The 72,089-nt window shown below is 43.2% G+C and overlaps 1 protein-coding gene across 4 annotated transcripts; it reads right to left on the bottom strand.

Annotated features, from left to right (window-relative positions):
* Window positions 1–16,686: 16,686 nt before the first annotated feature.
* On the bottom strand, window positions 16,687–71,723 carry LOC147444628 (Polynucleotidyl transferase, ribonuclease H-like superfamily protein). 4 transcript variants are annotated; one of them, XM_086527179.1, is made up of 15 exons: window positions 71,511–71,723; window positions 71,072–71,128; window positions 70,934–70,999; window positions 70,727–70,860; window positions 70,581–70,644; window positions 43,708–43,888; window positions 43,513–43,617; window positions 43,332–43,399; window positions 24,682–24,741; window positions 24,509–24,564; window positions 19,039–19,099; window positions 18,772–18,967; window positions 18,030–18,211; window positions 17,649–17,941; window positions 16,687–17,550 (listed from the first exon to the last, which is right to left on the bottom strand). In XM_086527179.1, the coding sequence occupies exons 1-15, from the start codon at window positions 71,649–71,651 to the stop codon at window positions 17,421–17,423; spliced, it is 1,794 nt and encodes a 597-aa protein (XP_086383305.1). In that variant the 5' UTR covers window positions 71,652–71,723; the 3' UTR covers window positions 16,687–17,420. The 4 variants fall into 4 exon arrangements, with proteins under 4 accessions (XP_086383305.1, XP_086383304.1, XP_086383303.1 ...); XM_086527178.1 differs by having other exon boundaries at window positions 18,700–18,967; window positions 71,541–71,723; XM_086527177.1 differs by having other exon boundaries at window positions 18,700–18,967; window positions 71,511–71,722.
* Window positions 71,724–72,089: the final 366 nt, after the last annotated feature.

The raw sequence follows: 72,089 nt of genomic DNA, 5'->3' as shown, positions 1-72,089 counted from the left end.
AACAGTTCCAATCTAACACAAGTAAATATCCATTGAAATCTATCTCTCATTCAGAAGTAACCTCAATCAAAAATAGCTAGGGATTGGTATCAAGGCATCAAAGTAGTGCAGCACATAACATTTATGGTTGTCTTAGTCCAGAACGGAGATGCAAATACATCCACGTAGTGGAAACCTTCATGAAACCAAATATAACCAGATATAATCAAATAAGGAGCAAGTCAAGAATATGTGTCATGAGTGCACAAACACAACCAACCAACTTCAATTTCATGCCTAAGTAATGCTAGAGCACGAAACCAGCATAAACTAGAAGTCTAAGAGCTAATGCCACCAAAGAATCATCAGAAGGCACTTAGCCATAAGTGTTTAAGAGCAGTTTATAGTGAACTAAAGCATATCAAAGGCTATCATAAAGGACAAAATTAAATCTCCCAGGTCCTTTGTAGCAGATCAATCCAAATTTATCAAGAGCTATAATTAAAGTAGACCAGTAATAAATAAGGAATAAAAGTCAAGTTAGGCTCAAGCTAGACTCATATCAATTAATGCAAAGATAAGTGAAGAAAAATCATTTTCCATGCCCTTAATATGAGTGAAACAAAAAAAGTATTTAGTAATCAAAAATCAAGCATTCCAAGAGCCAATTTGCAAACCTTCTAACTACAGTATGAGTGCAAGAGTTCCAAAAGTACAAACGGAGCCATTCCAAGATCCAGCTTCATACCAAAAGTATTCATAATCAAGGTAAATAAAGCATTACAGTAGCTAGAGGAGCCAATATAGCATAACCATAGCCTAGCCAATGGTTGTTGTGGAGATTATGGCCTAAGGTCAAAATCCAACAATTATATGATTTGCACTTCATCTTCTAAATAACCATTAAATCAAACAAGATAAAGAATGTAGATCCTTCAGTATTATAAAATTCAAAGCGCCTAGACCACAACCAGCATTAACATCAAATTCTACTACAATTTACCAGATATAAATGCAAAAGGTACCAGTTACCATCCTTATGCAAAAGTAGAAAGTGAAGAGGCAGGCTAAATTGTTTTTAAGGTGACTATTACAAAGGTCTGTCAAGCATTATCATGGCTAAAGAACAAGAACCCCTCAAGTGTCAAAACCCTCTCCTTCTCTTATTTGTTTGTAAGACAAAGAAAAAGAAAAACCAATAGCTAAGTAAGGGATTAAAGCCCTCACCTTAAGTATTTGCCAAATTTATAGTATGTTGGCATTTGTATAGTCAGCATGCACTTCCTTAGCATGGTCCTCACATCCAAGCTACAAGTAAGTGTATGAGCCTCTTCCATCAACATAAGCTTAGGTTCAAAACAACCACAAACCCAACCATTTGTCATTTGGATGCAACCTAGCAAGGCAAGCAAGATGTTGTAGGGCATGAAGTAACATGCATAAGTCAAAGGGACAAGAAACTCCTAACCAAATAAGGTAGCAACATAGAAGGCCATGCTTTGCTTTGGGATTAATATCAAAAGTAGAATCCAGCATGAAATAGGAGGTATCCATGCTCTCAAGGACATAGGAGCATGAATGCAAGATGAAAAATATAATCTACTAAATGATACCTGCAAGATTGACCATAGAAGGTCGAGCTCATTATCAAATCACAGGGCGAGGACTACATCCCCAAATTCCAATAGAATACAAGTCTGGTACTAGTCTAAACTTTTCTCAAGGGACACATCCATATTGGTGTAGTGATGACCAAAAGCTAAATGTACCCTCAATTAGGGAAGCTAACCACAATGTCTAACATGAAAAGGAGTGTCAGGAGGATAATCCTACTGCAGATTGAAAGTTTAAGTAAAGTAATCAGGTCCAGCAATCGCCCCAAGGTTATGAACTTTGCCATTGTGAAGGCAATTACATGTAGTGTATTTGTAATATTAAGGTGTTCTAGCCAAGATCATCATCTAGAAGGTGGATTAGAAATTGATTATATTGATGTATGTATGTATGTATATATATATATATATATTGTGTGTGTGTGTGTGTGTGTGTGTGTGTGTGTGTGGGTGGTGTGGGTGTGGGTGTGGGTGTGGGTTTGTTAATTGTGTGTACAACTAAAAGTAGCACACTATGAGACAACTTCCCGCTCTCAATGCATAGATTGTGGTACTTCTCATAGTATCACTCTTTACATCGCAATTTTCACTTATAAAGCAAGTTATGTGTTACCTATGTTTCCACCGTTTGCAAGAAGTGTGTGTGTGTGTGTGTGTGTGTGTGTGTGTGTGTGTGTGTGTGTGTGTGTGTGTGTGTGTGTGTGTGTGTGTGTGTGTGTGTGTGTAGTTGTTTAATCTTAGATAATAAGACATAATTGAACTTTTACATTCAAAAGACAGCTGGCAATGGAACAAAGAATAGATAAGTACATAAACAAATCAATATTAGAATTATTCAGGTACAATGTTTGTAAGGAAGAGGTCCTCTTCCAGTATACAGATAGTAAAAGAACTTCCCAAGTAATAAGTGAGTATTCCATCCAGTGTAGGTCAGCTTTGTCAAAGTCAAAAAAACCTTCCAAGATAAGATAGAGTCCTTACCTGCATCCATCCAAACAAGACAACAATTCAGTTAGCCTTGGATGTGTTTTACAGGTATCAATGGACCATACCATTTGTTATCAATGTCCATCTTACAAAAAAAAATTCGCTTTAACAAGCTTAGTGATATATGTGTACAAAATGTTCTTCTTTTTCTCTTTTTTTATGTACCCAAGTTTCTAGCAAAAAATATATTATTCTGATTAGAAGGCCACCATGCCATAGTCCCCCATCAAAATATCCTTCAAGATTAATGAAACTCTACCATATCAATTAATATAAGAAGCTATAAAAATTCCTTTTATAGTTCAAAAAAGTATCAAGCTTAGTTTATGTTTGTTTAGGTCAAATAAGGTTTATGCTCATCATAGTCTATGGAATCAAAAACTTCCTTTAGTTTATATATCTTTTACCAGATAAATCTCTCGGCACATTAAGTTGCAAGGAGCCCTTGAAAAAACATGAAGCACTAGAAAAAACGTGCCATTATGGTTTTTTGTTTCTAACCTTAACCTGTCTTTGTGATACAAAGTATTGTAACATTTTAACAAGACAACTAGTAACAAAAATAGGCCCAGTGTAAGCAATCAGAAAAAACCAAATACCTAAAGAATAGTTCAATTCCCATATGCAGCCGGAATGCCAAGCCTCCCAAAATTTTACCATAAGCTAGAACAGAGCTAGTATTAATTTTTAACCAAGAAGATACTCGGCACCATATCATCCCTATTAATCCAAAAGGGCTCATACCATACACCACATAATATGGTGAAGAAGATAAAGCAGTCAAAAAACGGTCCCCTAGTGTATACTTACCTTACTTGGTAAAGGTTCCTTGAAAAAGAGGTTGTTATTAAGCAACAGGTGCAACAGATATTCTCATCATTTTTTTGAATTTATACCCGCCAAGAGAATGCGACAGAAGTAGAAAACTATCTAGTTAGTGAGTCGGTATGGCAATCCTATGCAGTCGGGCCAGCATTCCCACACAATGCGCAATAAGTCAGATCGGCATTCCTTATGTTCACATAGCCGCCCACCCGATGGGTTTTACTAGGTTGTTTTTTAAGCAAATGTCAGTGATCATTAAGACATGCTTATCAATCCAATCACAAACTATACCTGGTCATGCAATTACCTCATTAAAGCCTAGTTAAGTAATGAACCAGTACAGCATTGGTTAGCACCAGGGGAAACCACCCTGTTAATATTCATGCATAGTAGATTATAGCAAGTGAATTCTAGGCTTAAGCCAGCCAGTCAAAAACAACCCCAATTTATCATTTTCCATTACCAATGGATGTAAGTAACAATTTCAACCGACCATCCTTAATCACCTTTACCATGCTGAGTAAAAAAATAAACACACAATGAGCATTCATATGCATCTAGGCCAACCATCCCCACAGTTGGTTAAGCAAGTGTAACCTAGGCCAAGCCAATCAAGCAACAACAAACCCAAGGTACAATTACCACTACTGACCATCCATTTCCTAGCCATATTTACCATGCTAAGTAGAAAAACCTATTGGAATTAGGGTTGCAGAGCAACACACACAGCTTGGAGAAGACGAAGGAAGCTCAAGGCACACAATAGAGAGTGTGTTACTTAGTGTGCAATGGAAAGATAGATAGCCCTAGAGTGATGGGTGTATATACAATGCTCGGGGGGAAAAACCTCCTAAAGAGGGAAAAATGCCCCGGCGGTCCTAGTGTGTTCACACACATCACTACCACATGTATATGGTAACAAATCCCCCCTGGAGTGATGCGATGAACAAGAGCTGACACATGAGTAAAGGGAAGTGCCATGCCATGAGGACATGATCAGTCCACAAAGGGGAGTAAGCTTCAAGCTTTGCGGAAAGCTTCAAGCTTCTCACGAGACAGAGCCTTTGTGAAAAGATCTGCAAGGTTGTCCTGTGTTGGCACATAAGCCAAGCTGATCTCTCCTGTTGAGAGCCTCTCCCTGACATAGTGGTAATGCACCTCAATGTGCTTTGTGTGAGCATGAAAATTGGGTTCCTCGCAACTACCAATGCGCTCTGACTGTCAGTGTAGATAGTGTTGCCTCAGTGTGTTGTCCAACACCCAAATCAGCCATTAAACTCAACCATAGCTGTGAAGACTACCATGTACTCAGCCTCACAACTCGAAGTGGCCACAGTAGGTTGCTTCTTGCTCAACCATGATATACATGAACTGCCAAGCATGAAACAAAAACCACTTGTGGACACTCGCGTGTCAAAACAACCAACCCAATCTGAGTCCGAAAAAGCATGTAAGTCTGGTGGCAATACCACAATGAGAAGTACATCACCCTCACGCTTTACATACAATGTGCTTTCTGTTGGACTGTTACGAAAGCCTCGTTTAACGAAATGAGTGTCAGCTTTCTCATAGCAAGCACGAGGAGATTGCTTCAACCTATACAAAGCCTTCTTACATCTGCACACTTTGTCCTCTTGTCCTTGTATGACAAAACCGCGAGGTTGCGTTACATAAACTTCCTCAAATATGTCACCATTCAAGAAAGCAGTAACCATGTCTGATTGATGCACTTCCCAACCAAAAAGAGCTCCCAATGCATATAGAAAACGCACAGTAGTCATACGACAAGTGGGAGCAAAAGTCTCTTCATAATCTATGCCTTTTTGTTGTGCATAACCCTTTGCAAAAATTCCAGCCTTATGGCGATCGATCTCACCATCCGGCTTGTATTTCAACTTGTAAACCCACTTCATATCAATGGGCTTTTTGCCATGAGGCAAATCACATAAAGTCCATGTGTCATTTTCTATAAGTGCATTATATTCTGATTGCATGGCAGCCATCCAATTTTTTGAATTATATGCTTCATCAAAAGATAGAGGCTCCTCAACATCGTGTAAGCTAGACACAGCCAAAGCATAACAATCTCATGCGTAAGATGCATGGCGAGAGCCTGGACGAGTACGACTAGACAAAGGTGCATCCAATTTACTGTCACGCAAAGTGTGCACCAGCCATTTTGGCATACCTCTAGCCTACTCATTTTCAGCCCTTTCCTCATCAAGTACATCATGTAAACCGGCATCAGTAATAGGCTGATCTATAACATTTTTAGAAACCCCCATAGGCTGTACATTTGCCTCATTGGAACTTACATTCATATTTCCACCACTGAAAAGAGGCAACAAAGTGTCATAAATGTCCTATGAGCTTACATTATTGTCTCTAGTACATGACAGCAAGGGCTGAACAGAATCTTCCACAAACACTACATCCCGTGAAACCAGAATATGCATTGTTTGCGGATGATACAACATGTAACCTTTGCTTTCAGCACTATAACAACAAAAATACATTTGACAGCCTTATCATCCAATTTTCTGCGATGTGTTTGTGGCACCAAAACATATGCCAAACAGCCAAAAACACGCATGTGCTCAATAGAAGGCTTTCTATCATGCCATGCTTCATATGGAGTAATAGACTGCAAAGCTTTCGTAGGACACCTGCTTAGTACATAAGTGGCACACATGATGGCCTCAAGCCAAAAAGAATGCGGCAAAGCTTGACTTTTGACCATACATCATGCCATTTTCGTCAGTGACCTGTTTTTCCTCTCAGCAACACCATTTTGCTGATGTGTATAAGGCACTGTACATTGGTGTTTTATCCCACGACTAGCCAAAAATGCATTAAATTCATGAGACATATACTCCCCCCTTCGATCGGAACGGAGGGTGCCCATAGTACATTTCGAGACATTTTCAGCCATAGCCAGAAATTGTTTGAAGCACATAAAAACTTCGGACTTCGGTTTAAGTGGAAATACCCATGCATGCCTGGAGTAATCATCAATGAAAGTCACGAAGTACAGGTAATTGTCCAAGGACGGAGTTTGCATGGGCCCACAAACATCACTATGCACAAGCTGCAGCCTGCATGTGGCCTGAACTGAACCATCCTTTGGAAATTTAGAACGCTGCATCTTACCCAAAATACAGCCTTCACAAACATGTTTGACAGGTGCTTCAAGAGGCGGCAAAGAAGCAACCATATCAGATTTCTGCAAACGTAGCAAACTAGCAAAATTCAGATGACCAAAACGTGCATGCCAAAGTTTTGCATCTGAAATAGCCCTTGAATCTGCAACAGCATTTGCAAAATTTTGTCCACACTTGTCATACAAAGTGAGCTTATACAGCCCACGGCACAAAAGGCTAGATGCAACAATTTCATCACCAGAACTGAGATCATGAACTGTACATCTGTCATCCACAAATTTGACTACAAGTCCAAGTCTAGCAAGTGCGGATACAGACAAGAGATTCTTCTTGATCCCAGGTAGATAAAGTGCATCAACAAGTGTGAAAGAACTGCCATTTGCAGCAGTAAGCACAATCTTTCCAACTCCTTGAACCGGATAAGAGGCATTGTTTGCACAAGTGACTGAATTCCCATGAGGGAGAGACTCAAGAGAGGTGAACAATTCACGAGTGAGGTAATGTGCTTTGTAGCACCACTGTCAAAATACCACACATGTGAATCTGCAGCAATACTGACAAGCATGCATCATGGACAGCAGGCTTGTAAGTGCACTCTGCGCTAAAAGCCCATTCTGCATCAACATCAGCATCATAGTCTCCTTTCACAGAAGACTCAACAATGGCTGCATTTGTAGTGGAACCAGCGTTTGCAGTGGAACCACCCTCTTTCTTCTTAGCCTCTTTGGCCTTCAACTTAGGACACTGCTTGATCGAATGATCATTTGCTTTACAATAATGGCAACGCATCTTCTTTTTGCCCTTATCACCAGAGTTTCCAGAAGAATTGCTGCCAGTAGAAGCATCAGGAACAGAATTTTTGCCACTCGCAGCAGAACCATAAGAAGTGGTTGCATTGCTGTTACCACCCTTTCTTTGAGAAGCAATAAAAGCCTATTCAACTGCACGTTGTCTAGTCCTGTTTTTTCTGGAAAGTGAGTCTTGTTTTCTCTAGAAAGTGACTCTTGCAACAGAAATGTGCAAGAATGCATCAAACTTGACATTTCCTTGGGTCATAAGTCTCCAAGTACTAGCAAAAGTCTGGTAAGAATCTAGTAAGGCATCAAGAACAGTCTGCACAAGGGAACTATCTGAAATGACTTCACCTGCAGAAATAAGTTGCTCATTGATATCCTTGACACTAGCAAGGAAAGTGTCCATATCATCTTCCTCATGCAAATCTTCGACTCCAGCTCTTTACGCAGCAAAGCAATTTTAGCCTCATCGCGACTTGCATAAAGACCAGCCAAAATATCCCAAGCCTATTTTGCAGATTTTTTTGAACGGATGTAAGGAACAATGGTGCGCTTCACAGACAAATCAATCAATGCATGAGCCTACGCATCCTTTACATCCCAACGAGCTTGTTCTGTCGTAGGCAAAACAACTCTAATAGCAGCAATCCTTGCAGCAAGACCTGCAACATCGTCAACATCGTCTACATCCGCAGAACCAGGACGTACATCAATGCCCTGCACAATATTCCAGACGCCCTTTGATACAAGAACATGTTGCATCATATAAGCCCACATAGGGTAATTGTCCCCATCCAACCTGTCCTCAGCATCAAACATCTTGAACACATCTGTGTTGTTGTTGTTAGCCATGGTAAATGTTGCACCTGATGTGAAAACTGCCCGAAAATAGGAGAAACAGAGCGGGAACAACACGTGCTATATAGCACAATCCATAGAAGACTATAAGACACCTATTATGCAAAAAATGGCACTGATAGAAATTTTGCACAAAATGACGAAATTGCCTTTGCAGACCTGCCGGTAGTGGGACCTCACCCGAAATATTTGTCGACTTGCGAACGCTCGCCAAAGCTCACTGAAATTGGAGAAAGTGAGCAAGCGTGTACTAGAGCTGCTGGCGACTGAGCCTGGGAGGACGCAGCCTGCTCTAATACCAATTGCTGGAATTAGCGTTGCAGAGAAACACACACAGCTTGGAGAAGATGAAGGAAGCTCAAGACACACAATAGAGAGTGTGTTACTTAGTGTGCAATGGAAAGATAGATAGCCCTAGAGTGATGGGCGTATATACAATGCTAGGGGGAAAAAACCTCCTAAAGAGGGAAAAAATGCCCCGGCGGTCCTAGTGTGTTCACACACATCACTACCACATGTACATGGTAACAAAACCACACATAGTGAGCCAATGTATAAGGCAGATGATGTCATATCGTTCAATAAAACAATCAGTATGCAATAAAACAGTTATTTTCTACCGTTAAGCAGAGTAACCAACCATCCCCCCTTTTTTTTTAAGAACTTGCAATGAAAAATAAAAGAGGCCAAGAGAGCAGACCTGCGTATTAGAAGCGGTGAGTTCCATGCTTCAATATCAAGACACAACAGAGTTTACACTAGGCACAGTAACAACTAAGCAAGGCTAAGTGAGGGCTTGAGAAGTGCCCTTACCTTTTTTTATGGAGTCAGCCCGCCAGATCCTGGACCATGAGTACAATCGCCATGAGTGAACACACAGCAATACACGATGGTGAGGCTGCCTACGATTCACAGTGAGCCACTGCACCATCACAGCAAGTAGATGGTAGTAGGGTAAAAAACCCTTTGGGTAAAAAACCATGTGTAGATAGTAGATACGGGCTTAGTCCCATGGTGAGGTGAAAAAAAACCAAAAAAAAGTTATAATCTTAAGTCCCACAGTGTGTGTGTGTGTGTGTGTGTGTGTGTGTGTGTGTGTGTGTGTGTGTGTGTGTGTGTGTGTGTGTGTGTGTGTGGTTGTTGTTGTTGTTGTTGTTGTTGTTTCTCTAAACTAATACTTATACACAAAAGAACTTAACATTTCAAAAGACATTTGCTTTAGATTAATGACAATAATTAGCACAAAAATGACTCGGTCTTTGATTCATTTTTGTACATCAAAGTAAGAATGAAATATCCTTTCAGCGTTTTTGTATAAGAGAGTCAAAAATATTTTTTTGTTTTAAAGTATAGGAGGCCAAGTTCTTTAGTGACGGATAGCAGCAAAGCCAAAAAGCTCCTAAGTAAAGATAGAATCCTCACGTGCATCCATATAAACAATACAACATATTCATCTTGAATACGTATTATAGATGTCAATGAACCTATCAATTGTTATCCATGTCCTACTTAACAAGTTCTTTAACTTAAAATAACCATCCTTAAAAGTAGTATGTAGAAAGTGATTGGCTTGATATTTTAAATCTATAGGGTATTTACCTCTTTTGATCCAAGAAATGTGCCCAAAGTCATTTCGAGTTTAAGTAAAAAATAGTTTGTGATCAGAAGGCCATCACACCCTTATGATCCAAATGTTTTTTCTCCACCCTTTTTTTTGAAGTTTATATTATGTAATAGTATAATTTTTTTCTTTTTTTTTATTATAATCAGAAGTCCATCACCCCTTTTGATCCAAATGTAAAAGTAAATGAAGCGTGCATATCATTTCAACTTTCAATCCACGGTGTAAAAAGGAATAGATCACAAAATGTTCAGTCAACCTTTTACTCAACTGGCAGTATGTTTTTCACTTAGTATACAAGTTCCAAGATAAGCCTAGTATTAGGCCATAGTTCAAAAAAAAAAAGGCTTTTTAACTATTGATACGCTAAAGCCCTAACATTAAGTGACCATCAACACTTGTCAATAGCTAAATTGAATTCCATTGGTATTAACTGGTCAAGTATTTATCTATGAATCAACATAATTGAGAGTTTTCCAAGCTTAAACTAAGTAGTCAAAAACCTATTGGTCGAGATTCCCTAATATTCAAAGAGACCAAAAACCATGTATAAGAAGTTGCTATAGAACTAGAAGCTAGCATTTTTGTTTATATCTATTTAAAATGTAGTCTGAAACATTACATTGGTGGATAAAACTTTATACCATAATGTATTTAGGAAAAAGATGCCATCTGCTTTTATTGTTTTCTTCAAACACCCAAGTTGGGAATTAGTTTTATGCTAGGTTTCTTTATGCATTAACAGAGTGACTGAGAAGAAGGCATGTTTTCGGTTTAAATAGGTTAAATATTAACCATATAAAAGCCATAAGTAAAATCCATGCAAAAAACTAGAGCATCTGTATTCTTTTTTCAATCAAGTAAAGGGAAGGCTACTGGCTCTATTTATCAAAAAGACATGATAATACAAACTTTTGCTTCAATAGAGCCACCAGAGATGCGTTTAATTATCATAAAACTTGCCAAAAACCATAACTTACAAATTGAAATAGCCCATTGGGAAGGAGCACATATTTGCTCAATCACTCCCAAGGTTGTGTTAAAAAAATCAACATAACCCGGTTGAGCAAAGCCATTAAAAAATGCCCAACAACTAGAAAAAAATTTATTCGGATAGTATTTATGTATGGTTATTAATAGTATGCAACATTCCTAAGTGAAATAAATCGACAGTCTTAAGTTTTTCCAACCACTGATGGTATGTTTTCAAACCAAAAAAGGAGCCACCATTCGGCCTTAGCCGGTATGGCAAAAGCAACCATGATCAAATGTTAAGCTATTGAGAGAGACACATTAAAAAAAAAAAACTAACGATAGCACAAAAAGTATTGTCTGTTTACGGCACCGACCTATGGAGGATTGCCCTTCTCAATGATTTCCATTTGTAGATAGTAAGTCGGCAAGCAGTCAACGACTCTAACTCACAAAATGAAAGAGAAGAAGAGATTCAAGGCTAAGTGAGGGGAAATACCCTCACCTATCTTTAAATAGCAGCAGGAAATGCCCATCACCATCCACACCACTCAAGGCAGGGACTAGTAGTGGCACTCGGGGAACTCTGGTACAAACAAGTTTTACTCCATCTTGGTTCCTATCGAGAAGTTTGAAGACTGATATAATGTACTATTAAGAGTTCCCAGGTAAGATCCATGACAAATAGGTGGTTAACCACATAAGGGTGAATGCTTCCATAGGATGACAACTAGTAAAATAGTGTCAAGGTAAAGAAAATCAGCGGAGCTCATAAGGAGGTCCATATATGGGTTTTAACAATTTGCAGGTGTCTATCAATTCTACTAGGGTAACTATCAAAAGACTGAGAAAACCCAATCATTGAAAAAATCTGAAAAGCTAAGATTAGTACTATGTTGGGCATTCTTATAGAGTAATGGAGTTCTTAGACAACTCCACTAGCTAAAAGCTCATTCCATCCTCCCAAGTTTCATTTGGCTCGGGATTTGGAAGTGATCTGTGGACGCAGAGGCTAGAAAGTGAAGTGTTGCAATCCAACCAATTTACTGCTACAAGGGAGCCACAGAGAGCAAGCATAGCCCGCACGAAGGCTAGAGAAGGAGAGAAGGGGGGGGGGGGGGGGGGGGGGGGGGGGGGGGGGTGTATTTTTAAGTTTTGCAGAGTTGGTCGTTAGCACGGCCACGATACGAAAGGCAGACCACTCTATTAGGAGGCGTGCAGAGAATAAATGTCGTGCCAAGAAGAATTCATAAATGTGTAACGCGTCGCATTAGATAGGACAAGGGCCACACCTTAAGAATCTAGGCAAGGTCAAAAAATTTAGTGTAATCCACAATGCTCCAACAAGGGTGGGGTCCCGCACGAATAGTTAGATCAAGTAGATTTTTATGCTAGAGGGGAACTGTTAAAGATCATATTTTAAGGTATCTAAAGAGTAAAAGGAGGAGGTCTAAGAAGATGTGAAATAACTTAAGGGGAGCATTATTTGTTAGGAGAGAGAAATAGATAAAGATATGTTTAGAGGATATGCTCTACCGAGATTAATGTCATAAGGGTACCAGCCCTTGAAAAATTGATATTCCCAATAAGTATCTAATTAAAAGAGTGAAAGTAAAATCGAAGTTTTATACCATAAAAAGGGTATAAGAGTAGTAGGGAATGAAATTCTGCAAGTAAGCTACTGCTAAAGTGACCTCAGTGTGTGTGCATGCGCGCGCTCGCCCAAACCCAGGCACCAAACTCTATGAGTCAGAAGTAGGCCCATTGCTATTAAAGACTTGAGACAAGAGTATCTAAGTATAGGGTCGACTGATTATCAGGGGAATTTTTAGCTAGTATAGCACAGATAAAAGTGACAATTGTCAAAGCCACAGCCACAACCAAGCCATAGGTAAAGCCATGTCAAGGTGATAGTGCTACAGGGCATGAGACTAATCTTCTAAATATAGGGTAAATAAGTAGTTGTGGAAAATATCGCGCTAGTAATCCACAGAAAAAAGTGACTCAAGGTAATCACCCACAAGACCAAATAACCATATGATGCATCCGTAGCTCAAGTATAAGTGTGTTTGTGGCTGGATGAAGCAATCATAGCCAGATGAAGTGACAAAGTGTGTGTGTGTGTGTGTGTGTGTGTGTGTGTGTGTGTGTGTGTGTGTGTAAGAGAGAGAGAGAGAGAGAGAGTGCAATGAATTTTCCTCAGATTGCGCCAAGCTATTGGTTTCCATTTTTAGTATGGCATCTCGTACGTACTCACCATCAGATCTTGCATTAATTCTCAATCAACAATTTTTTTAAAAAAAATTGAAGTAAGCAATTATGCAACCTTTGAGTGAGTTCACACCTTCAAATGTGCAAAGGTTAGCTATATTATGTTTACTAACATGCAATGCCCCAATGTACTATGAGCACTAATTGAAAGAAATAAAAGAAAGTAATATTGATATGATGGTTATGAGGAAGTTTGCTAGAGTATTTATCAAAATCAATTACATGAAATGGAATGTTGTCGAATGCTAGATGTCATCTATAGTGGAGTTCTATTATTGATATGGCTAATGTGAACCCCATGTGAACGCTCGTTCCTAATGAAGAAAAAAACAGGGAAAGCCAATTAGTGGGCTCATTATTCCATAACCAAAACACAGTATATGGCATTTGGGAAGATATCTAGAAACGCATCTCCAGGTGTCTGAATGAGACATATGGACAGTTGTTTCTAGGGTTTTTGGACATTTTAGCACAACGGTATGGTCAAAATTGTCAAATTCTAACAGCTATAAAATTTAAGACTGGTACAAAGCTTTTTGAAACTTCATTCTGAGTTCAAAACTCCGTCTCTAGGTTCATAATGACACATATGGATATTTAGTTTTAAGGTTTTGGAGACATTCTAAATACAACGGTGTAGTCAAGGTGATTAAATTTTATCTCTCTCTCATTTTGTCATGCATAGAAATATTCAATGAAGTAGTGTGTGTAAATGTACATATTTTAGGAGGGAATTAGATCATTTTTAAGTCGAATATCTCTTCCCTTGATGATATATGAGGCACATGGATGCGTCATTCTAAGTAAAAGTTATCCAATGTACCTTTGGTTTCTAGCTCAGACTTGTGTTTTCTATAAGTGTTCTTCTAGCAGAACCATGTAATGCTATCAAGACAATGTTGTCTATTGATGTTTGTAATGTCCTCTTGTTTGTAGAAATTAAGAATAGATAGCTTCTAGAAGTAAACTATATTCCATCTTTTGAGTGGACACATTGTAAGATTGTGGTCAATAGCAATTTTGCAATACTGCTTTAAAATATTTTTGCTTGTAGAAATAGATTGACTTTAAAAACTCCTTGTTTTCAAGGGTCATGTGTCTTCTCTCTTCATTGACTTGTTAACATTTTTGTAGCAACAACACGGTTTCTCATCTCTCTGGGTGTTCAACCATGCTTTGGGTGATTGTTTTTATCTATTTTATGATGGTGCAATATCATATTTTTATCATCTTCATTCAAAATTCTACTTTGCTTGCTTTTTTTCTCCTAGGTAATGGAAATCTCATACTATCCAGGGCCCTAAGGCAATATCTTATTTGTTGTAAAACTTAGAAGCCACAAATAAAAGAGATTTTTGTGTAAACTATGCCATTCTTTGTCTTTTCATTGACTTAGCTCTTTTTAATGACTTAGTCATATTTTTATTTATTTATTTATTACCTCTTGACTCCGTAAGTTTTTTCATAAGATGCCATTGACAGTGTCCCATCTATCCAAAGAGTTAACTCTTACACCTTTGAACTAGTAGTAATGTGTAATTGATGTCTAAATTTGGTCATGACTTCCAAAATGGGCTTCTATTATCAATCCCAGGCTTAACTCCAACAACCCACTAAGTGTCCTTATGAAGACATCTGAAAAGGCATATTGCAGCTCCTCCCAACCATATCCTTGTATATTCTATCAATGCCCCTATATCTAGGACCCCTTTCCACATGTACATCTCTTAGAATAGGGCTACTTTCAAGATGCTCTATTCTCATAGGCTCTAACCTTTACGATCTTCCCCATAGGACTTGTGTCATGACATTACTTCCTATTGAAGAAGAGTTTTCCTCCTCCAACCAAAACTGAAAAATCTCTTCCTAAAAGTACTTACGTGTTACCAAGTGAAAACCTTCCTCAAGTCAATCCTTCCAATTTCACTAAAGCCAAATCGTATGCTCATAGCATAGGCTTTGCTTAAATTTTTACGATTGCAAACAAGCTGAGAACCCATAGTTTTTCAATAGGACTTTTATAGCACCATCATGTGGCATTTTTGTCGTAGGAAATTGTCAACATGCTCAAAGGGGAAAAAGCATTTATAACATGTTGTCGCCATACAATGCCTTATGATAGGATCTTGCTGAATTGGCTCCTTGGCTGCACTTGTGCAATAGGAAATATGGCTAGTTTGCATTAGGGAAACAAATATATATACAGCAAAATCATACCATAAGATAGATACAGTCATGCATGCATACATGTCTTGAGTGCAAGAATAAGTATATATATGTTAATTGTTATAAAAGATTGTCATAAAATGTAGCAATAGAATATGTTCATACACCCACAATTGGTCATACAGATAGACCAACAAGCATATAGATGTTATTGCTATAAAATATTTTCATTAAATATAGCAATGGATTATGTTCATACACCCACAATTGGGTGATAATTGCTACATGCTTGAACCATCCAAGTTTGCATGCTAGAAACCATCAGGCAAGAGTTTACATAGCATTCCATAAATATGAAACACAAAAGTATTAAAAGCATCCAAATAGTATCAAGTCTCTGCAACCATTTCCCAACATACACACAAAATTAGAATTGTTCCTACAATCCCCTGTTTGCTCTAAAAACCTCTCAAAAGCACCAAAAAGCTAACCATGATGCCAAGATTCACTGTAATCTAGCAGCCAAATACACTTCCAGCATGTGTGTGCAAGCTCAAACCTAAAAGCTAGCCATGATGTCAACATTCACTATTATGTCTTTGCAACTCGTAATCTAGCCGTCAAATACACTTCCAACATGTGTATGCAAGCCCAAGGTTTAGATAACCTTAAATTTCCCATTATAATCCCATTCAACCTTAATTTCCAAGGTCAGAATTTGGGTACTTCAGTTAGTGGCTTTATGGAAGCCAACTATGATATTCAAAACTAGCAAACATGATTATCTTAAGTTAACCATGACAAGTATGTATTGTTACTTAAGTTTGAGCGTTTTCAATCATTAGGTTAAACTCCGGCTTAAGTGCAAAGCCTAAACGATGACCCTTCTTTTGGTTAGCCCTTGTTTTGTCTCTCTCTATACTAACAACGATGAACCGCCAAAAAACGGTTGGGAGCTCATCGCCCGCAACGCGTCCCTCACTTATTATAGTTCAGGCGGTTTTCAATTAGACAATTCATCCCCAACATAGTTCTTCAAGAAAGTAATCGTGATTGATTGCAAACCAGCTTCCAAACCATTCCAAATGTTCTTTCTCTCAACAAGTCCCATACAGACCTCAACAACAAGGTGTGGGTGTATAAAGGCTACATCCAATATGAGGACCTGGGCAATAATGGCATCAGTGGGGATGTCACGGTACTTGGTCAAGACTATGCACGATGGAGCTGATGGCTATATATTCTATGACCATAACTTGCAATTTCCTTTGAAAGTGAATTTGGGCTTTAGCGTTTCCTGAATTCATCTCTGTACATAGGTGCATACATACAAACACATGTTTTGCCACAATTAAGAGGCAGTACCAACAAAGTAACTGAGCCTTGTCGCTTCACAGTACGCTACCGAGCAACTGATGAAACAATTGATTCACAAAAGCTGGCAGTAAAAAAAGACCCAACAGTAAATTTTTAAGCCTCTTATGTGACTTACAAAAGAATTGAGGCCAAAAAGGCAGTTCCATGTCAACCCAAATGAGAGCGAGTCTTACACCAGAGAGACGAGCTCGAGAGAAGAGCTCAATTGCAATGTCCCCAGTGTATAACATAGTAGAAGGGTACGTCCCTCTTGGCCTTGGTCCTTAAATGCATCACTATGTGGAAGAGTGCCCCCGACGTCACCTCCAGGTGGCATGACTAACAAGGGGACATGGAATAAATGGCATGGCATGAAAAGACTTTTTACTCCCCCAAGAGAGAAACTTGCTTCCTGTCCCCCGCCAACATTGCCAGCGGCTAGAGGCTCTTTTCCCCTAGTGGGCTTGCCAGCTCTAGCCGAAAAAGTAAACAGTAAAAAGAATCATATTACATTCTTTCTGAGCCTAGGGGAGCTTCTCCCACATTGACTAGTCCTTGCTACATTTCGTTCTTCAAAATCTTTGCTGCCTTCGCTTCTTCGTGCATTTATGATTACAGTGTGGTTTCTTTTTGTGATTGTCATACATACTCTTATATGGAGATGAGAGGTCACATCTGCCATCTGCAGTGGAAAAAAGCTCTTTCCTTTTTTCCACTTACAGAATTAACGAACTCCACACTAGAAATTCGCCACCTTGGGAATAGCTGGTTTCCACCACTCTTTTTTGAGGGCTACAAGAGCTCTTGCATGTAAAAATCAAGACTTCACACATACAAAGGCAACTGCTGTCTCTGCCTCTGCCTGGATGTCCCCAAGAATCGATGCCCAAGACTTCTGTGTTGCCATCTCTTTCTCAAGAAGCTTGTCTCTGGTGAGCCGCCTAAGCCTGCCATGAAAAACAACCCACTTAGATAGATAAAGTTATTTCATTTTGTGTGGAAATTTAAAGGCGACCATTTGAAGTTGTTTCATGTATTCACCCACCTCCTGACAGTAGCTATGTCGCCGTGTCCAGAGACCACTAAAAGCATGCTCTGGGAATCAAGAGCACTATGTAGCTCCCTAACACGATCATCAAGCTGACTCAGTTTATTCTTCAGTTCTTTAGTTGAGTTTCTAGTTAAGCTTTCCTTTTCTACAGCTCTGTCGCACGTCAATAGTGCAATCACTTGAGCTCGGTGAGCTGATAATGTATCAAGATCTCTTGCTTCCTCCTCATAAAACTTCTGCAATTCCGAAAACTGAACCCAGACAAACTTTCTCTGTTTGTTTCTTACCTGCATGAAACAAAAAGTTCCTTTGAGATTAGCTCCTACAAAAGAAGGGGCTTCATTTCATTCAGGAAAAGCTTTTCAGAGGCCTTACTTCCTTCTTGGCCTTCGATAAGGCTTCATCATCAGTTGCACAAGGTATTGCATGGCAAGGACCAACAGCATATCGCTGTAGCATACTCGCCCGATCAATTACTGAGCACTGATTGCCATGCTTGCTAAGAACAGATAATAAACTCTCCTTGAAAGAAGTCGAAGAATTTCCGAAACCAGGACCTGCAAAGGCGACGGAATTTCTGTGAGAGCTGAAAATGCTTTAGCCAAGCTTCCCACATAATAACTAAAATCTCACTTCCAACGTAATTCACAATTTTACATATGAATGAGCATGCCATTTGATTCTTTTGAAAAAAAATCTATGGGTGAAATAAGGTTTTCTAATGAATATAAGCAATTATAATGAAATTGGCTCTCATATACCAACAATAAATCCTGGTTCATCAGCTGTAATTATACTGCCCCCAATCACAGCATGTTAACTAAGAACACCTTAAGCACAGCTTGGCCAGCTCTAGGACATTCTGTCTTCAATGCTCTTTTTGTGACTTATAACTGCACTGTTCAAGAATGAAACAGTCATGGAATGAAATGACTACAGTCCGAGTTCTTTTAGGACCCATCTTTATGCATTAGCTCTCTGCATAGCATGAGCCAGACTTGAATGGTCCCTATGCATTTTCAAGCACCGGGACTGACATCATTACCTCCTCTAATCTTCAGTAGCACAAGATCCATCGCTGCTTGGGCATCCTCTATACTATTGTGTCCACCATTACCGTGTTGTATTCTTCTGTTGAGAAATTGAGAGGCCAAGATCCTCAGAGCAGGTCTGAACAGCAAGCCTCGAGGATGACGGTACAGTAATGCTGTATCTATTATCCTTCTGTGCACAAGCTTTAAAGCTGCAAGATCGTTCTCCAATGAATGGCCAACCAAAATGGTATCAGCAGAGATGATCTTCAAAATCTCCACCTGTACCAAAAATCTTGAGGAAAAGTTCCATTCTGAATCAGCAATAAAGCACAGACGCAAGGAAATCTTGCCTGGACATCCTTGATTGTGGTAGTTACATTGTCCATCATTTCATGGGTAATTCCACTATATCTGCAAGGGAAACAAGGATATCTTAATCTCCCTTCCCAATGCCTTGAAGCAACATAGAAAACTACATTACTCCATGGCATTCAAATTTCTCGTATATTCCCCACACATACATTGCTCAAAGTCAACACACACTTAAGCTATGCATATGCTCAAACTCCACAAATGGAAGATGCATATGCTCAAACTCCACACATGGAAGGTGCCAGCAAACATGCGAGTCTTGTGCCAAAGAAAAGACCTAGGCAGATATAATCAATACTCGCAGTCTTGCACAAGACAATGTTTCAATGAGTCAGTGACCACAAGAAATTAAAAAGATTAACCAGTAATTCAGTAGCATAAATCCTTTCTTTAATGATAAAAAATGCATATCCAAAAAATCAAATCTGCAATGATTGAAAGAGAGAGATTGACAAAATCTACTATTGAATAATTGAAAAATTGCCATTGCGGTTTTGTGAATGACCAATTCCATGGTGAAGAGAAGGTTGTTTGTGAAAATCCGGCTTTTAGGTGATTTTCTTCATATTGTGCCAGTGTGGGGTGCTTATGAAAGCAAATTCAGTTCTTGACAAGCTTCTAGTCTGAGGCACGACCTCTCAAAGTGTACTAACTGATGATGGAAAGCTTCGTAATTTGGTTGGCATGTATGCGACATGTGATGCACTGATGAGGGCAGACAAAGTGCTTGTCAGCAATGCAGGCTTTTGAGGTGCAATGGTGGTAATGTACATGTGTTATGTGAGGTTGATGCCATCAGTGGAGGATTTAATGAATTGAAATTATGGTTCATGGTCAAGATGTATGCCATCACTCTAGCTCTCATATGTAAGAGCGGTTTATAGCAATAAGCAGTTCAGCCGACCATTGATGCTACATTAGTTGATGCATCTGTGATCGGTTACGTTCTCTTTATTTCTTTGAATGTATGCCGATTGTGTCAGGTTATGGTTGTAAACAGCTATCATATTTGAGATTAGATGTGAATCTCATGTTCTCTCTCGATGCTTCTTGTGAGCTAGTTTGTGTGCGATGCTTTACGCCAATCTGCTCCGTTCTTTTACAATTGTAAGCTCTCTACGAGTTTATACATCTTTAGATGTTGGTTTGTTGATGTGACATTAGTTTATACACTCAGTGTTTTGGCAGAAATTAGCAACACTTAAGAAAAAGAGACTCCTAACTACGAATGAAAGGTAGTAATGTTGTCTCACATTTCTTTTAGCTCAAAATTATTTTCAACAAGTTGGAGGCTCCCGTGTTGAATTTAGTTGTGAAAGCCAAGGCTATATGCTTGTTATGTCCTTTACCTAACAGACATTAGCAATTTCGCACCTACTTGTGGTACCCTGAACTTTGATGATGTCACATGTGGCTACTAGCTTGTTGTTGAAGACAATAGGTCTGTTGAGCAAGGTAAGCAGAAGAAGTCTCATGAGATAAGTCTTGTGGCAATCGTAGTAAGTCCAAAGACAAAAAGGAGTGCTATCATTGCAAGGAAAAGGGACAAATCACGAAGAGCCCTGGGAAGTGAAAAGACGAAAAGAAAAAAGACAAGCGTGAGGATGGCAAGAAAAGGACAAGGATAAAGCCGATTGAAGAGGTTAATGAAATCTCCAATTATGACAACGGTATCTTGTTTTCCTCGTTGTTTACATGTTTCCAGACAAGCAACGATTACTCATTCGCCCAAGATAGGATCTTGGACTCTTGGTTCATCCTTTCTTATTACTCCTCCTAGATAATGGTTCTCTACTTACAATGGTAGTAGATGTGGACGTGTACACTTGGAAAATGACTTTGCTTGTGTAACATTTAATGGTCTAAAAACTTATGTGTAGCGGAAATTAGCATGAACATAGTGGGCATTTCATTAGAATAGATTCCTAATGAGAATTACAAGAGTGCTTGGGTGGAGAGAGCAACAAAAAGCATAACACCTAGTTAGATAGCATCAACAATACTTTCAAAAGAGAGAGAAATTAAGCTATTGACAACAGTTGAGGACCGGATTTGCATGGAGCCGGTCCCCCCTCCAAAAGGCTTTGTATTATGGTTTCTCCCATCAAGAGAGACATTGTACAATACAATTCTGTGTTCCTTCAAGACTAGCTAGTGCAATGAAGATGAAAGCTTCATGCACTAAGCAAAACACTTAGCAAACACAACTTTAATTATCCCCGTTCTCAGACCCAAGACCTCACACACCTTCGAAGATGGTGAGAGCTAGCAGGGTATGAGAGTAGATTGAGAGGAAGAAGGAGTATCTTACGAGAAAGATGTACATCTCCTCACATAATCACTCATATTAGCATAGCTTAGCTTAGTAATTAGCTTGGTAGAGGAGATGAGCATGCATTGAATCTTGGCTCTTGGTTGGATTTGCATCCACATGCCAAGAGTGTGTTGATGTAGGCTTCTATCTCACAAGCTTGGAGTAGGTGATGAGCTCTCCATTAAAGCTTGGAAAGAGATAGTCTTCTCTTTCTTCACACATGAGATTGTGTGAGTGTGTGTGATAATGCCTTGCAAAAATCAGCCCCCCCTCTCTCTTGGGCGAGCCCTCTTGCTATTTGCTCTTGCTATCTCCCCATTGGCCCTCCCCAAGTCAAGCCAATGATTATTAAGCAGCATAAGTGATAACCTATTGACATGTGTCCCCCTTTCCCCTTTTGTGAGAGCTTTAGGTAATTTAATAATTAAACTAAACTCTCATTGGACCCCTTTGCCTCCTGGCCAATAGGAATCAGGCAAGCCATTGGGCTGTTGAATGCTCATTGGACCCCTTGGGAGACTGTCCAATAGTCTTCTAGAGGACTTAATTCTCATTGGTTCTTTTATTAAGTGTTTTTAAATTAATTAAACTAGATTTACTCTAGCCTAAATCTCATTGGTCCACCTCCAAGGCCATCCAATAGGAATTGGACACACCTTGTGGGCATCTGGGCTAGGGAGTTGACATGTGTCCCTAATTCCCTTTGTGTAAAGGGAGCCTGTGTGTGTGTGTGTGTGTGTGTGTGTGTGTGTGACTTTCTCTCTCATCCCCTACTCCCAAGGCTCGCCCCCTCCTATGTAGGGATTTGAAAAGACTTTTTGGTCACACACAAAGCATCCAATTTCCCCTAGGGTTGACCTTTGGACACAACCTTTGAATTTTGGAACCTTAGCATTTTGGAAGTCTTAATGGGCTGAACCTTAGGGTCTTTTTAGCCCATTGTTGCACATGGCTCTTTTGCAGATGGCCCCCCCTTTGGATCCCTATTTTCCCTCCTTTGGATCCCTACTGTGGCCGGTCTGCTAGCTTAACCAATATTCTAGCTTTTTCTCCCTGGCACTTCCCCACATTAAATGATCAGTTTCATATGAGAAAATCATTTGGGAGAATTAGATATTGATTATTATGACAGCTTGGGATGTAGCTAGTGCAAAAGAGATACATCTGAGGCTTCTTAATGATTCTCCACTTGTTCTCAACAATGTGAGAAATGTGTCAAATCTCATCAAAAGTTTTATTTCCACTCGGGAATTAGATGTCATCGTCTATCATACACATTTTGGCAATGGCTCGTCAAAGATTCAAAAGGAATCTTTGGTCTTTGGCTAGAGGAGATAAATGTGGTACACCATATCTATTATGTGTTTCTACAATTCAAAATCATGTTGTAAACATAGCTCACAACCGAATATCTCTTTTGACCTTTCTTTTACTTCATTTTATTTTATTTTGTACCCAAGACATTGTACTAGATCCACCAGGATTGCATCAGTTTGGTCTCATAGGTCATTTTGGCCTTTTGAAGACGTTTAATAGAACATTTCATTTCTTTGTGGCATAGCCAGTTAGGTCATCTGGGCCAAACTCAAATGATATCTTTATCTCCTATGGATTATGTCAACTTTTCCCAATTTCAATATGTGAAAATTGGGTCTTTGTTAAGTCAACTCATACCAGTCTGTTAGGCAAGAAAACGCTTCAGAAGCTAGACCAAGTGCATTTGCATGTGTGTGGGTCTATGTGTATCAAGTCACTAGGTAGTGTTGCTTATTTTAGACTTTAGTGCTTTCATAGATGATGCAACTCCTAAGGTTTAGGCACATCCATTAAATCGTAATGATGATGCATTTCTTATTGCTCAAAGGTGGATTTCATATGTTTAAAATCAAACTTAAGTCCATAAGGAATGACGATGGTGGAGAATATGTCTCCCATGGATTCCAATTGTGACAAGCTGCTGACTTGGCATGACTGCAAACCAGAAGAAGGGGCAAGGCCGAGAGAGAAGTGAAACTGCAAATTGTGTCATAAAACGTGACGCAACTGATGTGGGAGTAAGCTTTTTGCCAATTTCAGCATACAGAAATTTCATCAGATGCTGTTTTATTTCTTTGCTTTTATGGTCCAGTTTTAATAGCATTCTTTTAAAGTGCTTTTGGGCCTTAAAGTGCCTATAAATTGAAGCATAGTTTTTCCCAAAGCGGTCCAATTGGGAACCATACTACCGGAGCGTCCAAGTCCGATTCAAGCATGACTGGGTTTCTTGGACCTGCCCGACAATTAAAAAAACTACTATTTACTATGGGACTTAGACGATGGTCATTGGTATGTACTATGATGATTGATCTTGGATTCAGCCAAATTCTAAAGTTTCTATGGTGTTTCACTGCATTCTATGGTTTTTTGCTCCTCTCTATTGTTTTCAATGTCATATATAGACTAAACTTAGAGTGCCATATAAAATCCCTAAAGGGGTCTGATCCAACCATAATTTTGTGAAAGGAGTATACACGGAGATAGTGGTAGAAGAAGATCTATAGGATGAATTATGATATGAAAATAAAAGAGAGAAAGAGCAACAGAGACTTTAATACAGAATACTCGACTTTTTATATGTATCTGTTAGCACATCATGAAGGAAGAAGATAAGAAGCATGTTTGACCACTTTGAGGCAGGTTTGACAAGTGTTGACAGTTGTATAAGTGCAGGGGAGGGTGTACCAAGTACAAAAAATCATCTGGCAATCGGCTCTATGGTTAAATATAGTTGTTTTTGCTCCAAAAAGCACGAAAAGAGGTTTTGACTATTTCAGAATATTCTAAAAATCTCTCAAACGGTTCAAAATTTGAAGATGCTGTAGAAGAAAGCTGGTCCTATCAACAAGCCCTATGCCTTGACATGAACAATATTCAAGATTGAAGACCTCCAAATATTAGGGTTTTCAACAGCAAATGACAGATTTTGTAGAAAAATTCGGCATATGGCTATTCGCAATTTTTCAGTGCTTGTTGTTTGAAATGAGCTCAGATACTAAGTATCCACCAAAGAAGAACACAAATATATGAAAACCCTAAAATCTGACAACAAATACAAAAGGCCTTGCAAATGAATTGGGTAAGAGGAAACCAAATACTTGGTATTGTAGTCAATGATGGGATTTGATGGTTTGACCAACGAGTCGAAAAGGACCTGCTTTAAGCCAAAACCAAGCAAAAAGTCTGATATTAAACACCACAAGACAAACTCCAAAGCAAAAAAGAACTCTGCCGGTTATAAAATAAAAAATTTGGCACAAAAATTACTTGCCTTGCCTTGTTCATCAACCAAAGAAACTCTTGTCAATTCTAGCCCATCCTTTGTATAGCACTATCAGCAAAGGAACAAGGGAAATTGTAAGGTTAGGAGTTTCTCTCTCTCTTTCCTAACTTAAAGCATTCAAAAAGTTATGAACCCCTATTTGTCGACCTACAGCTTCAAAGCAATGATTGATATAAGCTCAATTTGAATTTTGAGACAAACAACCCCCAAGTAATATTTTCTCTAATTCTTTCCATGTTCGTTTGTGTGTGCGCGGTGTGCGCGCACGGAGCGGGGGGAAAGAGAAAAAATGAAATGAAATGAAATGTTATATTAACGTCTTCAAAAGGCCAAAGTGACCTATGAGACCAGAAAGTTACAATGTGGTGGATCTGATACAAAGTCAGAGCATGACAAAAATAAAATGACAAATGTCACAATAAAATACTATGGAATCCTGAACTACTAGGTGTGAACTAAGCAGCTAGCTGGGATAGCTAGATCACAAGAGATCCAGCATCGGTCGAGCTGGCGGATCTCATCAATCTCCTCCATGGTCAATAGTCTGACCGGGCGTCATGCATGTCGAGCCAAAGTGATCCCAATCCTCTGATGCAACCTCCGCCGATGCTGTGTAGTCCTCCGCAGTCGTGGGCGTCTGGATCTTCCCAGCTCAGTCGCTCGGTCGATCAGTGTGCCTCTGGTGTGAGACGACGAGCTCTGCTGTGGTAGTAACTCCTCCGGGTGTCCAGTGGCAGCTCTAAGAAATCTGTGATCTGTCTCTGGGACTGGCTAGCCTCTCCTCTCATCAGGCTCTCTCTGTGTCTGCGTAGCTCGAGCAAAAACAAACCCAAGCATCTCTGATCCTCGTACTGCATGACTCTGGAGAATGGTCCAAAGCCCTCTCTGAACAAGCAATGGAAGCGGCCTCGTATCTCGTAGTAGACGGGGCAGTGGCATGTGTAGTGCAACTCTGTCTCAGGCTCGATGTCACACAGGGGGCATGTCCTAGCCTCTGCTGGTACTCCGATGTATCTCCCAGTCTCGATCCGCAGCTGGTGTGAAGATGTACGTATCTGGCCGATAGCGCATCGTATCCCATGAGACAAGTGGGTGTCCATGTATCTGGGCCTCGTCACAAAACCATCAACCCTAAGCTGGAGGAGATGCTCTCTGTAGAAAGCCATCTTCGTGCCCAGCTCCTGTGCTGGTTGTATCCATGTCCTCCTGGTGTCTAGCTGAGTCAAGTCCTGGCGGATGAGCCCGGTGATCTCGGACTGTGTAAGAGTCAGAGAGGGTGCATCCAGTGAGTACTGGAAGGGAGGCAATCTGTCTATGCTGAACCCATGCGCCTGAAACCATGATGTCATCTCCCCATACCAGCATGTTGTATCTCCCTGCATGGCTAACTGTCGAGAGGACTCAAGTGCAAGGCGGGCATATCTGTCTCTGGGGAGTTCCCACATGCGGTGTATGAAGGAGACCGATCTGGTGAGCGCCTCAACCACTAGTGGGGGGGCAGCTAGCTCTGCTCGAACAATAGCACGTGGTACTAAGGCCTTGGCTCTAATGATGAAATGTTATATTAACGTCTTCAAAAGGCCAAAATGACCTATGAGACCAGAGCGTTACAATGTGGTGGAGTATCCCATGAGACAACTGGGTGTCCATCTATCTGGGCCTCGTCACAAAACAGTCTACCGTAAGCTGGAGAAGATGTTCTCTGTAGAAAGCCATCTTCGTGCCCAGCTCCTGTGCTGGCTATATCCATGTCCTCCTGGTGTCTAGCTGAGTCAAGTCCTGGCAGATGAGCCTAGTGATCTCGAGGACTGTGTAAGAGTCATGGAGGGTCCGTCCAGTGAGTACTGGAAGGGGAGCAATCTGTCTATATTGAACCCATGCGCCTGGAACCAGGATGTCATCTCCCCATACCAACATGCCGTATCTCCCTGCATGGCTAACTGTCGAGAGGACTCAAGTGCAAGGCGGGCGTATCTATCTCTGGGAAGTTCCCACATGCGGTGTATGAAGGAGACAAATCTGGTGAGCGCCTCAACCACTAGTGGGGGGGCAACTAGCTCTACTCGGATAATGGCACGTGGTACTGAAGCCTTGGCTCTAATGAGCAGCGAGATCATAGAGACCAGGGGCTTCTCCATGTCCCCCCATCCATCAGTGCAACCTGTCCTCCCGTGATGATCCGATGAAGGCCCCCAGATCTCAGCTCCATAGAGCAATGCAGAAGCCACTAATGTGTCAAAGAGCCAGAGCTTCGTCCGAGGCTCTTGAAACTGAACCTGTGAACACATCCTCTCCAATCTACCCAATGCCGAATGGGCTCTGGTCAATCTAGTCTCTGCTGCTCTCCTTAATGAGAATGTTGGTCCACTAAAAACCACTCCAAGGTAAGTGTAAGCATCTGTATATTCCACCATCTCATGGCCGTATGTGAATGCGAGCGCTGACCTCTTGAGCCACTGTGGGGTGGTATTAAATATCATGACTTTGGTTTTTCCAAGGTTGACAGACAAACCACTTTCATGGGCAAACCTATGCAAAGCATCCAAGTGACGTTGCATCCCCTCCGGAGAGTCGGAGATCAACACAATATCATCAATGTATAACAATAGCGGGATCCATGTCCCCGCCAGCGGTGCACCATTATCCCCATCTCTCTCAATGTAGTCAAAAACCTCATCCACATACATACCAAATAGAGTAGGAGAGAGCGGGCAGCCCTGCTTCACCACAATAGTGGAGTGAACCAGTGTAGAAAGACCCTCTGAGGTGCGTACATGCCCTACTACTGATCTGTACAATGCCATGATCCCCCAAATGAGCTCTGTGGGTACTCCCATCTCCTATAATCTGCGCTTCAATCTGGCTCTGAGTATTGTGTCAAATGCTTTGCGGAAGTCCACAAAGATTCGTCTCCCACGGGATCTGCCCTCCTCGATGATGTTCCTGAGTGTCAAGATATGGTGGTCAAGAGTAGAAACACCTCTCCTGAACCCTACCTGCCCAATTGCATGCATTCCCTCTCTCTCTGCCCATCTACTCAGTTGCTGCTCAAGAATGGATGCGTACAACCGTGCCAATGTGTGTCCAATCATGATAGTGCCATAGTTCCCAGGCTCCATAGGGTCTCCTGATTTGAAAATACGTACAATCGTAGATAGGCTCCAGGTATCAGGCAAGCCCTCGCACATGGCACGGTTAAACATGACTGCTAGAAGCTCTACTAGTAGATCTCTCGCATGCATGAAATGCTCAGCCACCAAGCCATCATGATCATATGCTCTCCCAGTCCTCATCCTGTCAATAGCCTTCTTCACCTTCTCATGAAAAAAGCACATGTGTGTGGGGGGTCAGGAAGGGGCGGCTGTCCCAAAACTGTGTACAAAGATGATGTGTACTGACCCCAAGTTTCTGTAGAGGTAATGGCGGCGAAGGGGGGGGGGGGGGGGGGGGGGGGGGCCAGCTCATGAAAGAGCCGCCATGCCTCACGCGAGTCCTGACTCAAGAATAGCTGGTAGAGATCTTGCTCTAGTTGAGCCAAATATGCCCTCTTTTTCTACCGCACTAGGCGTCTAAAGTCAATCTGCGACTGTCTGTGAGTGATGCCCCCCAAAGCGCTTCCCTCTGAAGTCTAACTCTAGTTTGGCGGCATTCCTCATCATACCAGCTGTTCTGAGGCATGCTCCCAGAACGGTGTCTATGCTCGGGCTGGGTGTGTGGGTATGCCTCTGCTGTTGCATCATGTAATGTCTGTGTCAGTATAGTAGTAAGCTCCTCCAGCGGTGGTCACCCTGGCTCCTCAGTGCATAAGCGCCTATAGATCCCGTCTATGTTTACAGAATTCGTCTCCCGCGTGAAAGTATAGCGAGTAGGGGCTGCCACTCGTCAATTGCGTGCTACACTAAACTGGAAAGAGATAGTCAACGACACAATAGCATGATCCACTGCCACCCCAACAGGTCTGGGCCCAACTATGAGATCCTGGATACTAGAGATGAGGCTTGGTTGTGCCATAACATAATCTACTGTGCTTGCTCCATGTCTGTGTGGAAAGCATGTGGAGCCTCCCGTAGCGGGAAATCTCTGTAAGCCATTCAAGATGGCCAATCCATGTGCAGTCCCCATGTTTATCAAGTGCCATCCATACTCAGTATGTTCCCCATCCTGTGATAGTCTAGATAGGCCCGTCTCTGGAACATCCAGCTCTCTCAGCATCTCCTCTGAAGTATCATAAAATATTGTCTAATGATGGGCAGTCCTAGCATTGAAGTCCCCTAGAATGATAATGTCACCATCTCTGGAGAACTCCAATATGTCATCATCCAAAATAGAGAAGGGGGACTGTCCTTTGGGTGGTGCATATACTGATGTACTCGGGGGAAAGTAGCAAATAGCAATGTAAAGATATGTGTCAGTCTCTGCTCTCAATCTCACCCACATGTACCTAGCTTGCTCATCCCTGCAAGCTATATGTATTAATGGCTGCAAACCCTCCCTGAATAACACTGCCACTCCTCCTGAGCCCCGCCTTCTGTGCTCTGATCATGTCTCCTGTCTGCAAGTTGTCTCCCATCTGTATCCACTAATGTGAGGCATAGACTGCCCAGGGCCTTGATGTGTCTCAGAGTAGAAGATGATGTCTCTCCCATTAAAACTATCCTCAAAAGCACCCACATCAAGGCGCATAGATCCATTACAGTTCAAGGCGGCAACTTTTAGTGTGGTCCCATAGGTCTCGCACCGTCATGTGGCACGTGGCTCCAATATTACCATTCTTCCATCTCGGTAGAAAGCAATCTCGCCTTTTTCCCTTGCCGCTCTGATCTCCGGCGTTACCTCTTGCATATGAGCTATCTGCGAGAGGGTAAGATCGTCCCCGAGAAAGATGCCCGTCTTCTTAAGAGTTAGCCTTTTCTTCAAAAAGTCCTTCGTTTCCATGGAAGGAAAACAAAGAATGAGTGCCCTCTCTTTCGAGGTTTCCCCATTGCTTCCATTTTTCTTATTGCCCACACTCCAAGCTCTTGTGTGCATCGGTTCATGAACCCCCATCAGAGCCATAAGTTCTTTTACTTCTTCATCCACATTATCTTTGTCTTTAAGGCCACAAATTCTCACATGTAAAGCGCGTACACGTCTTCTTTGCTCCTCCTCTAGTGTCAAATTAATAATAGTGGGTGTGGACGTGGACGTTATTCTTTGCCTTTCCCATTCTTGGCAACCTCAATCCATTTCTCGGCTTCGTCCGCCTTCTGTTGAGTCTTTGTAATAACATCCACCCAAGAAGTCGTCATTTCTTTGTGCTGCTCTTCTCCTTCTTTGATGACCCGTACTTGCTCCTTGATCGTGTTTAGTTCTTCTATTACTGAGGGTTGCAATTCTCATTCTTCAAGTGTGTTTCTTGATCGTGCTTCAGTGAGATCCTTCTTGAGTGACGCAATCTCTTCATCTTGGGCCATTACACGATCTTCCAGTGCATTTATTTTACTTTCTTGGATCAACACGCGTCCTTCGAGCATTTTTATTGTGCCCAATAGGTTGCGGTTCATCTTGCTAATGGTTTCCATCATCTCTTCTTTGCACTTTTGAATGGCATCCTCTAAGGGATCGACTATATCATTCTGCTTCCTCATGCTTAATTGCCGCTCCCCCCCCCCCCCCTTCTCTCTCTACGCGCGAAGATTTTCTCTCTCTACACGTAGGGTTTTTTTTCCCCTCTCTCTACGTGCACAAATTTTCTCTCTCTACATGCAGGGGGTCTCTCTCTCTCTCTCTCTCTCTCTCTCTCTCTCTCTCTCTCTCTCTCTCTCTCTCTCTCTCTCTCTCTCTCTCTCTCTCTCTCTCTCTCTCTACGTACGGACAAACTTCTCTTTCTACGCTCGAAAACTTTTAAGATTCTCTCTCTACGCAAACGGGGGGGGTGTAAACACGAGGGAGCAGGGCAACGCGAGGCAGCGGGAGTATAGACGTGGCTGGGCACTGGCGTGTACGGCGTTGGGCGCTCGGCGTTAGGTGCAGGGCAACGCGAGGCAACAGGCGGGGGGGGGGGGAAGCGCGAGGGGGCAGGGGCACGTGTCACAAAGTGACGACATGTCTGCCCGGGACCCGAAACCATGACTGCTGCTGAAAACCCAAATGCTGCAAACCCTAACCCTAAAATCTGCCAAAAAGCCTAACCCTAACCCTAAAAACTGTCATAAACCCTAACCCTAACCCTAGCAACAAGCTGAAAACCCGTGAAAAGCGTTGGCATGCTGACGTGGCACCGTACAGCTGCTTTTGCGGCAGATTTGCCAAGCTTTTGGGCGACGGCAGTTTTCCTGCTTTTTCTACGCAATTTGTGTGTGAGAGAGAGAAATGAAATGTTATATTAACGTCTTCAAAAGGCCAGAGTGACCTATGAGACCAAACTGATACAAAAGTGGTGAATCTGTTACAATGTCTGAAAAGTGTGAAAGTGTGAAAATAAATGCGAAAAACTAAATACAAAGTATTAGATAAACTTCTTAGGAGCATTCTTGGTGTCTGGCTAGAATACTTCTAATCCTTTGTTGTAGTCTCCTCCGATGAGGTGTACTTCTGCATCTCGGTCGTGGTCGTCTCGATTTCCTAAGCTCAATCGCCCTGTCAATGAGGGTGCCTTTGGTATGAATGTGGGTACTCCTTTGTGCTTGCTGCTGGCCTCTTGCTTCTCCTTCCATTCCTGCTTCTCTCGATCCGAAGAAATATGTGATCTGCCTCTGAGGCTGTAGTGCTCTTTGTCTTCTCATTAGGTTATCCCTATGCCGACGTAGTTCCAGTAGGTATAGGCCTAAGCACCTTTGATCTTGGTATTGCATGACTCTATCTAGAGGTCCAAAGCCTTCTTTAAATAGGCAATGGAAACGCCCACGTATCTCATAGTATACGGTGCAATGGCATATGTAGTGTAATTCTGTCTCCGGCTCCATTCCGCATAACTTGCAAATTCTGTTCTCAGGTGGGATTCCCCTAAATCTGCCAAATTCAATTTCCAGCTGGTGTGAGGATGTACGAATCTGACCAATAGCACATCTCAAACCATGAGACAGGTGGGTATCCATGTAGCTCGGGCGAATCACAAAACCATCTTCAGATAGCTGTAGGAAGTTTTCTTTGTAGTCGGCCATCTTCGTGCCCAATTCTTATGGAGGGTCTACCCATGTTCTCTTAGTGTCCAACTGTATAAGATCCTGGCGGATGATTTTATTAATCTCCGCTCGTGTGATTGCCAGTGATGGAGCCTCAAGAGAGTATTGGAAGGGGGGTAATCTTTCCATACTGAACCCGTGTCTCTGAAACCACGAGGACAGTTGCGCATACCAACATGATGTATCTCCTTTCATTGCTAATTGTCGAGAGGATTCGAGGGCCAATCTAGTATATCGGCAATTATTTGTATCCCATAAACCATGTATAAAGGACACTGATCTGGTAAGAGCTTCAATTTCTATCGGAGGGGCAACTAGTTCCGCTCCGATAATCGCGTGTGGTACGGAGGCCTTGGCTCTAATCATTCGGGAAATCATAGATACCAAAAGTCTCTCCATTGACTTCCAATTATCCTGATCCACAGATGGTCCCCAAATCTGGACCCCATAAAGCATAGCCGAAGCCTCCATAGTATCAAAGAGCCAAAGTTTTGTTCGTGGTTCTTGAAACTGCACTTGTGAACACATCCTCTCCAACCCTCCCAAGGCCGCAGAGGCTCTGGACAATCTAGCATCTGCTGCTTTCTTAAGAGTAAACTTCGGTCCTGTAAATACCACACCAAGGTATGTGTATGCATCTGTGTACTCTACTGTATCCTGGCCATATGCAAATGTAGGTGCCGATCTCCTAACCCACTGCGGTGTGGTGTTAAACACCATAACTTTGGTTTTACCCAAATTTACCGACAGTCCGCTGTCCTCCGCGAATTAATGTAATGCATCTAACTGCCTCTGCATTCCATCTGGTGATTCTGCTATCAATACAATATCATCTGCATACAACAACAAAGGGATCCATGACCCTGCAAGTGGGGCACCTCTGTCACCCTCTCTATCAATGTAATCTGATACCTCATCTATATACATACCAAATAAAGTAGGGGACAGTGGGCATCCCTGCTTTACTCCAACGGTGGAATGAACAATGTCGGAATCCCCTTCTGGAGTACGTACATAACCAGTTACTGACCCGTATAAGGCCATGATCCCCCAGATAATCTCTTTGGCGACCCCTAACTCTTGCATTCTGCGCATCAATCTGGCCCTTGGTACTATATCAAAAGCTTTCCGAAAATCCACAAAGCAACAATACATCCTTCTCCCGCTTGCTCTTCCTTCCTCAATAATGGCTCTGAGCGTAAGAATATGATCCAAAGTGGAATAACCTCTCATGAATCCAGCTTGTCCTGTTGCCCTTATGCCCTCATTCTCTGCCCATCTACTCAGTTTTTGTTCCAGAATGGATGCGTACAGTCGGGTCAATGTGTGACCCACCATAATGGTACGGTAGTTCCCGGGTATCATAGGATCTCCTGACTTGAAAATAGGTACGATAGTAGATAATTTCCAAGATTCAGGTAATCCTTCACACATGACCCGATTAAACAGACAAGCAAGGACTTCTGAGAGTAGATCCCTTGCATGGATCAGATGTTCTGCTACTAAACCCTCATGATCATATGCTCTTCTTGTCTTCATCTTCTCAATGGCTTTTTCCACCATTTCCGTAGTAAAGAAAGTACTAGTAGCAAGGCATGGCTCTAGCAGATTTGGTAATGGAGGCTGTCCAGATACCGTATATAATGATGTTACATATTGACCCCAAATCTCAAGAGAAGTAATTGTCGGAGGCGATGAGTGCTCGTGAAATAAACGCCAGGCCTCATGTGAGTCCTGACTCAAGAAGAGCTGATATAAATCCTTCTCCAGTTTGGCTAAAAATGCCCTTTTCTTGCGACGTACTATACGCCGAAGAGCAATCCGAGACTACTTATATGTGATGATCCCAAGTGGAAGCTCTTTCTGGACCTGGGTTCTCGTCTCTCTGCATTCCTCGTCGTACCAACTGTTTTGAGGCATGTTCCCATATCCTCTCTTCTGATCAGGCTGAGTATGTGGGTATGCCTCTTGTGCTGCTCCATGTAGTATCTCTGTTAGCTGAGAAGTAATTTCCTCTACAGTATATACTGGCTCGGCTGCCCACATCCTATTATGGATCTTTTCCACATAGATTGAATCAGTCTCTGGCGTGAAAGTATATCTTGTGTGTGTCTTCTTCCTTTGTACTTGAGAGGCATTGTATTGGAAGGAGATTGATAAGGTTAAGAGAGCATGGTCCACTGCAATCCCAACCGGTCTGGGTCCCACCTTAAAGTCCTCGATACTAGAAATAAAGCTTGGTGAAGTCATGACATAATCCACTGTACTGGCCCCATGCCTGTGCGGGAAGCATGTGAATCCCCCAGATAAAGGGAAATTCTCTAGACCATTAAGTATGGCCAAACCATGTGTAGTTGACATTTCCATGAGATGTCTCCCATATTCAGTGTGTTCTTTATCCTGTGAGTTTCTAGTAAACCCCTCCTGTGATAAATCCACTTCTCTAAGCATTTCTTCAGAAGTATCATAGAATACTGCTTGAGAGTTGGCCGTTCTGGCATTAAAGTCTCCTAAGAGAACGATGTCTCCATCTCTAGAGAACTCCCATATGTCATTATTTAGTATGGAGAAAGGGGACTGTCCTTTAGGTGGGGAGTAGACTGATGTACTTGGAGGGAAGTAGCATATAGCGATATATAGAAATCTACCTGTCTCGGCTCTCATTCTCACCCACATATACCTTGCTTGTTCATCCTTCCTGATAATCTGTAGTAGTGGTTTCAGCTCCTCTTACTGCTACTCCTCCTGAACCCCGGCTACCTCGCAGAGATCTCTTGTCTGGTCGACCAGCTGTTTCCCATAAATACCCCTTCACATGTGGCATAAGCTGTCCCGGTATCTGGTGTGTCTCTGAGTAGAAAACTATGTCTCTGTCCCTAAAGCTGTCTTCAAAGGCAGCTACATCTAGCCTATATGATCCATTACAATTGCACGCCGCTATCCGGAGCGTCGCCCCATAGGTCTCGCACCGTCATGATGAGCGCTTTTCTAGAACCACTACTTTCCCTCCTCTATAAAAGGCGATTTTCCCCTTTTCTCTTGCTGCCCTGATCTCTGGCATCAACTCTTGCATGTGTGCCACTTGTGCCAATGTAAGGTCATCTCCCAGGAAAATACCGGTTTTCTTAAGAGTTGGCCTCTTCTTTAGAAATTCTTTCCTTATTTCTATATTCGGGAAGCGGAGAATAAGTGCCCTATCCTTCACGTTTCCCTTCTCGTCGATTCCTTTCTTGCCCACTCTCCATGCACTTGTGTGAGTAGGCTCTGTGATGCCCATGCGTTGTAGCAGTTCCCTCACTTCTTCATCTACATTCTCTTTGTCTTTGACTCCTGTGACCCGCACATGCAGAGCCCGATTCTTCCTTTTCTGCTCTTCCTCAATGGTCATATTAATAATGGTGGAGGTGGGTGTGGTCTCAGGCATCTGGGCTTTCCCTTTCTCCGCATCCTCAATCCATTTCTCTGCTTCGTCAACCTTTTCTTGTGTCTTAACAAGACGTTCCGCCCATGAAGATGCCGTTTTCGATTTCTGTTCATCTCCTTCCCGTAGAGCTTTCATCTGATCATGTCCTCGAGCTCCTTCAGTAATGAAGGTTGGTCGTCTCCCTTCTCCTTAGTTGCAGATTTGCAAGCCGCAAGTTCTCCTTTTAGCTCCTCGATTATTGCATCTTTTCCCCCCATGTGCTTTTCCATAGTTTTTCTGCATGCTTCAAAACTTGCTACTGCCTCATAGAGAGAGAGAGAGAGAGAGAGAGAGAGAGAGAGAGAGAGAGAGAGAGAGAGAGAGAGAGAGAGAGAGAGAGAAAAAGACTTTGCTTTTATTTTTAATTAAAGCCCTAGAGAGAGAGAGAGCTTGTGAGAGAAAAGAGTTTTGCTTTATTTTTAGGGGCTCTGCTTTTGGCATCCCTTGTAAACTTTACATAAGTGGTTTGGGCACACACACTGCAGAGCATCTGGACGCAGAGTCTGAGAGCGAAACCCTAACCACTCTCTTGTACTTTGAACTGATTAATACATAAAGAAATACCGAAAGGGGCGCCAATCTTTGGGGCCAATATCTCTAGGCACGGAACTTCGTCGGGCGAGTGCAAATCTATTGTGAACTGTGAACTGTTTTGAAGTGTTTATTTGGTGCTGTCGTGATTAATTCTTGACTTGGAGTGTCCAGGTCTGTTACAGTGGTATCAGAGCACGACCGATTTCTCTTCTACAAGAAATCCGATCCCCAAATTATTTTCTTTCCGCGGCACCTATGGCTTCACACAAGGATCAGTCGACTCCCTCTGCATCCGGAGATGCAGGCAGGGATCACAACGAAGATTCCGGCAAAGAGTATGGCCCGCCTCGGCCTACTCAGGCAGAGCAGCGAGAGATGAAGCATCGTCAATTGATCGGCGATGCAACAAAGATGATGCTCAGTTCTGCGAAGGCCCCGAGATTGGCAAAATATATGAGCGAGACTTCTTTTCAGGGAGTGCATGCGCAGTGGCAGAAAACCACAACACCACCCCGGAAACCCGCTCTCAAGAAACCTTCTGATCACAAGCAATATTCAGAGAAGGAATTAGAAGAGGTGGTTGATGCACGGATTGCTCAGCTTTTTGACACGCAGAAGAAAGCCAAAAAGCATGGCAAAAGGCAGAGAAAAGGCACTAACTTCCCAGGTTATTTGGGTCGTCAGTCGACATTTGACAAAGCAAAGAAACAGAAGAAGCGTGTTCGATTTGAAGTAGTACCCAGTTCTTCTTCTTCTTCTTCTTCTGACGGTTCTTCTAGCTCTTCAGATTTCAGCGAAGAAGACAGAAAAGGTAAAAAGCGAAGCAAGAAACAACGCTTCGGAAAGGGCAAGAAAAAGGCAAAGAAGTCCAAATCTCGCCAAGTGAGTGACGGTTCTACAGAGGACTCTACAGATAGTTTAGACTCTGATGACGAAAAATTTTATGCGAACAAGAAGAATTTTTATAAAGCCAACCAGTATGACTTTTTGGAAGATAAAAGCAAGAAAGTCCAAGAATTTAAGGAAGGTGGACAGTCCATCAAATTTGACACTTTTTCAGGATACAAAGATGCTTCGAAGGCTTTGTCTTTTATACAGCAATTTGACATCGCTTTCACGGGAGGACGCTACTCAGAGCACTCCAAGATTCGAAGAGCTGCCTCTTACTTTAAGGGGAATGCTCGAACTTGGTGGTCCACACTTCTTTTAAACAAGACTGCGCCAGTTAAATGGCTGAAATTTAAGAAGCTTTTTATTTCTTCTTGGTTGACGCAAGAGTATGAACGCAATATACGAGCTGCTTGGAACCATCTTCGGATGACCAAGAGAGATACAGTGGATGCTTACTGTGAGAGATTCTGGAGCTCTTTTCTACCCGCCTCTTCATTCAAGAAGATCTCGTTCAGAGAACAGATTGAGCGGTTCACCTTGGGTCTACCTACAGAGATCCGAGATCACTGCTTGGAACAGAAGTCAGCTTCTATTCAGGAGTTGATGAGTCATGCGAAGCGGGGCTTTGCCATTCACTCTGGCAGTCTGACCTACCCCACCGATGAGGTCATGACACAACGAGCCGAACAGACTTCTGGGAGTGAAAGTAGAAAGAGAGAGAGCAACCCAGAGAAGAAGGTGCACGACCCAAGCTTACTCCTCAGGAGAGAGCTCGCTTCATCAAGGAGGGGAAGTGCTTTGGATGCGGGGAACATGGACATATCTCCGCGAAGTGCCATAAAACGGCACAGAAAGAACAAAATGATAAGGACGACAACGGGCCTGAGAGTTCGAGAGCAGCTAAGGAACGTGGAAGAAAAGGCAAGATGAAAACAGGGCTGGTTCCAGATTGTGTGGGTACCGATCCCAACACCATGGACGAGAGTACAGAACTTTGCCGAGCTTGGGGCAAAGTGAAAGATCAAGAGGCCCTGATCTTCTTTGATGGAGGAGCCAAGGCCAACTTCATTTCACCAGAATTGGCGGCGCGGCTCGAGATAACTCCCGATCGGATGGGACCACTTGCGGAGGCAGTTCTAGCATCCAGCAGGGATGTAGCCATTACACCTGTCATTGGCAAACTTCGGTTGCATTGTCAGGGGTATTTGGGGCATGAGTACTTCTTCATAATGCCTTTGGAGGGTTGTGATGTTCTCTTAGGGATTCCCCGGTACCACAAGAACAACACCGTGGTCGATTATCGAGCGAGGAAAGCGACTTTGACTACAGAATAGGACAGAACAATTGTACTTGATATTAAACTGAAGGGCGAGTCTGTCCCTGTTGTATCGGCTTCAGCCATTTCAAAATTAATGAAATCCAGTAAGTTTATTTACTCGATCTTTATGAAAGAATGGAGCGATAAGGATAGGACAAATATGTCTAAACTTGATAAAGAACGCCAAGATTTTCTCCACTCTCACGCCGATTGCTTCTCAGAGGGCCTACCACGCGAGTTACCACATGCTCGTCCTGAAGATCATACCATTGATCTGATACCTAGAAGCACACCACCGAACCGGCCACCTTATCGTGTGAGCCGAGCACAGAATGAAGAGATTATGAACCAAGTGAAAGACCTCTTGGAAAAGGGTCTTGTCTAGCCTAGTACTTCACCGTATTACTCTCCAGTGTTGCCGGTTTTGAAGAAAGACGGATCTTGGAGGATGTGCATTGATTATAGAGCTCTCAACAAAATCACCATCAAGAACAAATTTTCGATTCCTAGGATCGATGATATACTCGACAGATTACAGGGATCCTCGTGCTTTAGCAGGATTGATCTGAAGAGTGGATATCATCATATCAGAATCGCGCCGGGAGACGTCTACAAGACAGCTTTTCGGACGACTTTTGGGTTATTTGAGTTTTTGGTGATGCCTTTTGGCTTAACCAATGCTGCTGCGACATTTAATCGGATGATGGACAAGATTTTTCGAGAGTACAGGCTATTTGTTGGCATTTTCTTTGACGACATCATTGTTTTCTCCAAGAATGAAGCAGAGCACAGAGATCATCTGCTTCAGGTCTTTCAGGTATTACGAGATCACAAGTTAGTGATTAATGCAAAGAAAAGTGAATTTTTCCTACCAGAGATACACTTTTTGCGACACATTGTCTCAGCAGCAGGAGTGCAAATGGATCCGGCCAAGATAGAGACTATCCGTGATTGGCCCGATTTGAAGAATGTCCATGAAGTTAGAAGCTTCTTGGGACTGTGTTTGTACTACAGACGGTTCATTCGAAAGTTTGCAAAGGTTGCTTCCCCTTTGCATATCTTGACACAGAAAGGAGTCCCTTTCTCGTGGGGATCCACAGAGGTGACTGCCTTTCAGACATTGAAAGAGAAATTGACTACAGGACCAGTTTTGACTTTGTCGGACTTGCAGAAGTCATTTGAAGTATATTGTGATGCTTGTGGTCATAGTCTGGGTGCGGTCTTAATGCAAGAAGGCCATGTCATTGCTTACGAGAGCCGATTGTTCTCAAGGCCGGAGATGACAGCACAGATTTATGAGAAAGAGCTTTTGGCGGTTATCCATGCTCTTACTCAGTGGCGGCATTACCTACTCGGAGCGGATTTTACTGTCTTTACAGACCATCAGAGTTTGCGCTACTTCTTGTCACAGAAGCAGATTTCAGAAAAGCAGATGCGGTGGGCGAACATCTTGTCGCAGTTTCACTTCCTTGTCCATGTGCAGGGACAGAAGAATGTGGTGGCAGATGCTTTGTCTCGGAAGCCGTTGGTTCTGGCTATTTCCGCGATACATCATAGGAGCTTCGAGGATATGGTCGACCAGTATGCCACAGATATAGGTTTTGCAGACGTTTTCACACGGATACGGGATGGGGAGACAGTAGCGAGATATTCCATTCGGGATGGCTACTTGATAAGAAAAACCATGTTGTGCGTTACACAGCCGTTGAGGGAAAAGGTTATGACTGAATGCCACTGTCCACCTTTTACGGGTCACCGCAGCATTGCTACCACCATGAAAGGGATAGAGAGATACTTCTTTTGGCCGAGACACAAGAAGGATGTGGAAGAGTTTGTGCGCAGTTGCTTAGTATGCCATAAGGTCAAGTTTGACAAGCATAAAGCACAAGGATTGTTCCAGCCTTTACCCATACCCACCCACCCCTGGGAAAGTATTGCAATGGATTTTATTTTTTGATCTCCCGAAAATACAGAGTAGTCACGATGGTATCTGGACTGTTATTAACACATTTAGCAAACAGGCTCATTTCATTCCAGTGAAGAAAACAATCAAGCCGGATGACTTAGCGAGACTGTTTGTGGCCCAGATCTTCAGGTTACATGGCATGCCTGAGACAATCGTCTCCGATAGAGACCCCAGATTTACAAGTTTGTTTTGGAAGGCAATTTGGGAGAACATTGGCACGCGGTTGCAGTTCTTGTCATCGTTCCACCCGCAGACTGATGGGCAATCTGAGATTGCCAAGTCAGTGGTTCTAGATTTATTGAAGTCTTATATCTCGGATCAGAAGACTCAATGGGAAAAGTATTTACCTTTGGTGGAATTTGCCTACAATAACAAGATACACTCTTCGACGGGGAAGGCGCCATTTGAGATTGTTGAAGGTGCTGCGAAGGTTCCACCCTTCCTAAGCACGAAAGATAAGACTTTTGAAGCGGATGAATATACGCGAGACTTAGATACGGCTTTTGCCAAGGTTCGCGAGACTTTGCAGAAATCTTAAGAACGACAAAAAAAGGCAGCGAATCGCCATCGTCGCGACTTGAAATTGAAGGAGGATGATTGGGTGCTCTTACGTTTTGAAAAGGCACGCCTGAGAAAGAAAAAGGGAAAGGAGAGGCTTTTTTCAAAGCTTAGTATGCGATACTACGGACCTTTCCAGATCACTGAAAAGATAAATGATGTCTCCTTTCGACTGAAACTGTCTGATACTTGGAGGATTCACAATGCATTTCATGTGAGTATCTTGAAACCTTTTAAAGGTGATGTGCCTGATGATGGGGAGCCTGATGAGCAACCCGAAGTGGAAGAAAACGAGGAGATCCTTGTTCCTGAACAGATTTTGGCACATAAGGATACGAAGAATAAAGGTAAAGTCCGAAGGCAGTTCTTGGATAAGTTCAAGAAGTATTGTGCATTGGATGCGAAGTGGATGGAGGAGGAGGACCTAGCAAATACTCCTCAAATTGTGAAACTTTATCTCGATGCTTTTGGTTTAGCATAATCTACTCCAAATGGAACCCAGAATTCAGCTTGGCCGGAGATCTGGTGCAGTGGAATGCACAAGAGGGGAGTCACTCCGCTCCTTTGTCAACAGATGCCTTGATTTAGATACTAGAGTCACTGGTGTCTCTTTGAGCTTCAGGGATACTGAAAGCTGATAGTATTCTGTTGTATGACTTTATGAAATGGAATTCCTGATTATGATACTGATTTGTTCTTGACTTCTTTTAAGTGCAGGAACTGATAGACGAAATGACTACAGCATTTTGGTGTGATTGATCTCGAATAGACATGGTTGCAATAGGGATTAGTCAATCGGACATCGATGAGGTTCCGCTTGGATCTAGATGCGATGGCTAGCTACATTGCCGATAAATCATTGTCTAAGATCCGAATGAATGTTGAATGTCATGTGATGTCCTGTGATGTCTAGTGATGTCCTGTGATGTCATCTGATGTGACTGTCGATTGGTACATGTGCTAGATGTGTGTTCCTAGTGCATAGGTATAACAGTCAGTGTCTGTTAAGACGATTTATGGCTTTTGTCTGTTTGCAGGCATAATCGAGGGCGATTACAATGCTTTCAAGAGGGGGGTATGTCACAAAGTGATGACGTGTCTGCCCGGGAGCTGAAACCATGACTGTTGCTGAAAACCCTAATTCTGAAAACCCTAACCCTAAAACCTGCAAACCCTGAAATCTGCCAAAAACCCTAACCCTAACCCTAAAAACTGTCATAAACCCTAACCCTAACCCTAGCAACAGGCTGAAAACCCGTGAAAAGCGCTGGCATGACCGTACGGCTGCTTTTGCTGCAGATTTGCCAAGCTTTTGGGCAACGGCCGTTTTCCTGCTTTTTCTACGGAATTTGTGTGAGAGAGAGAGAGAGAGAAAAAGACATTGCTTTTATTTTTATTAAAAGCCCTAGTGAGAGAGAGCTTGTGAGAGAAAAGAGTTCTGCTTTATTTTTTTAAGCTTTTGGGGCTCTGCTTTTGGCATCCCTTGTAAACTTTAAATAAGTGGTTTGGGCACACACTCTACAGAGCATATGGACGCAGAGTCTGAGAGCGAAACCCTAACCACTCTCTTGTACTTTGAACTGATTAATACATAAACAAATACCAAAAGGGGCGCCAGTCTTTGGGGCCAATATCTCTAAGCACGGAACTCCGCCAGGCCAGTGCAAATCTATTGTGAACTGTTTGAAGTGGTTATTTGGTGCTGTCGTGATTGATTCTTGAGCAAAGATGAGGATGCAATGGTTGGGAAAGATCCATGTGCTTAAAGATTGTCCAATGATTAGAAGACATACGAAAGTCAGATGCAAAATCAAAGCCACAATCTGATGAAAGGTCTCAAACTTAAATATTCTCAACCCCACACCCCCAACAAATAAACTAGAGACAGTAGAAGAGATTCTAGAGTGTGAAGACTGTCACACCACAACAATAAAGCCTACATAGCAAACAACTGATTGGATGCAGAAAATGTGAACATTGTGGCATCAACCATGTGTTCCTAGAATGTTCTCAAATTAGTGATAAAGCAAGCTCAAGACAACAAGGTAGATTCTGAGGTTTATAACCGGCAGGCATGTCAAGCAGTTGAGTTCTCTGGAGTCCAAGCCTTCTGACCTTAGAGATAGCTCTTCCAAGTCATAACATCTGAGGTCAAGGAGCATTTGCAGATAGCTCCTACGTCAGGGCAAGCTCAATCTATGGAAATCATTGCTCTCAACATCAGTTACCCTCACTTGTCTCAAAAGATCTATCTACAAAAAGATAGAAGGTACTAATAGAATTTAGGTCTTTGCAATTGCTGTAGTCAATGATGACCATAGCAAATTGAACCTCTCAACAATGTTTGCATCCCCAAAGAGATTCAAACAGCGACAAGCACATCAACTTCATAAGGATAGTTAACACCCCACCCTACACCAAGTGCTAGCACAATGAATATCAGTTACTCCTCTTTCTATAAAGTTTATGTTGGTTCCAGTGGTACCAAAAAAGCCATTTCTTTAAACCCAAGTATCCCTCTTTCAGACCGATAGAGACAGTTCAAAAGAACCTAGTGTTGGTGCTAAAACAAGAAAACAGCAACAGAGAGAAAATTATTCAGAGTTAATGCTTCAAGAGAGAATTAGTCAGAGAAGAAAATCAGCTAGAGAGAAATCTGCAAGAGAAGAAAAAAAAAAGAACTGCTACAGAGAACCAGCCAAAGCGCAAAAGAAATAATTCTAAACTTAACACTTAACATCTTACCATTTCACAATCAAGAGCCACCAGATTCCGATAGGACTGTCCATCTGCTGCTTGAGTTTGAACGTAACCTTATTTGGAAAAAATGAAACAGCCACACCTCACAAGCTCAGGAAAAGTAAAATTGATTTTATCCTTTGGTGAACCAAGGAAAAACTAGCAATAAGGGCACGTGCAAATTTACCACTGTCATTGGCACACAATGGGTATTGATGCTCCTGCATCTCAGCTTCTGTCAGCGTGTAATATGATGATGGAAATTGTTTTTTGGTATCTTCTTCTGAACCTCCTATTGCCAGCCCAAAATTTTGATCATATCTTAGAATAATAAGTCCAAAAACAAAAGAGCAATGTTAGAGACTTTATCCTTTCACCACACCTTGCTTGTCAGTTAGCATCACACCATTGCACTTAGAGTCTTTGTTTAAATCCTTTGAGGAGACACCACTGTCACTAAGAAGGTTCGATTCTTTTGTATCGCTGCTATCCTCACAAGCTTCTTGTGGCACACCGGATATTAGTTTCACCTTGACATTTTGATACGATAGCTCACCTGTAGACTACAAAGTGCAGAAACTCTTATGACAAAAGCAAACCAGTAGACAAAACAGTCAGGCAAGCCACAAAAACATAATTTTACAGTCTCTAGTTGTCACATGCACAAGGCTATGTGTGTCATGTGGACATGCTTCATTGACTTTAGAGACAAACCTATACATAGCAATGTCTGAGAGCTTAGGGGCTCTTGTAGCGGCAATTTTGTCAACCTGATCGCAGACCCACATGCTCGAACAAGTCCATGAGATAAGGTTTTCCAGCTTTGGAACCCTCTTGCATAAATGATTTAGTACACACGTTTCATACACTTTGGTGCGCATCTCCCATAAGGAGCATGTAGATTTGGGGGTTAGAGGAACGTGTCGATCCAATTCGTGTGACGATCAGAAAGTTGGAAGATGTGCCACAATTTCACCCAAAAGCTTGCAGATTCCTAAACCTTCTAATAAGTGACTTATGAATAAATTATTCAATTCATGGGCGTGAAAGTCATTTGCGCAACCCAAAGTTCATGAAATGCAAGAGGGCCTTCTAGGAGCATAAAGGGAGCACGTAGCCTCACCCCACCCAAGTAGGAGATCGATTCCTCATGTTTCCTGTCAGGATCACCCTCCCCCCCATCCTTAGCGTTCTTGGTAAGATCGCAGCCACCTCCTGGCTCTGTGTTTTTCAACCACCTAGCACCTCCGTTTTGCTGCAGTACTTAGCGCTATTGCCAGCCATATGTGCTTCTCTTCCGAAGCCCCATTGCCTTGACATTTTTGCCCTTCTACTGCTCATCATTTATACCGTCATCTGCTACGTTTCCAGCATTGCTGATCTGCGTTTTTGCAGCCAGCATTCAGCCCTTAAATCCTCTCACATCCAACGTGCAAATCAGCCCAGATTACGTCGTGGTATCAGAGCTTTGATTTCGCACTAATATGCTAAGTCCAAAAAAAAAAACTCTCATATTTCAGGTTGTGTTTTGCAATGTTTTGGGGCACTCCTCCCACTCTAGGCTGTAATTGATTATTGCGCATAGGAACATGCCATCCAGCGTCACGAAAAGTAAACAATTGTATATCGGGTGTTAGCGGGTGCACCAAGGAGGGGGTGGAAAAGCTGCCACAAAAATAAGTCTACGACACTCCTTTTGCACAAGGGAAGGAATCCTTGCATGGTCAAGACTCATAGTAGTATGGACCATAGCAGTATGGAAGACTCCGAACATCAACAAGGCAAGCAACCTCCTCGAATGAAATATGCCAAGGGAACCTTCCAAACTTCACCATAAGCTCCTTTAATCACATCCCCAACAACGGCACCTAGTCTTATGGATTCCATGATGTCAATGAAGAGGAAGCTCAACGACAAAGTGTGTGCAGTGTGATAGGTTTTAGGGTTCGGGTTTCTGCGTCAAGTCATAGCCACATCTGGATACCTGGGTGCCCACCGCTAGGAACATAGTGCCATTCAAACAAAATCCTTTGTCGAACCTCATCGATTTCTGGCACGCGGACCTTTCCATTTCTGAACAAGAGTCCACCCCTAATGGAATATTGTCGCTATCTTGTCTCTCCAACACGACTCACTTGGGTCTCCGGACCACCCAAGCCTATACACGAGTCATGCCCCGCTTCGACCTCGTGCCCTCGGAGAAAGAGAGAGAGAGAGAGAGAGAGAGAGAGAGAGAGAGAGAGAGAGAGAGAGAGAGAGAGAGAGAGAGCCATAGACAAGACATTAACATCAGGAATCCAGCTCAATGCATCAACAACTCGATTGTTGGATCCTTTTTTGTAATTGATCTCTACTGAATGACTTTATGAAAGAAGTACCGAACTGGGAAGTTCCGAAATGAAGCTGTTAAAATGTGCTCTCTTATGTGAGTAGTGTTTTGAGTGCATGTTTAAAGACGAAATGGCTCAACATTTCGGTGTTGTTCTCTGGAGAGATGAGATGGACATGATAGTAGCAAGATTTAGTCAATCAAGACGTCTGCGAGATATCAGTGACACATCTAGATGTGATTGCTAAATACGTTACAATAGATCATGATTCTCATCCAAGATCTCGACGGGGATAGTGATGTGAATGAGATTTGAATGTTCAGTGTGAACTATGTAGCTATGTGGATGTACTGTCTTGTGGGGATGGTCATGGGCATGGTTTACTTGATTGAAACAATGAAAAGATATGAATCTGATAGTACCAAGATTTAGTAGATCAAGACATCTGTGAAAAGATTAGTGACCGATCTGGATGTAATTGCTAAATGGTTACAATGATCAAGGTTTGTATCTGAGACCCTCGACAGAATGTGACTGACCAGTGACTGATGTCTATCTAGAAGTGCTGGATTGGTGGACATGGAGTCAGTTTCTACTGAAGAAAGTTTCTATCCTTCGGCTCTTTTTGCAAGCATAATCAAGGGCGATTACAATTCTTTCAAGAGGGGAAAATGTCACAAAGTGATGACGTTGTGAGCGGGATGGAAACACACACGCCGCCTCTATAATCACCCGACACACTCTTGGGATAATACACACACACACTATGGGGCACCACTCGGCTTACACAATCCACCTGGCCGAGACAGGGAACACACCGATGGAGTGACAGGATGGAAACACACACAACGTCTCTATAATCACCCGACACACTCTTGGGATAATACACACACACACTATGGGGCACCACTCGGCTTACACAATCCACCTGGCCGAGACAAGGAACACACCGATGGAGTGACAGGAGAGAGACTATCCATTTGCCCACTCAACACAGAGACACACACACACAAACACACACAAATTAGCTCAAAGGAGGAAGATTTATGATGCTTAGATACAATTGAGCTTGGGTCGACACCAATGGGGCAAATAACTCACACCATATGGATGAAATATGCCAGATAGAATCACAAATTTGAGCAGAGGCTTTGCTCACAAGAGAAACTTACACAGCCAAAACAGTAGGAAACAATGAGGAATTTGGCAAAATGGACAGTGCCCGGAACAGCAAAAAACCCCAGTCTACAATATCAAACTGCTCAAATCCGATCTCGGATGAGCAGTTTATGGACAAAACAAGCTCCAAAAACTGAGTTGCCGTTGTTCCTCCTCTTCTCTCCACGTTTTGCTGGTGTTTTTCTCAAGTTTTTCAATGTCCACACTTCACTTTATCCATTGGGCACCTTTGGCCTTTTGGTTGACCTCAAACAGACCCCGAACAGGCCAAAAAATGGCCATGCAGTGCGTTTTTGTTACCCTTCTACATCCATCCGCACACCTGGCACTCAACTTTTTCCAATAATGCATCCCGCAATCACGTGAAGTGGCCTCCAAATATAGTTCTCATGATGACCTTTTTGCATAATTCATCACAAGAAAACACTCCCGTTGTGTCCTCACTTATCCACGTGCAAGTCTTGATCCCATTCGTCCTCCTGACGCCATTGGATGCCACTTGATGCACCTGCTTACCTCAAGGCGTGACCCCGCTGATAGCTTCCTTGAGAAGTTTTACGCTCCACCAACTCCTCATTATTATAGAAAAACACACTGATACTGGTAACAATGAAAATCAATGTACTATGTACACGTTGTCCTACCTGTACACATGTTGGCCCCATGTAACCACCTGGCTCTGGAAAATGGGCAATTCTTTATTCGATGCACCATGCATGTGTATGTACATATGCGCAATCACTTCTTCCAAAAAAACTCCTCACGACGTGGCATGGCCAACTGAAAGAGAAGTGGCCGAGTGGACGAGAGACACTAACCGGACTAACTTGAAGAACTTATGAAGCACCGATGTGCGGCCCGAAACGCTACAAGACAGAAGCTTGAACCCTGAAAGAGATTTCCGTAAAATGTGCTGACATGCAGACGTGGCAGATCATACGGATGCTGACATGGAAGGTTGTACAGATTTCTGTCTTTTGCGTTGTTGGTGCCACATGGCAGCCTGCACGGACTTTTGCAAATTACGATGTCTACTTTTGGGAGTCTCCAACGCTAGCTTTTGAGAGCAGATGCTTTTGAGGGAAGTGCTTTTGAACTCATTGCTTTTTGGGCTCTGCTTTTAAGCACCCCTTGTATTGTTTATAAGAGCCCTTGGAGGCTCACTTTGCAGAGCATTTGGATGCAGAGTCTGAGAGCAGAGGACCCTCGAGAGTTGTACCTTGTTGTGATCAATAAATAAAGAAATACCGAAAGGTGCGCCAATCATCGGGGCCAGTGCTCTTGAACACAAAACTCCGTCGTGCCGTGTTGACTCTCTCTCTATATATTAAAGTTCAGTGATTTTGAAGTTTCAACATGTGTGTTGCTATTGATTTGACGCTTGGAGTGTCCAAGCCTGTAACAATGTGATAGTAACAAGGTTTAGTAGATCAAGACATCTGTGAAACGATCAACGTTGTCTGGATGTGATTGCTAAACAAGTTGCGATGATCATGATTCTAATTTAAGATCTCAACGGAGAACGTGATATGAATGTTCACTAACTGTCGTCTTTATGTAAGTGCTTGATATGTGTGGGTGGTCTAGTACGTTGGTACTAGATGGGCATAGTGATGTGAATAATTGTCGTCTTTGTGTAAGTGTTTGTGTGGTCTAGTACGTTGGTACTCAAGGTCGGTGTCTACTAAACTAGTTTTTGTCCTATGTCTATTTTGCAGACGTAATCAAGAATGAATACAATTCTTCCAAGACGGGGTATGTCACAAAGTGCCGTAAGGATAGAACCCCGACAAAGGGGTACCTGAAACTCTCTAAAAGAAGCAAAAGAAGTTATAGCAAACTTGCAGAACCTAGCCGAGTGGCTAGAGGAGGTTAGGGTTAAAAGCCTAATCCTCCCAACTTATGTAACCTGGCCGAAGAGCCTAAAACCATTTAAAAATAAAATCCAAGGTCCCAAATCACGTGGAGGTGTTGACGTGGCACGCCATATGAACATCCGTGATTTGCAACACGATTTGCGAACGTCTAATGACGTGACAACACTGTATTGACAGCCCATAGGGTGCTTGCTTTTGGAGCCAGAAGCTTTTAGAACTGAAACTTTTCATGTAACTGCTTTTGAGTTTGGCCGAGGGCCTTTATAAGTGTGCCCAAGGCCTCACTTCGACTTAGATTTTCTTGGGAGCACTGAGAGGAGGACCTTCAGACATTGTACTTTGAGAAGCATAAGAAAAAATAAATATTGAGAAGGGGCGCAATCTTTGGGGCCAATGTGTCAGGGTGCTCCGTCGTGCCGTGTCGTCTCTCCTCTTCTCTCCCCCCATTTTAAGTTTTGTTCAATTGTTTCCAGTTTCTCTCGCATGTGTTGCTGTGGATCTTCAACTTGGAGTATCCAAGTCTATTACAAAAGAAATCAATCGCAACACACGAACAAAATCTGCAAATAATAAAACGTGGACAGAGAGAGAGAAGAGGAGAGTTAACTTGGTACGACGAAGTTCCAAGCCAAGACGCACTGGCCCCAAAGACTGGCACCCCTTTCGGTATTTCTTTTACTTCGCAAAGGTACAACTCCCGAGGGTCCTCTTCTCAGAAACTTTGCATCCAAATGCTCTCTAAGGAGTGGCCCTTGGGCACTTATAAACGTGCAAGGGATGCCCAAAAGCAAAGCCTGAAAAGCACTCGATCCAAAAGCTCTTGCACCAAAAAGCATTTGTGGCCAAAAGCATGCACAAAACTGCAGCCAACTCAAAACGCCGAATTCCGTACAGTTCTGCCACGCCAGCAGCAACCCGAAAATTGTGGAACTTTCAGCCAGCCCTTATGCTTTGCTCTATTAGGGTTTAGGCCCCTCGGCCATAATCTCCAAGTTGGCAAGTGTAATTTTTTTACTCTAACCATATGGTCCTCTCGGCCATACTTTCTAGGTTCAGATCTTCTTGTCCTCTCAGCCAATTCCTTCCAGTTGCGCATGCCACATCACCAACTTATGACATTTCCTGAGAGAATTGTAATCACCCTCAATTACGCCTACAAAACAACCAAAACTTTCTTCAGTAGGCACTGACTCTATGTACCCATGCACTAGACTCCACAAATCCAGCACTTCTACAAAGACATCAGTCACTAATCCATCACATTTTTGTCGAGGGTGTCAGATACAAATCATGAGCATTGTAACATATTTAGCAATCACATCCAAACCACACTAATCTTTGCACGGATATCTTGATCTACTAAATCTCATTGTTACTATCAAATTCATTTTTTTTCTTTTTCACATTCCAAGCAAACCATGATCTTCGAATGGAGTCACACTTCTATGTATACAATACCGTGGATCTCTTTTGGCAAACCACAGCAAAACCAGTGGCAAATAGGTATCCCAAAACCTCTAGCAGTAGTCATTCAAAGTGTCTTCCTTATTCATTCTCAGACGATGCCAAGCCGTGATGACATCTTCATCATATTCTTCCGTAATTCAAGAAAAAGTGAAAACTCTCTTGAATTTTATCCACTTCTTAGGTTGTCACGTGACACATCCAACCCTATGTGTCCGTGGACAAGCTACTTCATGACAAGGGTTCCGTCAATCCAGTCAGTCTAGATTAGCAAGTGTTCTGGCACTTTTGTGAGTCTGTTCGTAGACGTGCATGCCCAAGCACTTAGTGTAGATGCATATCCTCTGGTAGCACACATCATGATCATAAGCATTCCCATCAAAATCCTTCAAGGGAAATTTTCCAATGCATTTAACCTATTTTCCCTATTTTTGACATTTTTCACTTATTATTTTAAGTGACTTTTGTTGGGAACTGAGTAGGGCAAATTGGGTAAGATAATATATAAGCAAACCTAGGCTGGCACTAATTGGCAGAAGAGCAAAGAGAACACAGGCCAAAGGCAGCAGGTTCCCCCTCTCTCTCTCAAGCAAGAATTCCCCCCTTGGTAGCGTTTTTCCTCCAAGCAAGCGACCACCCTCTGCTGGCGTTTTTCAGACTGAACATGCGAGTACATTGAAGAATATCTTGTCCTCTATGCATGTAAAGTTTGTGCTCTTCCCCTGTCTCAGTCTCTACTACTACTTCATCTCTTACGACATAAGGCACTATTTGAAAACATGCCTCTTGTGGGGCAAGAGTCTGGCGTTTTTAGCAAGCCATTATCGCCAGAAGTCCAGCACCCTAGCGTTTTCAGAATTGGCCTCATCGCCCCCTTTCCTTGGCGTTTTCAGCGGCACCATAGCATCAGCAAATTCAGCGATTAAGCATCAGAAATTCGGCGTTTAAAGACCAGCCAAATCAGCATTTTTGAAGAAGTTCAAAGGCTCGCAACTCTGCGTTTTTTAGAGCAGCCAAAGGCACAGAAAATCTGCAGCAAACCAGCGTTTCACTTGCTCCAACACTTGTGTTTTTGCAGCAGCAGATTTCAGACCATTGGCGTTTTTGGACAGCAGAGCAAGCCATTAGTTTTCAGCCATCAAGTCGGTCTCGTCTTCCACGTTGTCGACATCGACATAGCCCTAGACTTGCATCAATTCTCATTCATCCACTTGTACAAGTTTGTGCAATCAATAGTAGACCACTCTCGCTAACGAGAGTGGGGCCTTCGGAGGAGGGTTTTACAACGTTTATGGTGTCGTATTCTCTTCTCTCTCTATCTCTCGGTCTCATACACCTTCACGCACAGTGTCCATTCACTTTTGTTGTGTCTATTGCACTCTCTCATTAAGAACTGAAGGATCTCCCTTCCATAAGTAAAAGGAACCTTGAGCACAGTTCGGAGCACTCATCTTGAGCAAAGTTCATCATTCATTCCGCTGCACCTTACATTGGTATGAGAGCTTTGGCAATGTTCTGTATCACTCAAGGAAAGAACCACAGAATTTTTTTGCTTGTTGCGGTCGCACAAACCCAAGTTCGCTTGGGCGTGTCCATTCCTAATCGTCGTTTTGAAGAATGACAGGAAACCCAAGAAAGAAGGGCTTGTCCAGCGTCCCCTTGTGCCTCTTTTCACTCATTGAGAGCGGACCGTGCACTTAGCGGCCGGCCAATCGACGTGAGGTGGGACAAAGCAACCTTGGTGTGAGCGCAAGGCCGCCAAGGGGTGCACCCGCGGAAAAGAGCAGAACTCGGGTGAAGAGAAGATCCTTCTCTAACATAGATTGCAAGCAAAAGAAGAGCCTCAAGACCCTCAAGAACCCAAGACCCACGAGAACCCAAGTTCCTCGCGAACTTAAGAACCCACAACTTCAGTGCATGGTCATCACCCGAAGCGGAATGGATACCGGGCATGAGAGTGATGGGCAAGAAAGTAGTGAAGAAGAATTTCAGCAAAACAACAGGGAGGTTATCCTGACCCTCCCCCTTCGCCATCTACGCCAAGAATTGCACCAAACCCCATGGAGGCTTTGCTTAAGTCGATGATGGACATGATGGCAAAGCAAGAGGCGACTCGCATTGCCGCGGAGCGTGACCGCCAAGACAAACAGGATCGCAATCGCTTGGCGGCCGAGGAAAGGAAAGAAAAAAAAGCGGCAAGAAAGGCCGAATTGGAGCAAGCTCACTTGGCGGCCGAAGAAAGAAAGGCTACTATTGAGCGTGAGCTTGTGCAAGCACGTTGGCGGCCAACGCAAGAAGGGAAGCGGCCGAAGAAAGAAAGGCTACTATGGAGCATCAGCGTGAGGCTTGAGCAAGCGCGAGGGGCCTTGGAGTTAGAGCGTGAGGCCCAGAGAGAACAACGCATGAACGACTTGGTACTACATGTCCTCACCTCGAAACCCGAACCAGCCAAAGATGTTGGTGGTTCATCAAGTGGCGCAAGCCGAGATTCGGACTCCAACAACCCCGTCATCAAGAAGTTGACGTTCAGTAAGTATGATGGTAAGATGAACGCTAGTGTTAATTCATTCTTTGTTGCATCAATTTAATGCTTATTTTGCGACAATTAAGAAGACAAGAAATAGCAAGATTTTGATGGCAGCTATACACCTTGCCGGTGATGCCATCAATTGGTACCACGCATGGCAAGAGGCACAACTAGCCGTGCACCTAAAGGAAGCCGACGGAGACGCGTCCCTTTCCTTCAATTCGGTCGACTTCCAAGACAAGCTCAAGGCGCGGTTTATGCCTCCTCTGTACCTAGCACGATTGAAAGAAGATTGGCGCAATCTCAAGCAACATGGTATGCCAATCATGTCTTTTTCTAATGTGTTTTGCAGCTCGGCACCTAATTACGCAAATCGGATGATGAGCGCAAAGAGGTTTTCCTTTTTGGGTTAGACGAATATATCAGTTTGATGAAGAAGTCTTTGACCCCGCGGATCTCAACAAGGCAGTAGCGATTGCTCTCTCCCAAGAGATGAAGCACAACAAGGGAAAGCCTAAGGAGAACAAGACTTCTCAAGGAACCTCTCAGAATTCTCAGAACATGCAGAATGGTAAGAACGGTAAGAATGGTAACGCTTCTAGCCCATCTTCCTCTAATGCTTCGGAAAAGAACTCTCAAAATGAATCTAAGGGTAAGCTAAAGCACCTGCAAAACCTAAGCTAAAAAAGTTGCACAAGGAATTATAGGTAGATACATCACGACTGAAGGTAGATGTTATCATGTCACATCAAGGGTCACATTAAGAAGGCTTGTCCTAAGACAGCCCCACCTAAAGAACCAAAGGCATCCACAGCAACCACAAGCACTTTAATGAACCAAGCTAAATCTTCTCATGTCTCTAAAACACACATTGATGAGTCTCTCATGAAGTGTTATGGTCATGTAAAGGGTCAACGTTTTATCATATTGTTTGATCCAGGCAGTATGCATGATGTGATTAGTGCCTCTCTTGTTGAGAGAGCCCGCCTAGAGGTTAGTCAGAAATCTCCTCTCGAGGTTTCTGGCTTTGCTCCTGATATGGACTCTCTCATCACGAAAGAGTGCCTTGATGTGATGTTTACAGTTCAACAAGCTGCTTTCTGTAGGAAATTTCTTGTGTCTCCTCTTTCAGGATGTGATTTGCTTTTGGGCATAAGATGGTTTCGTGAGCATAACCCTCTCATTGCAAAACTGACTCCTTCCTCATCATTCGTGTTGAGGAGGGCTTGCATTCTTTGCCTCTCATCTCTCATGAGCAAGTAAAGCGTGAATTACGATGAGGAGCACAAGCGGCATTCATCTATGCTGCTCCAGTTTCCCAGAGCAATCAAGCTCCAGCTAAGTATTCAGATTCGTTTACCAAGTTTAAACATCTCTTTTTGCACGATGATCTTTCACCTCGTCTCCCACCCGAGCGGCCGGAGGACCATCGCATCGAGCTTATGGAGGGGGCCCAGCCTATCAGTAAGGCTCCCTATCGTTTGAACAAGACACAGGAGGAAGAGTTAGAGCAACAACTCACGAAGTTGGTGGCTAGAGGATTCATACGTCCTAGTGTAAGTCCTTTTGCTGCTCCTACTTTGTTTGTTCGCAAGAAGGATGGTTCGTCTCGTTTGTGTGTTGATTACAGGGCATTGAACAAGATGACCGTCAAGAACAAGTTTCCGATGCCTCGCATTGAGTACATCCTAGATAGGCTCAATGGGGCAAAGGTTTTCAACAAGGTCGATCTCAAGAGTGGATACCATCAGGTACGGGTATTCATAGGCGACATCTTCAAGACCGCTTTTCGCACCGAGCGAGGGCAATGGGAGTATATTGTTATGCCTTTTGGATTGACACGTACCGTGGGTACATTTAATCGTCTCATGGTAGGTCGTTTCGGCGATATGGTCGGTGTATGTGTGTTCATCTTTTTGGATGAATTCTCATTTTTTATGCATCGTGGGAACAACATGAAAGGGATGTCGAAAGGGTACTAACCCGTTTGGATGAGTGTCAGTTGTACATAGCAGCTAAGAAATCTGAATTTTTTCTTACTGAAGTCACTTATCTGGGTTATATCATTTCTACAGAAGACGTCAAGCTAGATCCCGCGAAGGTGAACAAGTTCGTAACTGGGATTCGCCCAAAACTGCATATGATGTGTGTTCTTTTCTTGGGTTATGTCAAGCATATAGTTCGCACATAGAGAATTTTGCACGCATTACTGCACCTATGACTGATGTTTTGAAAGGGGTCAAGACTTGCCGTCAGCGCGTAGACTTGCCCGAAGCAGCCATTGAGGCTTTCGCAGCTCTCAAGGTTGCGGTGACAGAAGCACCGTGTCTTATCCTTGCCTCTTGGGATGATCCCTTTGAGGTATGGACGGATGCGAGCAATGTCGCCATAAGCATTGTGCTTCAGCAGCATGGTCGTCCTGTAGCTTTCCTTAGCCGGAAGCTCAATAGTGCGGAAAAGAATTATTCGTTTATGATCAAGAACTTTTGTCTGTCATTCACTCTCTTAAGCATTGGAAGCATTTTCTTTATGGTAGAGAGTTTACAGTTCACACAGATCATCAAGCCCTCAAGTGGCTCCAGTCTATGCCTAGTGCACATTGGAGTGATCGCCAAGCACGGTGGTCACAATTTTTTGAGCAATTTGGAGGTTTGATTGAGTATGTGCCTGGAAAAGAGTATGTGCCTGAAAAGGCTAACCCTGTTGCAGATGCGTTGAGTCGCAAAGGACAGATTTTGGCTCTTGAGTCAAGATCCACATTTTCTATTCAGGGTGTATCTTTCGACAGCATGAAGAATCAGTATGTAGATTCCGAGTTTGGTAAGCATTGGTTGCAGGCTCTTGCTTCCCAAGGGCCAAGCAACTATCTTATTCGCGATGGTTTGTTGTATTTTCGTCAACATTTATGTGTGTTGCCCTCTCTCAGGCCAACCATATTGCATGATGCACATGATTCTCTCACGGGTGGACACAAGGGAATGAACACCACTTTGGAAAAAATAGAAAGATTCTTTTATTGGCCTAAAATGCAAAAGGATGTGTTTCGTTATGTCACTCAGTGCACTATATGTCAAAAGGTAAAAGCTCCTCGAGGTAAGCAGCAAGGCCTCTTGCTTCCGCTGCATATTCCCGATGGACCTTTTCAAGATATTTCCATGGATTTTGTGACTAACCTTCCACTAAGTTTGCATTCAAGGAACACTCAATGTTTGACAATTGTCGATCGTTTCAGCAAGTTTTGCATGTTGATTCCTTGTAAAGCCAGAGTCACTGCAAAGATGTAGCACTGTTGTTCATTAAGCATTGGTACCCTCTCTGTGGTTTGCCAAAATCAATTGTTTCAGATAGGGATGTTAAGTTCATGTCCAATTTTTGGCGCGCACTCTTTGAAAATTTTGGCACTAAGTTGAATTTTTCATCGGCTTTTCATCCACAGTCAGATGGTCAGACAGAGATTTACAATCAATTGGCTTGTGATGTGTTAAAGTTATATGTGCATGATCAACCGTCTCAGTGGGAGCTCTATCTCCCATTGGTTCAGGCTATTTTGAATGACTCTTTTTCTTCTGCCATTGGTCGAACTCCGTATGAGGCAACTTTTGGCCGTCCGTTCCAGTCACTTTTGACTCGCTCGGTCAGTCAAATGCCTGATGCCAATGCTGAAAGTCAGTCATTGGATGAGATCTCTGAGAGTGTGAAGCTTTGGCTAAGCAAGGCTTAGGAGTCTTATTCACAGCAGGCTAATAAGCATCATCATGATATTTCGATCAAGGAAGGGGATTGGGTGTATTTAAGAATCATGAAGCAATGTCTTAAACAAGTTGGAAAGAAGTGTCTCAAGTTGTCTTTTCGTATGTATGGTCCATTTCCAGTCATTAAAAAGATGAATGAGGTTTCAATGAAATTGCAGTTGCCTAACTCATGGTCAATGTACAACGTTTTCCATGTTTCTTGGTTGAAAGTGTTTTAGGGAACACCTCGAAAGGACATTTCGGAAGAAGAAGAACCGGAGATCATCGATGAAGCTTAAGTCATGGAGCCGGAGCAAGTGTTGTTGCATCGGTTTCGACATGGTTCGAAGAAGCAAGTGAAACGATACTTTTTGAAGTTCAAGGATCGAGGGACCCACGAAGCGGGGTGAGTCAACGAAGAGTTTTTCAAGGATTATCCAGAGTTGTTGGCAGACTACAAGGAAGCCATGCAGCTCGGTCCCAGTACCTCACTTTAAAAAGGAGGGGATGTCACGTGACACATCCAACCCTATGTGTCCGTGGACAAGCTACTTCATGACAAGGGTTCCGTCAGACCGTGCATGCCCAGGCACTTAGTGTAGATGCATATCCTCTGGTTGCACACAGCATGATCATAAGCATTTCCATCATAATCCTTCAGAGGAATTTTCCGATGCATTTAACCTATTTTCCCTATTTTTGACATTTTTCACTTATTATTTTAAGTGACTTTTGTTGGGAACTGAGTAGAGCAAATTGGGTAAGATAATATATAAGCAAACCTAGGCTAGCACTAATTGGCAGAAGAGCAAGGACACAGGCCAAAGGCAGCAGGTTCCCCCTCTCTCTCTCAAGCAAGACTTCCCCCCTTGGTAGCATTTTTCCTCCAAGCAAGCAGAGGCCCCTTGGTAGCATTTTTCCTCCAAGCAAGCGACCACTCCTCTGCTGGCGTTTTTCAGCAATAGCATCATTGCCAAGACTTCCCACACTCTGGCGTTTTCAGCAAAGCCATTATCGCGAGAAATCCAGCACCCTAGCGTTTTCAGAATTGGCCTCATCGCCCCCTTTCCTTGGCGTTTTCAGCAGCACCATAGCATCAGCAAATTCAGCGATTAAGCATCAGAAATTCAGCGTTTAAAGACCAGCCAAATCAGCATTTTTGGAGAACTTCAAAGGCTGCAAATCTGCGTTTTTTAGGGCAGCCAAAGGCACGGAAAAACTGCAACAAACCAGCGTTTTACTTGCTCCAGCACTTGCGTTTTTGCAGCAGCAGATTTCAGCCATTGGCGTTTTTGGACAGCAGAGCAAGCTATCAGTTTTCAGCCATCAAGTTGGTCTCGTCTTCCACGTCGTCGACATCGACATAGCCCTAGACTTGCATCAGTTCTCATTCATCCACTAGAGAGAGAGTCTTCTTTTATTGCTTCTGGCAGCCAGCAGGAATAGAGGAGGGGAGGGGATGCCAAAAAAGCGAAATCGTGAAATCGTTTTTTTTTTTTCTTTTTTCTTTTTTTTTTTTTTGGTGGCTCTGTCAAAAAAAGAGGAAGAGAAAAACAATGGCTGATCTGATGCCTTATTTGCCTGGTGGCTGCCCACTTATTAAGTGGGCGGCGGGTATTTTAAAAATGATCTGAACCTGCTCAAAAACTCAATAAAACCTTATAAGTTAAAAACAATGCTTTCACAGCACTTTCCCAGGCGTCCCTGGATGCAATCACATGCACAATTGCAATGCAAACATAAACTTCCTCACGGGAAAGCATCTGCTTTCCCGAAAAGCAACCCGTTTTCTCAGAAAGCATCCTCAAAGTTTCCTCTGAACCCATCTTCATTCAAGTGCTTGCTCATCCTTGTGCAAATTCTAACACAGTTCGGAATTTCTCCCGACTATGGATATCCCCTTTCCGATGCACCCGTCACCCACCTTGTGACACATCAGGAATACCCATTACCTAGTCCTTTCCTATAGAACTTACGGTACAATCTCCTTCGCGATGCTCTATGTCACCCATCCTATGACGCATCAGAGATGTCCGTTCCCGGATGGTCAAATACTCCTTCCCGATGCTCCCCGTCACCCATCCGATGTGATGCATCAGAAGTACCCGTTCCTGATGGCCTCACAGATGTTCCCTTTCACAGTGCTCCCGTCATCACTCTGAATGACACACTAGAAATATCTATACTCGGATGTCTCCAGTGAGAAAAACCCTCTCACTTAAAATTCCAATAATTCATTTAGAATTATTTTTCCTTGTGTTCCAAGCGAGAAAACCCTCTCACCCTACTCCGCTCAGTCAAGATTCCTTAGCGGCAATATGTCAAAATCTCCGTTGATTTCTTCTGTTCCCATGCTCGAACTCAGCTTTTCTTCAACTCCCCAGGGACCAACAGTCGAAGGGATGTCGTCTCTGTCGAATTCTTTGCGAGAACTGTCACAAGAAGGGCACCACGTGTCTATAGGAAAGAACAGACTGAACAAACTTTTAGCACTTCAATAACAACTCAACTGAGAGAGAGAGAGAGAGAGAGAGAGAGAGACGACACATGACACGGAGTGGCGGAATTCCACCCCAGAGAGTATTGGCCCAAACCTTGGCACCCCTTTCGGTATTTCTTTATATTGCATCAACACGGTACAAGCCGGTACTCCAGTCTTTGCACCTTCTCCAGGAAGCATGCCAGAGAATGAGCCCTAACCTCATATTTAAATGCCCTTGGCCTGAAAAGCAGTTACAGTATAAAGCCTTCAAAACTCAAAAGCTTCTGGTCCAAAAGCAATGCCAAAAAGCTGCCATCGCGTTTTGCGGAATTCCGTACAACTGCCACGTCAGTAGTCAGCGCAAAACACAATGCATCCATACAGCTGTCACGTCATCAGTTTTTGCGTGAGTGTGTGTGTGGATCCTGCTTTATTTTACTACCTTTATGTCACTGGGGCCCCATCGGACGGGGTCCCCATAAGTTGGTAGGAATTCTTCTTCTGTTACTTCTTCTTCTTAGGGTTTAGGCCAGGATCTGCAAGTTGGCTTCATTCTTCAGGGCTTTGACACGTCAGCAGTTTGTGATATCCCCCCTTCTTGAAAGAAAGTAATCGTCCGCGATTACAGCATATCTGCAAAACAACTCAAGTTAGCTCAAAAATTTCCGACCGAGGGACAATCAGTTTCCTCTTTTTGTTAAGGAGTTAGTTTCTCCTTTCGGCTCTTTTGATCAAGGAGTTGGCTTCTCCTTTCGTCTAGATCGGAACTATGCTGGCATAGTAAAATTAGCCATCACACCCAGACCGCATTGATCTTCCACGGGTGTCTTGATGCACTAAAATTACATACCCTAGCAATCTCATCTAATTAGGAATATTCAATAGTTGGCACATCACAATGCAACACAAATGCTTACATATGCATGTTACAAGACACAACAAACAACGTCGCTGAGCACTCCCCCGAGACAAACAGTCTGCGGTATGAAGCTACTCAACGACTACCTCGTCACTCCCCCCGCAAATAGCCTAAAAAGGTCCGAACCATGAGCTTAGAGGACTGTACAACCAAACGCTCCCTAGACCGCAGTCTGCGTCGCTTGGAGGTTCACGCATATAACCAAACGCTCCCCAGGCATCGGCCTGCGTCATTTGAAAGTTTTCAAGCATATAAACAAACCCTCCCCAGGCATCAGCTTGCGTCGTTCCGAGGTTTTCAAACATACAACGAAACGCTCCCCAAGCATCGGCCTGCGTTGTTCCGAGGTCAAACAATACCAAAACAATATTTCTCACTTCTCCACCCGAGAGTAAAATCACCAATCATTGAAACCAGTATTTAAAACCAGAGTCAAACAATTCAAATCGGCGCCAAGACAGGTTTAAAACAGATAGCATCCATTTCAAACAAATTTCAAACAATACTTTCTCAAACAATGTTCAAAAGTATCTAACTCGAAAACGACTAGAGAGGTCGTTCAGGGCTCTGTTCGGACAACCAAACTTTGAGGACAACTGGCTTGCCCTTCTGCATCAGGTGATGGTTCAGTTCCGGACCTGGAGAGTTGCATCATTCTTGTCATGCCAGGGCATGCCCAAGAGAACGTCGCAATTGCCCAACTTCATAATGTGGAAATCGGCTTTTCCATTATAATCTTGTATAGTCACTGGAAGTGCACCAATGAGCGGTACCACTTTCTGAGTTTGCCCCGTGGCTAGCTCAGCTTCAATTTCTCCACCCTCTGCATCATAATCAAAGTGCATCTGCTTCAAGAATTCTCGATGGATGAAGTTCTCCATAGCTCCGCGGTCAAAGAAAATAAGGACTTTCAAGCCGTTGACTTTTCCATAAGCTCTGCATAATTCATTAAAACTCTCGAGGTATATACCATAAATATCGGGTACTAGTCCAATACCAGGTCTAGCCTTCTTGGCCGGAGGTGGCCCCGGGGATCTGTCTGACATGGGAGCAGAAGGTTGCATTGAGGACGTCGAGGCTCGCTCAGGACATGTAGTGAATGTATGTCCTATTTGGAAACATTCGAAGCATCGGCCTTCTTGTGACAAGGCGTCTCGTTGACATTGTGTCAGACGAGGCCGTTGAGGTTGGTTTTCACGGGATTCCCGAGAATTTGTTCGTTGTTGCCGGGAGTTCTGGGTAGTGGCCGGAGGTTCTTCTGAGGTAAACTCCAACTTTCCTTTCATGAGCTTGAAGCCGACCGCGGCATGGTCCATAAGCTCTTGCATTGTAGAGACTTGCTTGGAGAGACAATATTCTTGCAATGGTGATGGTAGTCCAATGGTGCACGCTTGCACTGGTCTTCCAAGGAAATGAACTTAAAGAAGGACACCTAAAGGTACATGTCGAGAAACCTTTGGTTATAGTCGTCCATGGTTTCGGTGGCAAGCATTTTCAAGTTGCCCCATTCTACCAAAATCCGGACTTCAAAGATCGAAGTCATGTAACTACGTGCAAAAACTGTCTTGAAAGCTTGCCAGGTCCTTGGAGCATGCGGTTGTGTCGCGATTGAACTCCACCATTGCATAGCATTATCTTTAAGAAATCCCGTTGCTTGAGAAATCTCAGATTCTTATGTATAGTTTCCCAAAGCATAGATGTTGTCGAATTGCTGTAGGGGCAATGCTTTCTTGCTATCTTGCACCCCGAAAAAAGTGAAAATTTTGATTGTCGTGCCGCCATCTTTGAAAGCTTTGGGTTGGTTAGGCGCATATCCCGGGTATGGATAATAAGGGTTTGAAACCATTGTAGCCTGGTGGCGGCGGTGGTGGAGGTGGTGGCAATCGCGGTGGCAAAGGCGGTTGCACTAGATCAGGGTCAGATGGCTACACCACATTCTTGATGACTCCCCCGATCAGAACAGACGGCTAAGAAGGTTGCCGGTTGGAAGCTTTCATACTTTCTGATGCCGGAGGAGGAGGTACCACCTGGGGCATCACACGGGCTAACATGTAGTTCAAAAATTGTTGAAAACTTTGCAGCATCGGAAGATTCTGTTGAGGATGCCGCGAAAGAATGTCGTGAAGCTCGTTGAGCAGAAACTGCAAATATTCTGCAGGCATGGCACTTCCCTTTACTCATGTGCCAGCTCTCGTTCACCGCATCACTCCAGGGGGGATTTGTTACCATATACATGTGGTAGTGATGTGTGTACTGCCGGGGCACTTCTTCCCTCTTTAGGAGGTTTTTTCCCCCGTGCATTGTATATACACCCATCACTCTAGGGCTATCTATCTTTCCATTGCACACTAAGTAACATACTCTCTATTGTGTGCCTTGAGCTTCCTTCGTCTTCTCAAAGCTGTGTGCGTTTCTCTGCAACCCTAATTCCAACAATTGGTATCAGAGCAAGTTGCGTCCTCCCGGGCTTAGTCGCCAGCTGCTCCAGTACACGCCTGCTCACTTTCTCCGATTTCAGTGAGCTTTGGCGAGCGTTTGCAGGTAGACAAATACTTCGATTTGGGCTCATTTCGATTTGGGCTCATTTCGGCCTCCGTTTCCACTACAAGCAGTACTGCACAGGCTATTTCGTCATTTTGTACAGAATTTCTATCAGTGCTGTTTTCTACATAACAGGTGCCTTATAGTCTTCTACGGTTTGTGCTATATAGCACGTGTTGTTCCCGCTCCGTTTCTCCTATTTTCGAGCAGTTTTCACATCAGGTGCAGCATTTACCATGGCTGACAACAACAACACAGAGGTGTTCAACATGTTTACTACTGAGGACAGGTTGGATGGGGACAACTACCCTATGTGGGCTTATATAAAGCTTTGCAATCTATTACTCCATATGAAGCATGGCATGATAGAAAGCCTTCTATTGAGCACATGCGTGTTTTTGGCTGTTTGGCATATGCTTTGGTGCCACAAACACATCGCAGAAAATTGGATGATAAGGCTGTCAAATGTATTTTTGTTGGTTATAGTGCTGAAAGCAAAGGTTACAGGTTGTATCATCCGCAAACAAAGCATATTCTCGTTTCACGGGATGTAGTGTTTGTGGAAGATTTTGTTCAGCCCTTGCTGTCATGTACTAGAGACAATAATGTAAGCTCACAGGACATTTATGACACTTTGTTGCCTCTTTTATGTGGTGGATATACGAATGTAAGTTCCAATGAGGCAAATGTACAGCCTATGGGGGTTTCTGAAAATGTTTTAGATCAGCCTATTATTGATGCAGATGTACAGGATGTACTTGATGAGGAAAGGGCTGAAAATGAGCAGGCTAGAGGTATGCCAAAATGGCTGGTGCACACTTTGCGTGACACTAATTTGGATGCACCTTTGTCTAGTCGTACTCGTTCAAACTCTCGCCATGCATCTTACGCATGAGATTGTTATGCTTTGGCTGTGTCTAGCTTACATGATGTTGAGGAGCCTCTGTCTTTTGATGAAGCACAGAATTCAAAAAATTGGATGGCTGCCAAGCAATCAGAATATAATGCACTTATAGAAAATGACACATTGACTTTATGTGATTTGCCTCCTGGCAAAAAGCCCATTGGTATGAAGTGGGTTTACAAGTTGAAACGCAAGCCGGATGGTGAGATCGATCGCCATAAGGCTCGAATTTTTGCAAAGGGTTATGCACAACAAAAAGGCATAGATTATGAAGAGACTTTTGCTCCCACTTGTCGTATGACTACTGTGCGTTTTCTATATGCATTGGCAGCTCGTTTTGGTTGGGAAGTACATCAATCAGACATTGTTACTGCTTTCTTGAATGGTGACATATTTGAGGAAGTTTATGTAACGCAGCCTCGCGGTTCTGTCATGCAAGGACAAGAGGACAAAGTGTGCAGATGTAAGAAGGCTTTGTATAGGTTGAAGCAATCTCCTCGTGCTTGCTATGAGAAAGCTGACACTCATTTGGTTAAACGAGGCTTTCGTAACAGTCCAACAAAAAGCACATTGTATGTAAAGCGTGAGGGTGATGTACTTCTCATTGTGGTTCTTTATGTTGATGATTTGCTGATCGCTAGACCAAATGAGAGACATATTGCTGAATTTAAGGCTGATTTGAATGCTACTTTCAAGATGAAAGATTCGGGGCTATTGCATCACTACTTGGGTATATAGTTTAAGCAGTGTGATGGTGGTATTGCCTTGTGTCAAACAAGTTACATAGACACATTGCTATGTAAGTTTGGACTTGAGGATTGCAAACCTATTGCCACTCCCATGGAAACAGGTTTGAAGTTGAGTCTACATGATGCTGGCGATCGTGCTGATGTCACTCTTTACCAAACTGTTGTTGGCTGCCTCATTTATGTATGCAACACGAGGCCGGATATTCAGTTTGCAGTCTCACAGGTCAGCAGATTTATGCATAGCCCAGGGTCTAAGCATTCGCAGGCTGTCAAGAGGATTTTCCGCTACCTTAGTGGCACTTTACATCTTGGCTTGTTTTATCCCAAGGGGGGATCATTGCCACCAGACTTACATGCTTTTTCGGACTCAAATTGGGCTGGTTGTTTTGACACGAGAGTGTCCACAAGTGGTTTTTGTTTCATGCTTGGCAGTTCATGTATATCATGGTTGAGCAAGAAGCAACCTACTGTGGCCACTTCGAGTTGTGAGGCTGAGTACAGGGCAGTCTTCACAGCTACGGTTGAGTGTGTATGGCTCAGACGCCTTATGGCTGATTTGGGTGTTGGACAGGACACTGCCAACACTATCTACACTGACAGTCAGAGCGCATTGGTAGTTGCGAGGAACCCAGTTTTTCATGCTCGCACTTTTCATGCTCGCACAAAGCACATTGAGGTGCATTACCACTATGTCAGGGAGAGGCTCTCAACAGGAGAGATCAGCTTGGCTTATGTGCCAACACAGGACAACCTTGCAGATCTTTTCACAAAGGCATTGTCTCGTGAGAAGCTTGAAGCTTTCCGCAAAGCTTTGGGCTTACTCCCCTTTGTGGACTGATCCTATCCTCAGGGCATGGCACTTCCCTTTACTCATGTGCCAGCTCTCGTTCACCCCATCACTCAAGGGGGGATTTGTTACCATATACATGTGGTAGTGATGTGTGTGAACATACTAGGACCGCCGGGGCATTTTTTCCCTCTTTAGGAGGTTTTTTCCCCCGTGCATTGTATATACGTCCATCACTCTAGGGCTATCTATCTTTCCATTGCACACTAAGTAACATACTCTCTATTGTGTGCCTTGAGCTTCCTTCGTCTTCTCCAACCTGTGTGAATTTCTCTGCAACCCTAATTCCAACAATTCCGTACAACTGCCACGTCAGCAGTCAGCGCAAAACGCGGAGCATCCGTACAGCTGCCACGTCATTAGTTTTTGCGCGAGTGTGTGTGTGGGTCCTGCTTTATTTTACTTCCTTTATGTCATTGGGGCCCCATCGGACGGGGTCCCCATAAGTTGGTAGGACTTCTTCTTCTGTTACTTGTTCTTCGTAGGGTTTAGTTTAGGCCCCTCGGCCAAGATCTGCAAGTTGGCTTCATTCTTCAGGGCTTTGACACGTCCGTAGTTTGTGACAAGAACCCATGTGTGCTACACAAAGGATCGGATCCTCTTCTTTCAGAACCTTCCTCACAACTCCATTCTCTCTATTCTTAGCACATCTCTTTTAGAGTAAAAGGAACCCTTGTGTACGTGTGGAGCAATCATCCTATCATCATCAACACTTCCATTGCACCTAGCATTGGTATGAAAACTCTTTCGCAATGCTTCGGTATCAGTACTCAAGAAAAGAACCTAAAGAACCACATGATTTTTTTTTGCTTGGTTTGAGATTTGGCATGTAACCCAAGAAAGAAGGGCGTGTCGATCTCTCTAATCGTGCTTTCGAAGAGTGGCAAGTAACTTAGAAAAGAAGGGATTGTCTAGCCGACTTACACTTACGGTGGACCCAGAAACGAACCTAATGAACCACATAATTATTTTTCCTTGGTTTGAGATTTTGCATGTAACCCAAGAAAGGAGGTCGTGTCGTTCTCTCTAATCCGTGCTCTCGAAGAGTGGCAAGAAACCCATAAAAGAAGGGCTTGTCCAGCCTCCCCATAGATCCTAACTTCCACTCATCGAGGTGGGAAAAGGCAACCTCAATGTGAGCGCAAGGCCACTAAGGGATGCACCCGCAAGAAGGAGTTTACCGTGGGTAGATTCTAGCAGTGCCAAGGACCTAGTACCATAGTATCCTAATACCACAATACCCCAGTATCTCAATACCATAATGCCCTAGTACTCCAATACTCAGTGCATGGTCATCACCCGAAGCGGAATGGATAAGTCGCATAAAGGTGATGTGTCTCAAGTTGGAGAACAAGTCCCTACACCAAGAGGGTTGTTTCTGGCTCCTCCATTGTCCCCATCCTCGCGAAAAATTGAGCCAACCTCTATGGAGGATTTGATGAAATCAATGGTGGAGATGATGTTACAACAGGAGGCTCAACAGACACCAATTGAAAGGGAAAGATTGGCTCTAGAGAGGGAATGCTAAGCTCAACGTATAGTTGTTGAAGAAAAGAGGGTGCCTATGGAGCTAGAACATGAGGCCTAGAGAGACATACGTATGCAAGAGTTGACCTACCAGCTCCTCTCCTCAAAGAGCGAACCACCAAAAGCAACAGCCGTTGCGTCCTCACAAAGACGGGATAGAGACAACGACTCAAACAATCCGGTCATTCAGAAGTTGACTTTCAATAAGTATGACGGTAAGATGAATGCCACTATGATTTCCTCTTAGTTGCATCAATTTAACGCTTACTTTGCTACTAACAAGAAAAGCAGTAATAGTAAATTTTTGGTAGCTGACATGTATTTTTCGAGTGATGCCATTAATTGGCATCAAGCCTCGCAAGAGGCACAGATGGCCAAGCATCTTGAGCGTGCCAATGACGGCGAGCCCACTGTGTTACAGTTGGGTCAACTTCCAGGTTAAGCTCAAGAATCGTTTTATGCGACCGCAATACCTTGATCGCTTGAAAGACGATTGGCGAGATCTCAAGCAAAGTGGGACTCTTGTTATTAACCGTATTTTGCAGATTGGTGTTCAATTGCATAAGTCACACGAGGATCGCAACGAGACTTTTCTTTTTGGTTTGAACAAGTCCATCAAATATGATGTGAAGGTCGTACCGTCCACACCCTACTGACTACAATGACGCCATCAAGATCACCCTAGAGCAAGAAATGAAGCAAAACAAAGGTAAGATTAAGGAGAAAAACAAGACATCTTCCAATAACCCGCAGAACCAACAAAATCAGCAGAATAAGAACAACGGTAACACTTCTTCTTCACAATATTCCACTACACCTAAAGCTCAGAATTCTTCACCTAACAGTGAATATAAAGGAAAGGATAAGCCTCACGCAACCCCTGATGTTGACTCCTAATGAAAAATGTGATGAAGGAATGGTTGGAGATGTCAAAGGTGGCAACGGAAGATGCAATGAGGACAAGACCTTGCTCGTGATCCGGTGGGTACCTCGACTCCGATCTAGAATACTTGCAATGCCAAACACATGAACAAGGCACACTGTGGAGAAGAGAGATCACATAGGTAGAATGAGACAAGACATCTGAGAATGAGAGAGAGAGAGAGAGAGAGAGAGATATGGGAAAGGCTCTCCATGTTGATAACAATCTGCTCATACAAGTGACCAAGGGTGGTCCGGCATAGGACTAACATGCCAATGGATAGACCCGAGGACACACACAATTGCGACTGCTACTAACACTACCAACTACTACTGCACATGAAGACATGGATCCACCTCCTGGCAAAGGAAGAACTGGAGAGAGAGAGAGAGAGAGAGAGACGAAAGACTCAAGGCTGCCAGTGTGGCTGCCCTCTAGAGGAAAAAGGAATCTCTGCTCTCCTGTGTATCTGACTGCTATGCCCACCAAATGGGCTGCCCTGAGGAGGAATGAGGAAGGGGAGAACCGCTGCCCATCACCCAGCACATATCACCAACTGTTCCCTGGATCTGCTCCCATAGCGGTGCCAAACTGAATGCTGGCCAGGAAAAACACTGGGAAGAGGTTCCCAATGGCTGAAAATACCGGCTGTGGGCAGCAGGTCAAAAACGCCAGGGAGGTGTGAACGCCAGGCTATCATAAGAAGAAAACGCTGCGCCCTGCCCCTGGGCTGCACTACACAACAAGTGGGTTCCCCCTGCTCCCTATATAGGATTATCCACAAACTGCCCGACCCAGCCCTCAGCCCTCACGACTTGGTAAATATGGGAAAATAGAGGGAAGGGCATCAGATGCCTATGTGAGACAGAGGAAAAATAGGGGGAATCTGGGATAAAATATCCCAGCCTCCAGGAGCCTATGTGACCATGGAACAAAGCCAAAACCCGAGCTAAACATGACCCGACATGAGTGAACAACCTCACACAGGCCGGGCACAGCCACAAAACAACCCTCACTCCCTAATCTGCTTCGTGGAGATACCGGAGCTACCACCAGACAGGCATATGAACTCTAACAACCCCCTCTCAGATCTTGGACGAGAAACGGGTCCAAGGAGCTGGAGTGAGCAATCTGCAACTGTAAAGAGAGGGTTTCGTGGACGAGGATATCTGCTACAAACTCTACAGTGGGAAAGTATCCTGCAATAAATACGACCCAACTGCTACCCCCGAAAGACATCCGGAAGGTATAATGTTGTCTGCTGAAAGTAAATCCAGCTCTATCAAGAATCTCCTCAAGCCAACCGACTCACAAGTCGCACAACCAGCATCTGCAGAAAGTACTGCTACTGACCGCTCCAAGAGTATACATCCGAACTGAAGGTAAAAATCATAAAAGGTTGGTATCCGGATCATTTCCCAACTCTAAAGTACGCCACCCTCGAGGAAAGAGTCGGAAATTTGCACCTCTGGTCATATACCACATGCCAAAAAAAACAAGCTGCGACGGAAGTCCAAGGAAGGGACAATCCAAGGCTATTATGAAACTATATGTCGGATGACGAAGAACCAATGAACTGCACCAACCACCATATAGTATGATGATCTGCAAACTATATCCGAGGAAACTTCATCGGAACGTAGAGTGAAACTATAACTGATCTGTCTGGAACACCACCCGAGAGAATATCACCCCACTCTCAAAGTGAATCGGGAACAAACATCCAGCAGAATGAAAACACACATCAATACTGAGACTGCAGCTAATACGGCAAGATCAAAGGAAGATCCTGCTCCCAAGCTCTGCAAGAGAAGAACAGGGTGTTGTTACTTGTAGAAAGCAACCAAATAGACTTTCAATCATGTCTGCTGCACATGGAACCACAAGAATTATATGAAAGTAGTTGGCGAAAACCGACTCCCAAGCTAGCTCCATATCCCCCTTTGAAGGGAGAACACCCGAACCATGGATAACTGTCATAATTCTCTAACAGTCTCTGTCTATGTAACCGGATCACCAAGGATAGGTATGTCCGAAAGGAAAAATGATAATGATGATATACCTGTGGAAAGGGACAATCAGTTTGCTCTTTTTGTTAAAGAGTTAGCTTCTTCTTTCAGCTCTTTTTATCAAGAAGTTAGCTTCTCCTTTCGGCTCTTTTGATCAAGGAGTTAGCTTCTCCTTTCGTCCAGATTGGAACTCTTAATATTCCGACGTAGTAAAATTAGCCATCACACCCAGAGCGTACTGATCTTCCACGGGTGTCTTGATGCACTAAAATTACATACCCAGGCAATCTCATCCAATTAGGAATATTCAGTAATTGGCACATCACAATGCAACACAAATGCTTACATGTGCATGTTACAAGACACAACAAATAGCGCCGCTGACAAACGGTCTGCGGTATGAAGCTACTCAACGACTACCTCGTCACTCCCCCCGCAAATAACCGAAAAAAGGTCCAGGCCATGAGCTTAGAGGACTGTACAACCAAACGTTCCCCAAACCGCAGTCTGCGTCACTTGGAGGTTCAAGCATACAACCAAAGGCATGTATGGTACTGGTACTGGTATGACCCCACATTTTGGGACTACTTTTGGTGATAGGGAAACACCATGCTTCGTGCCATACCTCATGATGAGTTAACTCCATTATGAGGGACCAAAGAACTACAAGGAGGGAGGACAAAGTAACAAGTTTGATACTTTCCATGGTCAGAAGGGAAAAGCTTTTCAATGGTGTTCTACACTTTTGATACAACGGCAAGCTCCAAAGACTTGGTTGGAGTTCAAACACCTTTTTGCTTCTTTAACACACAAAGCCAACAATGCAAGATATATGATTATGACAAATGGAGATACTACACCAAGTCAAGGGCATTGACATGGGGGCTACTCGCATATATAAGGACTCAAGGCCAGATAGAGGACACTACGGGGACCATCTATTGCATCACGCCACCATCTCGTTGTATACAATGGGATGACATACTGGCCACAATCAAGTGGATTGACATGCTTTCCACACGGCAGCACACCAAGACAAGAAGTATAGTGATAAAGTATTTATGCACAATTTTTCAATTCCAATCTCCTGTTATGCACATCTGTCATCATTGAGTACTACTTACTTGCACCTGACCTACTGACTTGTCTCTTTTTTCTTTAATAACCCACTTACCACTGACCATCGCTTGCCACTAACCAACACTGACACCTATCAGCACACAACATTGTTGACTCTGAACAATCACCTTTCTCTTCTTGGACTTGACAGTGAAAAATGCCTCCAACGATTGATTTGGATCAACAATAAATCTACATTCACAAACAATTATCATTACAACTTGATGCTCACTAAGTGTAGACAAGCTTTAAAAAAATAGGGAACACAAATCACCTTGGAGCCAACAAGGCATGAGGTTTGCCACAACATCGAGCTAGGTTTTGCACGTGCCGTGAGTGAGACATGTATGCAGCAGCATCAAGTCCGGGCACATAAACCAATACAAGTTTTGAAATTAGTGGCTTGTTCTGCAAGAACAACATAAACAAATGTTAGTCACCTTTAATGATACATAGCAAGATGCTTTAAAATTAAAATTACCTTGATGAACACCCAGCCCGGCATGGTCCCATCTGCAAGAACCCACCTTACAAGACCTTGAATATCCTGCAAGTAAGATGCCTCAATCTACAGCATTACTTGATAAGAAGCACTATATTTAAGAAGCCATACACATACTTCAATTGATATCTTTGTCTCTTTCTCTGGAGGCGGAAAAATAATTTCTGGGCGTCCCTGGATAAAACATGCCAAGCACATTGATAAATAAATGTTGTTGTAGGTGATAGTTGAATAAATACTGTAAAGTACTTCAATTTTGTTGCTGAGCTTCACTTGAGCTGTGCAGTTGCTAGTTCTAGCATTTGAGGTGTGTGCGCGTGTGTGTGTGTGTGTGTGTGTGTGTGTGTGTGTGTGCACGATTAGTAAAAAAAGTGTGTGCGTGTGCATGGGGAAGCACAACATGTGTGAGAGGTGCCTGCTTTCAGGAACCCCGCAACATGTGCGAGGAGTGCCTGCTTACAGGAACTCAACTCAAAGTTGTAATGTGTATGTGTGCTTTGGTGTTGGTGTCTCTGTGTGTGTGGGTGTGCGTTTTTTTTTTTCTTGGAGGGGGAACCTGAGGGCCGTAAACATCAAAATAGCTGACTTTTTGCTCTCCATCGATGTCGTTGTCCTCTTCCTCTCGGGCTGCTTCTTCTTCGCCTCCTCCTCCTCCTCCTTCTCTAGCTGCGTCGACGCTGGACGATGGTAGAGGCATTGTCTCGACCAAATTTTGTTTCGCAAGGCACGCAGTCTATTTAAAGGTCCCGGTGTTTATTCGACACTGAGTCTAGTCGCAGCACGTACTGCCTCTAGGCTCTAGCCTATGCCTCCTCTTTAAATAAATTTATTATTATTTATTAATTTATTAATATTAATTTCCTACTCTTTTGTTGACATGTCATTCGATTGAAATTTTTGTTAAGGCCTCCTCTCTCACGAAAACAATGTCACGAGCACATAACCTCACACATGCGGGCTCATCACATTTACCTCTGACACACCTACGATGGAGGGAGGAATTGAGGGCCTCGTAGCACAGAGAGGGAGACAACAATGGAGGGAAGATGGGAGAGAAGGAGGAAAGGGAGGGCCTCGTAGAACACACAAAGAAAAAGAAAGAAAGGCAAAGACAAAGAGAGAGGCAATCCGGACT

Source organism: Adiantum capillus-veneris, chromosome 13 (assembly GCF_014529385.1).
Source record: "Adiantum capillus-veneris isolate H3 chromosome 13, ASM1452938v2, whole genome shotgun sequence".
Taxonomy (NCBI): Eukaryota; Viridiplantae; Streptophyta; class Polypodiopsida; order Polypodiales; family Pteridaceae; genus Adiantum; species Adiantum capillus-veneris.
The sequence above is the reverse complement of the archived record's forward strand: the minus strand, read 5'-3'. Positions and strand labels throughout refer to the sequence as shown.

Coding starts and splice junctions, on each gene's coding strand:
- LOC147444628 (XM_086527177.1), bottom strand. CDS start 71,651: ATGCCTCTACCATCGTCCAGCGTCGACGCAGCTAGAGAAGGAGGAGGA. Junction 18,968..19,038: donor CCACAATCAAGGATGTCCAG/GCAAGATTTCCT, acceptor TTTTTGGTACAG/GTGGAGATTTTGAAGATCAT. Junction 17,942..18,029: donor TATCGAAGGCCAAGAAGGAA/GTAAGGCCTCTG, acceptor TGTTTCATGCAG/GTAAGAAACAAACAGAGAAA.